Source organism: Clarias gariepinus, chromosome 14, assembly GCF_024256425.1.
Source record: "Clarias gariepinus isolate MV-2021 ecotype Netherlands chromosome 14, CGAR_prim_01v2, whole genome shotgun sequence".
NCBI classification, from domain to species: domain Eukaryota; kingdom Metazoa; phylum Chordata; class Actinopteri; order Siluriformes; family Clariidae; genus Clarias; species Clarias gariepinus.
Window position 1 is genome coordinate 3,122,112 of NC_071113.1, and position 55,389 is coordinate 3,177,500.

Genomic DNA, 55,389 nt, shown 5'->3' on the forward strand with positions numbered 1-55,389 from the left:
TGCCCCAACAATATTTCAAGAATATTAGACTTGAAATGATTCACCAACGTGTTGAATGAGAATGGTCTCGACTGAAACAATTCAATGAATTAAACACTGATCTTCTGAGGTTGACGGAAATGATTCGCAGAACAAAAACCTAACCCCAATCTCGACTAAAAGGATCCAGTGAATCAAACAACGACCCACTGAAACAAAGGAGCGACTCCTGTCACAATATCTGAAACAATTTAATGAGTCAAATAATGATCTGCTGAATAAGAGCGGAATGAATCTCAGTCTGGACCAAAAGAATCCAGTGAGTCAAAAAAAAAACAAAGTATGAATATGTTTTGCTTCCATTTTTCAACTCACCTTCGTAACATGTTTATTATTAAATAAAACCTCTCAAATGTCTAAAAACATGTCTTAAACAGAATATACAGACAATAAACTGGTAGCTTTATTTTTTAATAACCTGCACTTAACTTTTTTTTTTTTTTAAACAATGAACAAACCAAAACATACCATAAACTATTTTATACCAAACTTATTTCTATTTAAGCATGAATTAACGGTAAAATAAAAGACCAATCGCAAGAAATTATTGTACAAGTACAAACAAAGAAATAAAGTAACAGAATTAATTAACAGGAAAAATTTTTGTTAATTATTGCCTCTGCATACAAATAGAGTTATCAACGCCATTTCCATCACAAAAGCAAACACTTATTTCAAAAACGTGCAGGAAGGAGAAAAAAAAAAAAAGACAAAACTATTCTGATTTCGCCAATAACGTTTCCACCATCTTGGGCAAAAAACAATCAAGAAAGTGATAGAAGTCCTGAAAATGTCCCGCGGGATCACTGGTGGCTTTAAACTTGAGCACAGCCTTGGTGCAATCATCACTGCCAGCGACCACGGCGTCCATGCTAAACTTCAGCTCCTCTTTGGGGTCCGGGTCGTTCTCTATGATGTACTGCGTCACCCTGCTCTCGATGCTGCTGCAGCCCCCTTCAGGCTTGGAGGTCTCGTCACTTGTTTTGAGTAAGATCCTGCGGATCTTACGGCGACCGGCCCACACCAGGTGTCTCTGAGTCCAGATCCAATGAGACGCCTCTGGACGATCTGCCGAACCTTCCAGTTTCATCCTCTTCCCCTGGGGTGAGGAGGAACTGCAGGATGGCCCTTCCTCTACAGACAGGGGTCTCTTTATCCCAGAAGGACCTGCAAGCTGATCACTGGAACTGTCAAGACTCTCATTGTTGTTGTTCACTTCCTCCTCTCTGGCTTGATCTTGAAGGATCTCGACCTGGTCTGAAGGTGTACACTTAAGGATCTCTTTAAATACCACCTCTAAGGCGGAGCAAACCTTCTTAAACCAAAGGACTCGGAACGTCTCTCCTGCTGAACTTAGCTCTGCACGGAAAGAATCTGTCAAAGTGTCTGCCCTGAACGCGATGCTGATCTCTGGTACTTTTCCTGCACTGTCCTGACCCTCGAGAAGAGGTGCGAAAAGCTTTGCTATCCCCCAGGACTTCCCCTTGGACGACTTGCGCTGGTACCTCGAACTTCGGCAATACTTTTCAGCTTCGCACAATTCCCTGCGAAGATTCCTGTGTGTTCGCTCAGTGAGGTTGCCGGCGACGTTATGGTTGAGTTCAAACGGGTCCAGGATGTTTACAGGTCCCAGTTTAGGGCGTATTGTTTTCTGTCTGGTGGCGTCTGAGCTCTCTGCAGCATCAGGCATCTCTTCTTCTCTGCTCAGAAAATCTGTGATGGGAAGAACACGCCCCGCTCTCAGAGATATCACCGATCCAGGAAAATCTAACGTGGAGTAGTAGGTAAAGAATCCGAAAAGTAAAGTACCTGATGGGGAGAATGGCGAAACGAGACAATTAGAAACTGTGAAAGAACCAGATCATTAAAGATCAGCTTTATACTCGATTAGAAGTGTGTATGGGACTGTTTCTTGACTGATTACTGTCAAAGGAATTCTGACCAATCCCACACACTTCCCAATTTTTATCTTAAGCCAATCCCACCATTTTAACATGCCAACCCATTTCCCCAAAAAATTATTCCATCTAATTAATCCCATCCACTTCACAAAGGGTTTGATTAATCCCGCCCACTCCCATGGAGGCATAAAGAACCCTGATAGCTTGTATCGGTTTCCTGATCATTTTTAGCAAATTAAGTTCACAAATTGGTTGTATGCACCAAAAACCCCAACCACACTGAAGAATTTACCAAAATTATATGAATTAGCACGTTTTGTGTCTCATAAGCTTGCTTGCCCCGTAACTGCTTAATTTTTAAAAAGCACACTGATGGAAGTAAATTTCAATTGTCAACATGTACTGCAAATTTTAATGAATACTTACACAGATCGTCTGTGTTTTTACTAGGAGGCACTCTGAACGGCTGACTCGGGAAGGTACAGTCCCACCCGTCAATGACGCACTGTTCCTCCTCACCTACAGAAAAAAAAAAAATAAATTTTTGATCAATATTTTGTTTTTTCTGCAGTATTTCTTCAACCCTATTTTTGGCACGTTCAGCTGGAAGAAGACCACAGGGCAGTCCACGGACTAGATGGAGAGATTATATTTCCACACTGGCCTGGGAACGCCTCGGGATTCCCCAGTCAGAGTTAGCTGAAGTGGCTGGGGAAAGGGAAGTTTGGGGTTCCCTGCTGGAACTCCTACTCCCGCGACCCGACTTTGGATAAGCGGTTGAAGATGGATGGATGGAGGTTTAATATGGTGGCGATTGTATAAATCCCCTAGAAGGAGTATATTAAAATACACAAGAGTGCAAACAACCCAAAATAACTGACTTCCTGTTGAGCAGAGCCCAGGACATGCAACATGAACGTTCAGCTCAAATAAGCTCTAAATGTGTACACCAGTTTGCATGCATACATGCAAGTGTGTAAGAGTTATGCAGCAAAATCTCACCAACCTGATGGCAGATTCCAACCTGTCTGCTAATTTTCATGAGTTTTTGAGCAAGTTAAGCCCCCCAAAAAGCCCTTGGATTATCTTCCAACCTTTTAAACTAACAATATACCCGATTGGTGTAAAAGTGTTTTTACATTTGACCAGTTGACTTTAATAATTTTGTTTATCAACAGTTCACATAACCATCATGAATGTTGTCTACAATTACGTACTCACTTATTCTCTGTACAGGGTTGTGGGAGGCCTGTAGCCAATACCAGATTACTCACGCACGAGGTGGGGGTACACGCGGGGCAATCAATTTTAAAGCACACAAGAGCGCACACTACAAGCAATCTGGAAGCACCCCTCAGCCTAATCCACATGCCTTTGGAGTGTGGGAGTAAACTTAAGCAAACCTGAGGAAACCCACCAAGCAAGAGGGGAGTGGGGCCAATCAAACCCTTGACCTTGGAGGCAAGTGGCCACAGTGTTAGTCTACATTCAGGCAAATGTAAATTTGTCTAGAAGTAAAGAAGAAGAAGATAAAAAAATCACAGTATACCAAGAAATACTAAATAAGCGCAAATTACTCGCTGAACCAATCAATAACCAATCAATAAGGACTAGACTGACTGTGGCTTAATGGTCATGACCTTCCAGCACGTGTGGGAACTGTGTGGTCTTAAGGCTCTCCACAGTACTGAAACAGCTCTGTTAAGGTCTTAAATGACATTTACTGTATTACTGATTCTGTAATTCTACTGATGCTTGATTTACAAGCTGCACTTGATACAGTGGACCACAATAGCCTTCTGTAACACTTAGAACACTGGGTGGGGAATTAGGGGGAAAGACTGCTCTAGACTGGTTTAGGTCATTTTCTGTCACCCTTACAAATTTTGAGTCTTTATCAGCTTCTCTGACGTATGGGGTCCCACAGGGTTCTATCCTTGCGGCCCTTCTTTTCTCATTGTATCTGTCACACTCCAGTGACACTGCTTTTTTTTGAGCTCTGCTAGACTGACCAATTTTTCAACTTTTTCGTCCCCTTACGAAGAGTGAACATATAACAGATAAGTATTTTATACTATCTTATAATATATTCACTCGAAACGCGTGTTATATCGTTAAGTTTTAATTGTTTTCCAGCACACCGCTTTTAACCGGCATTAGCATCGCTAGCCAGTTAGCCTGGCTATCACAAGTTTGTTTACACTCTTTCACACCGGTTATCTCTGTTTCTATACACCATGTCGGTTGTGTCTCTGCCTCTGTGTGCAGGTGAGGATACATTGGAGCTGCACTCTGTGGACTTGGAGCTGGAGGCCGTGGAAAAGCTGATCCGCGATCTACAGGTGAAGCTGGCCCGGCTACAGCAGCGGAAAGCCACGCTGGCATCGTCGCGGACCGACACTCACCTGTCCCAGGTAAATTCTCAGCGTGAGAATTCTCCTACAACCCCTACCCCGCATGTTTCTCTGCCCAGGTCCAGCGCACTGAGGACGCAGCCCAGCCAGGTTTCCTTCACCCCGGCGCCGGGATACCACAGCAGCGGAAGACGCGCGCCAAGCCCCGGGCGAGGACCTCACCTCCTCCGCCACCACCTGTCTTTAAGATCTTGACCTGAAACCGCTCCGCTCCTCTCCGTGAGACGGCACACGACGCGGTGATCATCGAAGACTCCATCGTCCGGCACGTGCGTGCTACCAAGGCTAAAGGTAAGGCGTACACACGCTGTTTACCTGGTGCACGTGTTCTTGATGTTGCTGCACAGGTGCCTGCAGTCCTGAGGAAGAACATTCAAGCTGTGGTTCTTCATGCTGGCACAAATGACACCAGGCTGAGGCAGACGGAGATCCTAAAGAATGACTTCAGGAGCCTGGTCGAGAAGGTCCGCAGCACATCACCCACGACAAAGATCGTCCTATCTGGACCACTTCCGACATTTCAGCGAGGAATCGAGAGGTTCAGTAGATTATTTGCCTTTAATGAATGGTTACAATCTTGGTGTCAACAACAGAAATTACCCTTTGTTGATAACTGGAATGTTTACTGGGAGCGTCCTAGGCTCTACCACACTGATGGCCTGCACCCTAGCAGAGCTGGAGCAGCGGTCCTCTCTGACAACATCTCCAGGACACTACGAACCATCTGACTGGCGGCAAGTCATACCTTAGATTCTTAAGATATTAGCCACAATACAACTCACCATACTAATAGACGCACACACATAACTTGTCCTATAAAAACTGTGTCTGTTCCCCGAATAGTGAGAAAAAAGAATAAATTCATTAAATCCAGCCAAAACAATCTGGTAACCATTAAACCAGAAAAAGGCCAAATAAGTAATCGAAATCTACCTCTAAAGTTTGGATTTCTCAACATTAGATCCCTTGCGCCTAAAGCACTTATTGTTAATGAAATTATATCAGATTATTGCCTTGATGCACTCTGCCTCACCGAAAGCTGGCTTAAACCAAATGAATATATTGGTCTGAATGAGTCTACTCCGTCAGGATATTTTTATAAGCATGAGCCCAGTCTAACTGGTCGTGGTGGTGGTGTCGCCACTATCTACAATGATGTATTTACTCTTACTCAGAAAATTAGGCCCAGGTTTAACTCATTTGAAGTGCTTATCATTAATGTTGCACTTAATGAAAGTTTTTTTTTTTTTTTTTTACAATGGCCACCGTGTACAGACCCCCAGGGCCATATGTCGATTTTCTTAAAGAATTTGGACATCTGCTATGAGACCTATTGCTTAACTCTGATAAAGTGTTGATAGTATGAGACTTTAACATTTATGTAGATGATGCTAACGACACTTTAGCCCTCGCATTTATGGACTTACTAAATTTCTTTGGGGTTAAACAAAATATAAATGGATCAACTCACCGCTGTAATCATACGCTAGATTTAATTATATCCCATGGTATAGATGTCTCTAATATAGAGATTTTACCTCAAAGTGATGATATCACAGATCATCACCTCCTGATATATACTTTACCCGTAGAACAGATTAGCTGTATCTCCCCACGTTATCGATTTGTTAGAAATATGAATCCGACTACTAAAGACAGATTCACGAGTAATCTGCCGGATCTGTCCCAATTTCTTATTAGACACCTAAATGCAGATGATCTAGATGAAGTGACTAGCAGCATGGGCCCTATTTTTACCAGTACATTAGACACTGTTGCTCCCATCAGATTAAAAAAAAGTCAGAGATAAAACACTTGCTTCTTGGTACAATAGTCATACCGCACCCTAAAGAGAGCAACCCGTAACCTCAAGCGAAAATGGGGAAAAACTAAATTAGAAGTTTTTCGAATTGCGTTTAAAGACAGTATGTGCAGCTATAGACAGGCTCTAAAAACTACTAGGACCGAGCATCTTAGCCAACTGATAGCAAGAAACCAAAACAATCCCAAGTTCTTATTTAGTACAGTGGCTCGCCTAACAAAACCTGTCAAAAACGCCAAAAAGCATCCCGAGGCATCTGGAGATTGTGCCAGCTTTATTAGACAAAGGCCAGCCCTGCAAGGATCCTGAGGCATCCAGAGAAGGACCAGCTCCAGCTGGATTCTGCCTTCTTATGGTTGGAGCTACACATCCTGCTCCTGTGCTCCTAGTGACCCAGACCCCATCTGCCCTCTGCACCTACTGACTCATCCCTTTGCTAAACTGGACTTCAATGTTAATTTAAAGAATTTCTGTTATATTGTACTTTCAGCTGCATAACACACATGGTATTATATCATCTCTATCTGTTATTACCCAAATGAGGATAGGTTCCCTGTTGAGTCTGGTTCCTCTCAAGGTTTCTTCCTATTGTCATCTCAGGGAGTTTTTCCTTGCCACTGTCGCCGTCACCCTTGGCTTGCTCATCAGAGAAATTTCATTCATTCATCTCATTATTATCTAGACACATTTTTCTCACACATACACAAATTATTATTATATTATTATTATTATTATTATTATTATTATTTTACTATTATATATATTTTTTTTTATTAATTATTATTTTTAATGAATTTCTTTGATTTTTGTGAAGCTGCTTTGAGACAATGACCATTGTTAAAAGCGCTATATAAATAAAATTGAATTGAATTGTTGCTGCTTGGCTATACACTGAGAAAACATGGCATCTCCATTTACTGCTACGCAGATGATAGTCAGATTTTTGTCCTGTTAACAGAAGGCAGGTTACTCGGGGCTTTATCATTTTAATGATAAAAAGACTGAGGTTTTGATGTTTCGTCCTGGTGCCAACGGTGGAGTTCCACATCTGGATGTGGGAGCCTTGAAGCAGTATGTTAAACCAACAGCGTCAAATTTAGGTGTTATAATTGACCATGGTCTTAAATGTGATAAACTGATCAGTGCTGTGGTTCCAATCACGGCTATATAATCTTTATTGTAATGCTTTGTATTTTGGGGTTTTTTTAGGCAGCATCACGTTAACTACAGCCGGTCCAAAATTCTGCTCGGCTTCTAACTCCTATGTAAAAGAGAGCATCTCTCTCCAGTCCTGGCTTCCCTCCATTGGCTTCCAATACAGTAAGGAATTGACAAAATTATTATGTTTAAATGGCCTTGTCCCGCCCTTCCTCTCAGACATGCTTCAGCCATATGCCCCAAGCCGGTCTCTCAGATCATCAGAAAAATCACTCCTGACTGTACCCAAGACCAAATGCCAGTTCAGGGGTGATTGGGCTTTCTCTGTGGCTGCACCCAAATCATGGAATGTCCCACCTGTGACCATTCATAGCACCACATCAGGGTTCAAATCCCATCTGAAAACTCAGGTTTTCTTTGGCATTCAGACCAACATGTTAAGATGTTAATTTTTTTTTTAGAGAAGTGTGTGATATTATTTTACTATATTATATATGTAAAGCACTTTGGGGCATTTGTTGTTGTTAAAACGCTATACAAATAAAGTTGCAGTCGACGATGTACTATACACGCACATGCCATTTCCTTGAGCTGCTCCACAGAAGGCAGGACAGGTGGACTGAGGGACTGCAGGTAGAATAAGACCAGCAGCGTCAGTGCGTAGTTGTTCAACAGCGGCCCGCCTCCAGACAGATTCCCTGCATGAAAAAAAGGGTAAAGAGTGCACATCAACGATATGATGTCGGAAAATGGTGATATACTGCATCAACAAAATCCCATGAAGTGTTTTACATCCACCTTCGTCAATTAAACACGCAGATTTAAAACTTTGTTTATTTATCGTTCACTTTATATAACATAGCATCGATATGAATTAAAGCTGGCATGAATAAATGGTTACTTTAAAGGTAAAGAAATTTGTCTTTAAACACCCCGTTCTGTTGTGTATGTAAATAAGATACTGCTGAGCAAACTGGAGTAAAATTAGGAGGGGAACCTAATTAGCTTGTTTACACTTTTACCAATACATTTTTTTCTCTTTAAGCTTTTGTTTGTATACACACACACACTGCAGACCAGCTCGAAAGTCTTTAAAAAATAATAATAATATTATTATAATAATAAATTAATTAATTTACAATAAATTTGTATAATATAATTAATAATAATAATAAATTTGTATAATATGTGCCCTTCAAATATGTTGTAAATTAATTTAACGAGGTCCTAAGACAAAGCACACACTTAATACTCAATCTTGAAGAATAAAAGAAGTGTCTCTTATGATTATAGGAAATGTCCTCACCTCCACCATATAAAGCTCAGCTCTCACGATTTTATATACACACATTTTAATTTTTAATTTTTTTAGTTGTAGCACGAATCAGAGAATCAACACTGAAGCTCTGCTGTCATCTCCTGGTCACACCAGGAAAAAATAAATGCATCCGAGTAGAGAAAACAAACTGGTGTGCAGGATACACACAGACGAATGTGTGAAGTGTAAATTCTGCAGTAAACAGTGAGACAGTGGAGGTGGAGGAACCACGGCCTGAGGTTTAACATGATTAAAGCTGTAGAGCAGGCATCAAGGTGAAAGAAAGTGTGTGTTTGTGTGTGTGTGTGTGTGCGCATCTTTATCTAGTACCTGCGATTTGTTTCTGCTTGGCCCAGAATCGTACAGAGTAAACCAGAGGACGGACTCTGGAGTCAAGGCCCGAGCACAGCTGCAGGAAACGCGTGTTTCTGACCGCCAACCTGCCGTCAGCAAACACACATAAACTTCTCCTCTTTATCCACCTGTACTGTGTATATGAGTATTATTATTATTACTGCTGGACCTGTTGTTGATGGTAATGTCCCCCTGCAGATTGAGCTGACGATGGCTGAACTTGACCACCGGGAGGCGCGCACTGTTCACCGCATGGACCTTAAACACTCCGGGTGTACACTTCCTCAGAATAGTCGCCACCAGCTCCAGCAGCTCGTCCTGGGAGGCCGTGGTCAGGTCGATGTCGGACAGGATGGAGTCCTCCGAACGGCCGCCCTCCGACTGGGTGTCGCCCCCCTGCTGGGCGGCAAGGAGAAAACATGGGCCGGTTATTTCAAAGAGGTAAAAGTATTAAAGTGTTTTTCCCTGGCATTTACACACCAATTTATGTAATATGTAAAAAAAAAAAAAAATGAAGTAGATTTTAAATGACTGGAATTGGAATAAAAGCTGTCCAACACATTATTAAAATGTGACACGGACCTGCTCACACTTCCGGTTGTGGTTCTGGAACGCTTTGGTGTTCTCTAGGTCCAAGACGAGATCCAGGTCACACGAATGGACACCGAACGTGTTCACAGACGAGCCGAAGGGGACGATCTGACAATCTGGATTAAACATAGATAAAAAAAATATATATATAAAAATAAAATATGTTTTTAAATGTGTTTGTGTTTAAATAAATTCTTTGCCCAAGTAACCCTTTTATTAATTTTTTTTCAGTCATGTTTGTATAGTTGGTTTGCCTACTTTGTGCTGAAATAAAGGATAGGTCACTCTGTACTAAACAATCCTGAGCTCTATCTGAAATGTGATATTGAGGGAAAAATCTAATAAATTAAATTGTGTTAACGCTCATATATTCATATTTGTTGTTTGTTGTATGTATTAGACCACTTTTGTGCAGCAGGTATTGCCGACCCGCCCCACTTGTTGCCACCGCAGGTATTTTTCAGAATTTTCGGGATTCTGACCTGGAAGGAACTCGATAAAGACCTCTTGCAGGACGTCGAGGAGGAGCTGCCTGGCTTTACTTTCGTTCTCGTTCAACTGGAAGATCTCCACCATCTTCTGCATCTGCTCATTTACCTGAGAGGGAGAACATCTGATTAGATGTGTGTGTGAGTGAGTAAGCAAGTGATGGAGAAAGACAGGAAGCACTTACAGAAGATGCGAGACACAGATTGAAGCTGAGTTTCTCCAGGCTGATGTGAGGTTTGGTCTGGTTCTGCCTCTCCTTGCTGGCCAACTTGAAGTTCTTCCTCTCTCTGGGTTTCACACGGAGCTTCAGTCCATTCAGACAATGCTGCAGCTGCGCCAACGTCGCCTTGGTGCCTGCAGTCTCCGCAAACTCCACTAAGGCATACAGACCCTGTGCGCGCAAACACACACACCATTAACGATTTTATAACCTTCAGCTGTTCCATAAGGAGAATGTTCTCTCATTCTCACACACACCCGCTCCTTGTCCATGATGACCTCGGCCACGGGTCCAAACTGCTGGAAATATTCCTCCAGCGCGCCGGCAGATGTGTCGGGCTGAAAGCCGCTGACGTAGACGGTGCTCTCCTGCTGCGCCTCCCTCTTCGCTCGCAGCCGACACAAGTGCTGATGTTTCTTCCCCTTTAGGTGGGCGTCCAAACTCGGCTCTGAACAACATTCACAAGGAAAAATCAGTCAGTAGACAGACAGGCAGAAAGACAGACAGTGGACAGAGAGAGAGAGAAACAGGTTAGTTAGATTGACATGCAGACAGACATGTTAGTCAGTCAGACAGAAGGAAATAAAACACAGGTGAGACAGACAGGTATGTTAGACATACACAGTTATTAGAGAGAGGGGCAGACAGGTTAGACAGACAGCCCTGTTAGATAGGCATGACAGAAAGACAGACATTTTAGACAGGAAGTTAGACAGACAGATTAGACAACCAGGCAGACAGGTTAAACAGAGACATGTTAGACAGAGAGACAGGTTAAACAGACAGCACTGTTAGATGGGCATGACAGACAAGCAAACATGCTAGACAGAAAGACAGACAGGCAGGTTAGACAGACAGAGACAGACAGGCAGGTTAGACAGACAGAGACAGACAGGCAGGTTAGACAGACAGAGACAGACAGGCAGGTTAGACAGACAGAGACAGACAGGCAGGTTAAACAGACAGGTTAAACAGACAGGTTAAACAGACAGGTTAAACAGACAGGTTAAACAGACAGGTTAAACAGACAGAGACAGACAGGTTAAACAGACAGAGACAGACAGGTTAAACAGACAGGTTAAACAAACAGGCAGGCAGGTTAAACAGACAGAGACAGACAGGTTAAACAGACAGGTTAAACAAACAGGCAGGCAGGTTAAACAGACAGAGACAGACAGGCAGGTTAAACAGGCAGGTTAAACAGACAGGTTAAACAGACAGGTTAAACAGACAGGTTAAACAGACAGGTTAAACAGACAGGTTAAACAGACAGGTTAAACAGACAGCACTGTTAGATGGGCATGACAGACAAGCAAACATGCTAGACAGAAAGACAGACAGGCAGGTTAGACAGACAGAGACAGACAGGCAGGTTAGACAGACAGAGACAGACAGGCAGGTTAGACAGACAGAGACAGACAGACAGAGACAGACAGGCAGGTTAAACAGACAGGTTAAACAGACAGGTTAAACAGACAGGTTAAACAGACAGGTTAAACAGACAGGTTAAACAGACAGAGACAGACAGGTTAAACAGACAGAGACAGACAGGTTAAACAGACAGAGACAGACAGGTTAAACAGACAGGTTAAACAAACAGGCAGGCAGGTTAAACAGACAGAGACAGACAGGTTAAACAGACAGGTTAAACAAACAGGCAGGCAGGTTAAACAGACAGAGACAGACAGGCAGGTTAAACAGACAGGTTAAACAGACAGGTTAAACAGACAGGTTAAACAGACAGGTTAAACAGACAGGTTAAACAGACAGGTTAAACAGACAGGTTAAACAGACAGAGACAGACAGGTTAAACAGACAGGTTAAACAAACAGAGACAGACAGGTTAAACAGACAGGTTAAACAAACAGAGACAGACAGGTTAAACAGACAGGTTAAACAAACAGAGGCAGGCAGGTTAAACAGACAGACAGACAGGCAGGCAGGTTAAACAGACAGACAGGTTAAACAGACAGACAGGTTAAACAGACAGACAGGTTAAACAGACAGAGACAGACAGACATGCTAAACAGACAGAGACAGACAGACAGACAGACAGACAGGTTAAACAGACAGACAGACAGACAGACAGGCAGAGACAGACAGACATGCTAGCCAGACAGACAGGCAGAGACAGACAGACATGCTAGCCAGACAGACAGGCAGAGACAGACAGACATGCTAGCCAGACAGACAGGCAGAGACAGACAGACATGCTAGCCAGACAGACAGGCAGAGACAGACAGACATGCTAGCCAGACAGACAGGCAGAGACAGACAGACAGGCAGAGACAGACAGACAGGCAGAGACAGACAGACAGGCAGAGACAGACAGACATGCTAGCCAGACAGACAGGCAGAGACAGACAGACATGCTAGCCAGACAGACATGCTAGCCAGACAGACAGGCAGAGACAGACAGACATGCTAGCCAGACAGACAGGTTAAACAGGCAGAGACAGACAGACAGGTTAAACAGGCAGAGACAGACAGACATGCTAGCCAGACAGACAGGTTAAACAGGCAAAGACAGACAGACAGGTTAAACAGACAGAGACAGACAGACAGGTTAAACAGGCAGAGACAGACAGACATGCTAGCCAGACAGACAGGTTAAACAGGCAGAGACAGACAGACAGACAGGTTAAACAGACAGAGACAGACAGACAGACAGGTTAAACAGACAGAGACAGACAGGTTAAACAGACAGGTTAGACAGACAGGTTAAACAGACAGGTTAAACAGACAGAGACAGACAGGTTAAACAGACAGAGACAGACAGGTTAAACAGACAGAGACAGACAGGTTAAACAGACAGAGACAGACAGGTTAAACAGACAGAGACAGACAGGTTAAACAGACAGAGACAGACAGACAGACAGGTTAAACAGACAGAGACAGACAGACAGACAGGTTAAACAGACAGAGACAGACAGACAGGTTAAACAGAGACAGACAGACAGGTTAAACAGAGACAGACAGACAGGTTAAACAGAGACAGACAGACAGACAGACAGACAGGTTAAACACGCAGAAAAGACAACCAAGCAGACATGTTAGACAGACAGACAGAGACAGGTGTCTGAGGCAGTTCAGTTCCCCACAGCTACAAAAATATTAAACTAATAAAGACCAAACGCTCGCTACTCACGAAACTTACACACACACACACACACACTGGAATTAACAGATTCACTCCAAAAGAAACTTTTCAACTTAACAAAATAATAAACCAGTTTAAATAAGAAACCTAACTTTACTGTATATCTGTCCTCAGTTTATAATACTTTATCTGAACACTAACATGACTATACCGTGTGTGTGCGCGCGCGGTGTTAGCACTCATGCTAGCTGCAGCCATGTCTGTCTCCAACGTGCTGGAGACGTTTCCTAAACATTAGCAGATGAAGCTAACGCGGTTATCGCTAGTTTAGGCGCTTAAGCGCTACCGAATGACCTGACGAGCTCTTTAGAGCAGGAAACACATACCGTTCGGGGTTTTAACATCGCAGAGTTTACAGAGGAATCCTTTGGGGACTTTCTGGATGTCGGGGCCGAACTCCATCGCGTTTAGCCGAAAGACTAAACTCAAATCTCCCTCCAACTCGGTGCAATTCCTTCTCCACACGGCGCTTCTTCTTCGGCTTATAGATTAGCGGTTGCCTTTATGGAGCTTTACTGCCACCAACAGGACTGGAGTGAAAAACTTGATACCTTTAAATTAAATTTAACTAAATGGGAAAAACTTTGGTCTGGTGGCGTTTAACAACCCAAAAAAATACAACAGATCACGAGTTACTTTCTGATCTAGAATGATAACTATTAGATATTAATTTTATCAGACGATCTTGAGGAAAAATGAACACCAGCTCTTACAAATCTTTTTTTTTTTTTTTTTTTTAACAGAAATGTAAATGTGTGTGTAAAAATGACAAACACTTGGGTTTTTTTTTTTTTCAAACCCCAGTTTATTATCAGTATTTTTTTTGTTCCCAAGCTACAAAAACACCATTTAAAATATGCAGCTTAATAAAAGCATAAGATGGACACGAGTACATAAAAGCAAACCACCTGTCCTCTCCTCAAAAGGAAGAAGAGGTAATAAGAGACAGAGGGCTTTGTGGAACCACAAAGGTGAGGAACAGGTGGAATGGAAGCCATCCTCTTAAAACATACACCCAAAATTTTGATTCCTTTCGAACTTAAAAAAAAAAAAAAAAAAAATCTGAAACACTGAAATGATTTGTAAAAACAATTAAGATCTTTTTAAAACAATAAAAAAAAATAGTTGAACTGGTAACGAGAAAAAAATATAATTTGGTACAAAAGTCACAATAATTAAGTGGTCTCGATAGCCCATCCCCACCCACCCCCCCTCCCCTCCCCACCCTGACACATTATCGCAGATTATTTACATCAGCTCAAGATCAGTGCTTTATTTCCTTCTTGTCCGTCTCACAGGTGCTGAAGGAATGTCCATCTCGGCTTTCTTCTGGCCTCTGGTTCCTCTGCGAGCGGTTACCTCTGCAAGACAGACAACGGAAAAAAGATCAACAAGGTGAACCACCAAACTAATGAATGACGCTTTAAACTGAGTGAAGAAATCTTACCGGAAACAGGCTTCTCAATCTGAGCGGGAACATCTTCCTCGATTGTTTTTCTCCGTCCTCTTACAGGTTTTTCATCCTTTTTAGGAGGTTCCTCCACCGCTTCCACCACAGAGATGTCCTGTGCCTTTGCTCCCATCTTCCTCCCTCTGCCTGGTGTGGCTGCACCCCCTTGAGCTTCTGTGCCAGCTCCTTTGCCCCTTTTCCTCTTTGGGAGAGACTCTGTACCTGATGTTTCCTCAGCTTCAATCTCCATCTCCTTCCTTTTCTGCCCCCGTTTTTGGGAGGTGACTACTTCATGTTGGGGAACGACTGAAGCGCCTGTTCTTCCTCGCCTGGATGACTGAATGTTTTCTTCAGGGGCTGGCGTTTCCTTTTCTGGTTCTTCTGTTTTTTTTGCCCCTCTCCCTTTGCGCCCTTTTACTAACGGATGTTCCGACCGCTTGGTCTCTACATCTGAGGGATCGTTATTTTTAGCTGCTTGTTTCTCTTCTTTCTTGTTGGACAGCTCTTCCTCTGCTACTTCAGTGATTGTGTCCTTGAATGAGACCTTGGCTTTCTTAGCAATCCTCCCTCTTCCTCTCTTAGCTACTACTTCGCTGCTAACAACCACCCTGTCAGAGTCTTCCTGCACAAGTGGTGCTTCTTCCACTGTAGATCCCTGTACTTTTGTTTTGGTACAAGGCTCTTCAACTGGTTCCACCACTGCTGTGGCATCTTCCGAGACTCCCACTTGCTCCAATTTGACCACAGCTTTTCTACCACGGGTGGGCTTGACAACTGGTGGAGGAATTTCAACAGTAGCTCCACGACGCCCTCTTTTAACTGGAGGCTCTAGGTCATCCTTGACCACAGCTATATGCTTTCCTCTGGCTGATCTGGCTGCATGAGCTTCTGAATGCTGAATGGTTTCTGACTCAATACTGGTTTTATCTTCGACCTGAACTTTGGGCTGTTTTGTTCTCCCAACTCCTCTGACGGTTTTCACCACTGGTTCTTCAGCTGGCTCCTCGGCCACGGTAGATGTTGCCACGGTTTCTGTAGCAGGACCATCAGCAACATCTTTTACCTGTAGCTGCATCTGCTTGTTCCTTGCACCTCGGTTAGACCTGACTGGTGGAGCTTCTGGTTTAGGCTGAGGTTCAACACAAGCCTCGGCGCTGGATTCATCAGCTACCGCTTGGTTGTTCAAATCCACTGGATTGATCCTTCTTCCTCGTCTCGACTTCACAACAGGGACCTGAAGGTGCTCTTCAGGCAGCACCTTAGAATTTGAAGCAGATTTGGACATTTCCTCAACTTGTGCCGTTACAGCTGTTTCCTTCTTTGTTGCCCTGCCCCTCCGTGGTTTCGAGTTAGCTCTAACTAGATCTTCAGTTGCTGAGTGAACTTCAGCATTCTCTGGTAATCTGGGCTCTGCTAGAGCAACAGCAAGCTCCACCACAGCATCAGACCTCTTAACTTCAGACTCCACAGCAGTCAAGGTGGGTTTGGAAGATTCCTTCTTTGTTGGTCTGCCTCTCCTGGTTTTTCTCAGAGAATCGTCATTTTCTGCTTTAGCACTCTCCAACGCAGCACCTTCCATCTCCACTACAACATCTGGAGATTCATCAACTTCTGAAGATTGTGTGGGTTCTTTCCTGGTTGTTCTGCCTCTCCTTGCTCTGGCATTGGACTTAACAGAAACCACCTCAGACTCTGCTGAAGGCTGAAGTTCAGCTTTCCCTGAAGCCGCTCCAGCCTCCTCACTTGAAACTTCAGGTAAAGCTTCTGGCTCTTGTGGAGTTTCTGATTCAGGTTTTTCTTTCTTTCCTCTCTTAGCTCTAGCAGGAGCTGGTGACTTCAAGATTTCCATCCCTACAAAAGCCTTCAAGTCAATAACAGGACCTACCTGCATGACTTCAACCTCTTGTTCGGCTTTCCTTCCTCTCCTTGGTTTCAGTACCACCTGCTTATCCTCTGCAGCTGTCTGCAGAGCCTCCACTAGCTCCTTTGTAATTTTTCCTCTGGTAGATTTTCTAGCAGGACTTTGAATGGAAACATCTTGGATTAGCTCAACAGCTGACTTGCCCCTCCTTCCTCGTACAGAAGGAGCAGACTTTGCAGACTCCGCACTAGTTTCGTCTTCGGTTCCTGCAGACAGAGAATCTGAATCCACCTTATGTTGGTTTTTCAGAGATTTCTGTGCTGTTCGAACACCACATTGGGACTTTTTAGACGGTGATGTCGTTTTTTGCTTATGCTTAGGAGAAGCTACAGATATAATGGCCTCTACAGTAGCACTGTTATTTTTAAGAGATGCTTCCTGGAGCTCTGGACAAGCAGTTACTGCTTCTTCTGTCTCAATCTGTAGACCAACAGCTTTTGCATTTGTCATGTCCTCAACTGGCCAGATGTTCTCCTTCTCTTCAGATTCCTCTCTGGCACCTAAAAAAAATGAACAGACTTTAAGCGGAAAACTTAATTCCACATAAACATTTAAAACGAGAGCTACAATTTCTACGCTAAGACGTCCGAGCAAGAACTCACCTTTCACAGGCAGAACTTCAGAACTTACAGAACCTAGCTCTGCAACAATGGTTGTAGCCAACACCGCTTCATCTCTTTTTTGCCTGGGTGTCTTCATCAAACTATCAATTCCAAAGTTATCTTCAACTAGCTGGTTCTTCTGCCTGGGAGTCTTCATCAGGTGTTGTACACCAGTCAGGTCTTCCTCAACTGGTTGCTTCTTCTGCTTAGGAGTTTTCATCAGCTGTTTCACTCCTGTCAGATCTTCAACTGGCTGGGTTCTCTGCTTGGGAGTCTTCATCAGATGTCTTACCCCACTTAGGTCTTCCTCAACTGGTTGCTTTTTCTGCTTGGGAGTCTTCATCAGATGTCTTACCCCACTTAGGTCTTCCTCAACTGGCTGCTTTTTCTGCTTGGGAGTCTTCATCAGATGTCTTACCCCACTTAGGTCTTCCTCAACTGGTTGCTTTTTCTGCTTGGGAGTCTTCATCAGATGTCTTACCCCACTTAGGTCTTCCTCAACTGGGTGGTTCCTCAGCTTGGGAGTTTTCATCATCTGTTTCACTCCTGTCAGGTTCTCCTCAACCGGCTGCTTCTTCTGCCTAGAAGTTTTCATCATCTGTTTTACTTTAGGCAGATCTTCTACTGGCTGGTCCTTCAGCATAGGAGTCTTCATCATCTGTTTTAGTCCAGTCAGATCTTCTTCAACTGGCTGTTTCTTCTGCCTGGGAGTTTTCATCATCTGCTTTACTCCTGTCAGATCTTCCTCAACTGGCTGGTTCTTTAGCTTGGGAGTCTTCATCAATTGCTTTACTCCAGTAAGGTCCTCCTCTTGCTCAGCCATATCGTTGGGGATCTCGTCAAGTCTCTTCAAACTTACAGAGCACACTACAGGACTGTTTGTAACTTCCGGACTTGTAATCGATCTCTTTATTCCAGCCCTGCTTTTTTCTAAGGGGGATTCTTTTTGTTTAGGGGTACTAAGAAGTTCTTTAACACCTTCTAAACTCTCTTCCTGGGATAATTTTGGCGCTTTGGGTGTTTTGAGTAACTTGCCCCGAAGGTCTTCTACAGGCTCGGCTTTCTGCTTAGGTGTTCTCAACAGTCTTTTAACTCCTGTAAGGCCCTCTGGCGGGGTCGGTCTGTGCTGGAAGGTTTGGACTGGTCCAGAGTTCTTGTTCCTCAGAGTTTGATCTTCGCTGGGCATATCTAATACCATGAATACTTCAGACTGAGAAAAAGCAGCAGAGGTGTCCATTGCTTCATTTAAACCTCCATCCTGGTTATCCTGGAGGAGTCTGGTTACAGCTTCGCTGTTGTAGCGCCCGAGTCTGGCAGTGGACACAACGCTTATGGGAGACACGACCATTTCACCTGTACGTGATTATATGTGAGGAGTTTATTCTTGTTCAAAATCAGTACTAAACTTGTTACAAAGATTTAAAAAAAAGTAAATAAATCAAGAGTCTGTTGCTTACCAGATTCCTCAGGAGTATTCATTACAGACATTTCATTAACACCATGTGGGGTCACTGGACACTCGGTAGCCTTTGTATAAGCACTCTTGCGTCTGTTAGCTGGAGTTTTAAAAATATCCGATACACCTGCAAACAAGCCTAAGTTTTAGAGATCTTGTAAAATATATATTATTTAATATAAATAAAAATTTAAAACCAAAAATCACCACACCTGTAAGATCTTCATCCATTTTCATATCCTTTTTAAACAAGGCGACGTTGCATACGACTTTAGGAGCAGCGCCTACAAGCTGAGTGGATCTTAGGTAGGCTTTGCCTACGACTATGCTGGCTGGAGAATCTGCATGTCCAGTGCTCGTACTTTCTTTCAGCCTGTGTGCAGGCGTCTGCAAAGAAAGTACATATATCCTCAAACAACTACTGACAAAGAAAAATCTAAAAAAATAAAAAATAAAAAATAAAAAAAATCAGATAAAAGCAGCAACATTACCTTAGGTTTGGTCACTTTACTTAGCTTGACTGCTGCTGCTTTTTTGGTAATCGCTTTCTTAGTGCCACCTTCTGTTTGAGGTTTAATCTGTCCAAACTTCACGATGTCAGCCCAAGAACTGACAACTGAAAACAAGAAAAAATAAGAAAAAAAATCCTGTATAACAAGACAAACAGTTCCTGAGATCCTACACCCCAGACACCAGTGTTACCTTTTAAATTAGCACGTGACGCTCCACTGCGTCGCGATCGCACAACGTCCAGCGCACTCTTTAGCACACTCTTTGGTGTCTTCCGAGCCGACGCCTTCATGCTCTTCCTTCTCGGCGTGGCCCTCGGGGTTACGTGTTCCTGAGACTGTTTCACTCCATGCATGGATTCTTCCTTCGTTTCTTTTTCCTGGTCTGGGACAGGTGACGGGGTGCTGATTCGGGAAACTGAGAAGCGACCGTGCGTAGTAGGCGTCTTAAGAAGGGACTCTTGGCTTGGGGACAACGATTTTGCTGAAGCATTCGAGCGCATCCTGGAGGATTTGGGGGTTGATGGGTTTAAAGAAGGTGAAGGGGTCTTAGGATTTTTAGGAGATAGGGTTTTAGCCTTCGGACTTAGAGATGCCTTGGCGGGCGACGGGGTCTTGAGCGCCTTGGCGGGCGACGGGGTCTTGAGCGCCTTGGCGGGCGACGGGGTCTTGAGCGCCTTGGCGGGCGACGGGGTCTTGAGCGCCTTGGCGGGCGACGGGGTCTTGAGCGCCTTGGCGGGCGACGGGGTCTTGAGCGCCTTGGCGGGCGACGGGGTCTTGAGCGCCTTGGCGGGCGACGGGGTCTTGAGCGCCTTGGCGGGCGAGCCAGCACGTTTAGGTGAAGCGTTTTTAGCAGGGCTCTCTGCAATCTTCTCTTTAAGCTTGTAACCCTACAGATGAAAAAAAATACTCACACTTTAGAAACCTAAATAAGAAAATTTAAACAAACACCACAAGTGCCTTTGTCACAACTTACCATCAGCCCAATGGTGGAGGCTCGCCTGAGCAGAGAGTGAGATTTCTGAGAGAACCCCAAGCTGCGTCTCCCAGGCGTTGCCCCTCGGCGAAGGGGGGAATTAGGTGGTAGGCGTTTGTCGAACAGTTCAGGGCTCAGCTGTCCACCGAAAGATACACGTTTTCTCTTGGGGGCAGGAAGGGGCAAGTCGTCACATTTGTGCTTCTTAGTGGAGGCCTGGTCATTATCTGCTGAACACCAAGACGATTTAGAATCAGGGTTTAAGGCTAAAAATAGCTAATCGACTAATATAATATATAGTACACATTTTCTGTGTGAAAATCTTTAGTATTTTTTCTTAGTTAGTTAGTTAGTTAGTTGTAACTTCCTCAACTTTCAAGTAATTGGTAGCTTTGACAGTTAATTGTGTGCAATAAATATACCTTAACTCTTTTCTAATTTCACTTGACCTTTACATGGAAATTGTTCATGAAAAAAGGCTTGTGTTGTCATTACACACATTTACACCAGTCTCACAACACCAGCACTAATTAGTCACTAATCTTGTGCATTAGAAGCCATACACTTCTTAAGTGAGAAAAGTTACAAGAAACGAGCTACATGTAAGTAATTATTGAGCTATTTTTAAGATTTTAACAAAATCAGTAATATTGAATTTAAATATTTAGAATAACATAAAACCGCAACCTTAATCGAAATGGCACATGGGTATCATGATAATATTGTATCGGTAGGTGACTGGTAATTCCCATCTCTACTTGGAGATTTAATATCTACTACTGTACTCTAATATTTTTTAGGAAAAATATTTAAAAACTATGGGCTTTTATTTATTTTAAAGAAAAAAAAAGCACCACTCAGTAATCTTGTGCTTTACATTCATCCCAATAACTGAAATTATTCAACTATTATAATCGTTAGTTGCAGCCCTACACTAGGGTCATAAATTCTGACAACCTGATTCACAAATAAATGAATAAACATTGATATGGAAATTAATTTAATAACATTTAGAAACCAGTAAATGGAAATATTGCTTTTATATAAAGCAATTTCCCTCTGGGATTAATAAAGTTCTTTAAATCTTGAATATAAACTGTGGTTCTCACCTTCATCGACACACATGGGCGTGACTGAAACCTCCTGCAGCACGTCCTGAACCTGTAACCGTTTTCCCGCGCTTGCTCTCGGCGACGTCCTGGTGGCCTGTTTGGCTCCAGCTGCATTATCCTCCTCGTACCCTTCCGGCTCTGAGGGATTCTGGGAAGGGTCTCGACTCTCCGGGGCTTGACGAGCGCTGCCACTGCTGCTCCTCCTCCTGCCTTTCGGAGACTTTGCACTCGGACTATCAAAGGCGATTTGCTGGGCCACTTGGTCAGCAGTGAATTTCTGTGGCATCGTCTGCTGAGTTTTCTTCTGAGACCCGGGTGTCCCGGTGCCCTCCGAGTGCCTCTTCTGTTCCCCCCGGACCACAGGCGTGGCTGTTCTCACCTGAGCGGAAACGCTTTCCGTTTGATCGCCCTCTACATGCTTGGCAGTCGAGGATCTTCTCTTCTTCTGGGATGATTTTGGAGTTACTGGCTTCTCGTTCTCGCTGGAAACCTTCCCGAGGTCCTGCATGGACGTTGGAGGTCTTGAGAGAGGTGTGTTGGAGAGGCTAGAAGATTTCCACACGGGTTTGGTGGCCAGATCGCGCTTGACCATGTTGTACAGATCAGAGAAAGGTGACAAGGTGCCATCCGTCGATTTGTTCTGCTCATCTCTGACACTCTGGTCCAGACAGAAGGGCAGGTTGGAGCCATCTTTTAAATAGGTTTCTGAGGGGCAAAAGAAAGGGATTAAAACTGAAACCAAACGACAAGCCATGAGTGATAGAAAGTCTTCTCATGAAGATCATGAGAGCTCACCTGGGATGTGCTCAGATGACGACTTCTCTGTGGTTCCAGGTGTGCTCTTTACCTGCTGGTCTTGCAAGACCTGGGAACCCAACAAGAGAGGTTAAAGGTCATATCAGGAGGCATTACAGCACATCCTATCCTTCTGAAAATACACCTGCATGTACAAGAAAGGTTCCTTGAGAAAGCCCTTACCTTGACGGTTTCTTTACCTGGCGTCGATAAACGCTTCTTCTTCGGAGTCGGCGCAGGCGGGTACTCGAACCTGCACGTCACAAGGTCAACTCAACACAAAAAGCTAAAGTTAAGAAAACATTGCCATTCTGACACAAAGAGAGCGGTGACGTACCTGAAAGAACGATCAATAATTGTGATTAGATCTCCATGCTTCAGACGCTCCGACTGCTGCAGGATCTCGCCATTGATGCGGGTCGGATTCACCGAGCTCAGGTTGGTCAAAATGAGCTTACAAAAAAACAGGAGAAAGATGCACATTTATTACAGTTCATAGTTGCGTGCTCATCACATGGTTTAAGTTCTTCGTTAGTCCCTTTAATCTGACACAGAACTCTTTGTTACCTCTTTGTTTTCGTTCACCTCAATCCTGCAATGTTCTTTCGACACTTGTGGCAGCTGGATCCGGATATCACAGTCGAGCTTCCTTTAAAATAATGATAATAAAAAAATAATAACTCAAATTGGTTTGCACAAGTGTTTACACCAGAAACGTGTAGATTCGCTCATATGTACCTTAAATTCCACAAATAAAATTAAATCATTCATCTGGACCAGGGTTACCGAATTAATTTAAGAAATTTTGAGATGAGAGTTTTCAGTAACTACGTGTATATTTCCTTTGCATGGAATTGAACAATCTTTAGCTCACCTCAAAAAAGGAGAAAAAGGGAAAAAGTGCTTGATTACTAGTATATTAATTATTTTTGTTTATCAGAAAATTGTCAGGGTCTGGATAAAACTGTCACTAAATCCGCCATTTAGTGATGCCCGAACTAGGAGATGGGGCATATAAAGGAGGCAGAGGTTGTAGGTATCTGAGTGGCGTTATTTAAATGTTGAGCGCAGACTGTGATCATTCCTCAGTTGCCATTCGGTTCTTCTCAGCACTTTGCCATTTATGGATTTTAATAGGCGTGGCTAAATATAACCCAGCTGTGTTAGTTTTACAGTAAATAAGCACATGCGCAAGACTTCAAAGTAAATCAGGGAAACTTTCACAAACCTTGAAAAAAAATTTTATTATAAATTTTGTAAAGCTTAAATTCTACTTCAAGATTGCTTAACAAGTGCCTAGTATATGATCAAATTATTCAAATTAAAACACTTACTTCTTCGCACAAATTATATTTTGGACTGTATTTTGGAACATTCTGAGAGGAAAGACCAGTAATAACCTCCAAAAACACTCAAAACAGTAACTTAAATTAATTAATGTCTTCACTGTACATCTTCAGCACATAAACCTTGCCTGGAGCGCGTGGTGTCCGTGCGCACGCTGATTGGCTAAGAGCATCGTCTGACGTCAGCGAGTGAAAGAAAAACGCGCCTGAGTTTAAAACGAGGTGATGAGAAGCCCGGCTTTTTTCAGAGTGTCGCAATGAGTCGACTCCCAAGCGAATCAGCGTTTTAAACCAACACAAGACAAGTTGTTTGACATTTTTTGTGTCTTAAAGAAATAAATAGTTTTAATATAAATAATTTGTCACTTTGTCAGGAAGCTATGCACAATCGCACTAAAGTGTGTAATTAATAAAACGTGCGAGCGGATCATCTCAAATAAAAAAAATAATTAAAAAAACATTTTAAAATCAAAACGATTCAACAAGTTTCGTCATGAAAATGTTAAGCTTCATTTACACAAAAATCATTACGGCACAATAGATAAAACACTTCAGCTGTTGCACCGCTCAAAGGAATCGAGTCAGTGAGTCGACTCGCTAGTAAACGACATATGGCTATAAAACAGCCAGTGTCGTCGTAAAAAAAAACATTTTATAGTTGTATACAAGAAACAGACACTGCACGTTAATAAATAAATACATTATTTACTGACCTCCCGAACAGACAGGACGCTGTGAGCGGAAAATCTGTTCCATCCGTACCGTTTCTTTTTATCACCACGATCTTACCAAGCAAAGGCATCTTCGTAACATCAGCTTTACTTACCTGATGAAGAGAATTGGAAAGAAAAAGAAAAACACTTTAGTGCACAAAATAAAGCATTAGTTGGTCCAAAATATCTGATTAAAACCCCGTAGCTCGAGGCAGCAGCCCGCTAACATGTGCTGTTTCAAATTCATCATCACTGTTCCGAGGCTCATAAAGCAATACCGCAATAAAACATACCTTTATTAAGCTTTAAACATTTATAAAGTAAGATTTTAGAGCATTAAACACACACTCCGCGTTTAAGCACTAGTTTAACCACTAAATCCCGCCTTCTCGCGCTGGATTGGCTAGCACTTCAGACTGACATGGCAGTTGGCCAACGCGCGGAAGCTCGCCAAGCTAAGCAGCCAATCAAAGAGCAAATGGAAACTGTAAACCCCGAAACATGAATATCGTACGTTTTGTGCACTAACAAAAAACCGTACAAATATATTTTTTAAAGGATTAAACATATACTTATACGTTACCCGAGTTAAAACAGATCATCAAGATGAAATATATTCCATGAATAATTAAAAACCCAAACAGACGCTAAGGAGACATTAGCTCCCTCTACATCAGACTACCCGCTCTACACTGACTAGTGCACGCGGCGGGCCAGGGCTCAGCGCGCGCCACACGTATTCCTCCGCCAAAGAGCGAACAGATTAGCGACACCTTTTTATTTTAATCACATTTATATCGCATCATACATACATATGATGCAATAATGTACACATCCAAAACAAATGTTTCGAACCATAGCAGGGATGTTCGGGTGTCTGAGGAACTATTTTGTTTCTTAGAGCGAGGCGGAGGAACACTATTCAAACCCAGAGGTGGAGCTCCGCCTCTGGGTTTGAATAGGGTTCGAAATTCCGCGCGAAGCTCTCTGATTGGTCGATGTCCTGAGAGATAGAAAAGGCTGCAGCCAATAGAAGGAGCATTGGGGATTCACACGTCTTACTGTTTATAAGTGGACTTTAATTGAATACATTATATATTGAATACATTAATTAGAATATCACTGAAAAGTCGCTTTATTTCAGTAATTAAATTTAAAAGATAAAACTCGTATATTATATAAATTCATGACACACCAACTGATATATGTCAAGTGTTTATTTCTTTTAGTTTTAATGATTGAAAAAAACAAAAATTTTGCATCTCAGAAAATTTGAATATTACTTAAGGCAAAATTTTATTATTTAGCGACATTTTATTATTTTATATAATTTAGTGCCAAGTCCTGCTGGAAAAGGAGGTCAGAATCCCCATAATGCTTGTAGAAGCTTGAAGTGCTCCAAAATCTGGTAGACGGCTGCGTTGACCCTGGACTTAATGAAGTATAGTGGACCAACACCAGCAGATTACATGGCTTCCCAAATCAACACAGACTGTGGAAACTTCACACTGAACTTTAAGCATCTTGCAGTGTGTGCCCCTCCATTCTCCCTCCAGACTCTGGGTCCTTTGTTTTTAAATGAGCTGCAAAAGTTGCTTTTAATCAGAAAAGAGGACTTTGGACCACTGAGCAACAAAGCAGTTCTTTTTTTTTTTTTTTTTTTTTATAGCCCAGGTAAAACGCTTATTTGTTGTTCAGGAGTGGCTTGACAAGAGGAATACGACATTTGAAGCCCATTTCCAGGATCCGTCTGCGTGTGGTGGCTCTTGATGCACTGACTCCAGCCTCAGGCCACTCCTTGTGAAAGTCCCCTACACTTTTAAATGACCTTTTCCTGAGTAGTCTTTCCCATGATTGTGCTTTCTACTGAACCAGACTGGGAGACCATTTAAAGGCTCAGGAACCCCCTTGCAGGTGTTATGTCTTAATAAGCTGATTAAAGTGGGACACTTTGAGCCTAGAATATTGAACCTTTTCACAATATTCTAATTTTCTGAGATTGTGGATTTGGGGTTTTCATGAGCTGTAAGCCATAATCATCTCAACTATGACAAATCACGGCTTGAACTATCTTGCTTTGCATGTAATGAGTCTATCTCATATATAAGTTTCACATTTTAAGTTGCATTACTGAAATAAATAAACGTTTGCATGATATTATAATTTTTCGAGTTTCACCTGTACATTCACCTTATACATTATACACAGTTACATACTTATGTAACAAGACAGTTACATACTTATGTAACTGTGACCATTCCTAACTATTATCTCTCCTTCTCTTCTGCTCTCTCTTCTCTTTCTCCCTGTCTCTCTCTCTCTGTCAAACTACACGTGTCGCTCCTGAGCCAGTGATCCAGACCCCCTCTGTCCTCTGGACTTGTCTGACTTGTCCTGGTGTCTCAGTTCTGGTCGGAGATCTGGAGGCACCGTTTTGTCTGCTTGGCCTCGGCTGATGCAGACAGCTGTTCAGTATAGAAGTTCAGTATAAGAGGAGATTGTAAGATTAAAGTCCAGTTTGTTCCTGGAGGCTCAGGTAGACTGTAAAAAATTCCAGTCCTGAACTATTGAGCGACTGAAGTCACAGGTCCTCAGAGAACAGCTGTCTGCATCAGTCAAGGACAGGACCACCTTCATGGAAAAGTGGAACCAACCCCAGTCACCACACGCATTCCAGGCAGACCACACTGGGGCATCCATGTGATGAGATCTCCAACCAGAAGTAGGACTCCAGGATGAGTTAGAGAAGTCCAGCGGGCAGAGGGGGTCTGGATCACTGGCAATACACTGGTAATACTCTACGTCCATGAGTCCCCCAGATCTGCTCCTTTACCTAAGGCTAATCTATTTATAAAAATGCTTGGCTAAATAAATAGGTTTTTAGCCTGGACTTAAACACTGAGACTGTGTCTGAGTCCCGAACACTATTTGAAAGACTATTCCATAACTTTGGGGCTTTGAAAGAAAAAGCTCTGCCCCCTGCTGTAGTTTTAATAATACGCGGTACTGACAAGCAGCCTGCATCCTTTGATCGAAGTAGGCGTGGCGGATTGTAAGACACTAGCAGTTCACTCAGATACTGCGGTGCAAGACCATTTAATGCTTTATACGTCAAGAGTAGTATTTTAAAATCGATGCGAAATTTCACAGGAAGCCAATGCAATGTGGATATGATAGGGGTGATGTGCTCATATCTTCTGGTTCAAGTGAGGACTCTTGCTGCTGCATTCTGGACTAATTAAAGCTTGTTTAAGCACCTCGTTGAACAACCAGACAGTAAGGCGTTACAATAATCCAACCTAGATGTGATAAAAGCATGAACTAGTTTTTCTGCATCGTTTAGTGACAATATATTTCTTATCTTGGCAATATTTCTGAGGTGAAAGAATGCTATCCTGGTAATATTATCTACATGTGCTTCAAATGAAAGGCTTGAATCTATAATCACACCGAGGTCTTTTACTGTTGCACTTGATGGAACAGAAAGGCCATTTAAAATCACAGTGTGATCAGAAAGCTTACTTCTAGCTGCTTGTGGTCCTATGACTAGAACTTCTGTCTTATCAGGATTAAGCAGAAGGAAATTAATTAACATCCAATCTCTTATGTCCTGCACACATTGCTCAACTTTAGTAAGCTGGTTTTTCTCATCTGATTTTGCTGAAACGTATTCTTGTGTGTCATCAGCATAACAATGAAAACTAATACCATGTTTATGAATTATGTTGCCTAGAGGAAGCATGTAGAGGGAAAAAAAGCAGTGGGCCTAAAACAGAACCCTGTGGAACTAAGGAAATAAGGATGGGTTCCCTGTTGATTTTGGTCCCTCTCAGGGATTCTTCCATTTAATTGTATAAAGCTGCTTTGCAACAATGACGATTGTTAAATTTGTTAAATACAAATAAAATTGGAATTAAATGAATGAAACTACTTACCCATTTGCAGGCAACACAGCGCCTCATGTGGTGAATTTATTTAGAATTGTACCGGCGTCTGCAAAAATGTATATTGCAGGATATTTATAAAATTGTGATAGTTCTGGAATCGCAATACAATACAAATTGAACAGATTGAGTATCGTAATTATCGTATTGTACGGTCTCTGGGGATTCCCATCCCTGATACATAGTGATCCATTTTCATGCATTAGCCTTTCTCTCTTTGGTTTTTCTCTTTCCTTGGCCAGGCAACTCGAAAAGGTTGGCATGGAGCAATGACCTGACCCCAAGCCACTACCTAACGACAACAGGACCATGCCATTCTTCACATCAACTACCACACAGAGTTTTATCAGTAATCTCCCAGAGTTACCAACTTTAATTAGATCACCGTCTGACCCCACAGAACTCGATCAGGCGACTGAATATTTAGAATGGACATTTCGTTATACCTTAGATAATGTAGCTCTAGTTAAAAGAAAAATTATTAGAGATAAGAAATTGCTCCTTGGTATAACGATCATACACGCTCTTTAAAACAAACCGCTCGGAAATTAGAACGTAAATGGCATCAAACTAAATGATTAGTATTTCAAATAGCATTAAAGGAGAGCATCCTGAACTATAAAAAAACTCTTAGTTTTTCTCCACTCCATCTCTCCACTCTTATAGAAAATAACAAAAATAAACCCAGATTTTTACTTAATACCGTAGCCAAATTAACCAGAAATAAGATAAATAAAACTGTAAATCTTAGGCATAAAATTGAGGCTTTGAAACAATGTAAGTTATGCAGATGTTAAACCAGCCATGTCAGATCGGAACCTAGAATACTTTACTCCCCTTGAAGAGAATGAACTAATTTCACTCATCTCTTCAGAAAATTTATCAACATGTATATTAGATCCTGTACCGACACATTTTCTTAAACAGATAGTACCAGCAATAACAGAACCCCAGTTAAGAATAATTAATTCTTCACTCAGCATTGGGTATGTTCCAAAAAAAAAAGTTTTCACTGTTATGCTGACGACACACAGCTATATTTCTCAGCAAAACCTGATGAGAAAAACAGCTTACTAAAGTTGAGCAATGTGTGCAGGACATAAGAAATTGGATGCTAATTAACTTCCTTCTGCTTAATCCAGATAAGACAGAAGTTCTAGTCATAGGATCGCATACAGCTAGAAGTAAGATTCTAGATCACTCTGTAACTTTAGATGGCCTTTCTGTTCCATCCAGTGCAACAGTAAAAGACCTCGGTATGATTATAGATTCCAGCCTTTCATTTGAAGCTCAGGTAGATAATATTACCAGGATAGCATTCCTTCACCTCAGAAATATTGCCAAGAAAAGAAATATATTGTCGCTAAATGATGCAGAAAAACTAGTTTTTCTAAAAACATGCTTTTATCACCTCTAGGTTGGACTATTGTAATGCCCTACTGTCTGATTGTTCAACTAGGTGCATAAACAAGCTTCAGCTAGTCCAGAATGCAGCAGCGAGAGTCCTCACTAGAACCAGAAGATACAAGCACATCACACCTATCTTATCTTCACTTCATTGGCTCCTCGGGAAATTTCACATTGATTTTAAAATACTACTTTTGACATATAAAGCATGAAATGGTCTGGCAGGGCCGCAGGATCTGAGTGAACTGCTAGTGTCTTCTGATCCGCCACGCCTACTTCGATAAAAGGATGCAGGCTGCTTATCAGTTCCGCGTATTATGAAAACCACAGCTGGGGGCAGAGCTTTTTCTTACAAAGCCCCAAAATGATGGAATAGTCTTATAAATAGTGTTCGGGACTCAGACACAATCTCAGTGTTTAAGTCCAGGCTAAAAACCTATTTATTTAATCAAGCATTTTTATAAATAGATTTGCCTTAGGTAAAGGAGCAGATGCGTCTCGTGTTTGTGATGGTTCTCTCTACCTAGAAGACGGTTCTGGCCTCGACTGGTGTTGGCAGCTGTTTCTCTGAGGACTTGACCGTTCGATAGTTTAGGACTGGAACTTCATACAAGTCTACCTGAGTTTTCAATACCTAACTGGACTCCATATTAACATCAATTAAAATTAACTGTTATGCTGAACTGCCTGCCAACTAACACACTGTATAAATGCAGATCATTTACTACTCTCTGTTTCACCCAGATGAGGATGGGTTCCCTGTTGAGTCTGGTTCCTCTCAAGGTTTCTTCCTATTACCATCTCAGGGAGTTTTGCCTTGCCACTGTTGACCTCGGCTTGCTCACTAGGGACAATCTGGCAATTTTGATTCATACACATTCAAATTCCATACAATCTTAAATAATTATTTTGATAGTGTAAAGCTGCTTTAGGTGAATGCCAATTGTTAAAAGCGCTAACCGAGAGTAAACCGAGTACTGTACCTTTGTTACTGTACTTAATTGCATATTCTGTGTATTTGTACTTTATGTTAGTAGTTTTAAAAAACTCGTCTTAGTTGTGTTTGACTAATAGCACTTAGTTATTAACCTAGTTAACCCAGTGTAAGTATGTATCCAATGATGTAAACTTTAAAGCACTTTTTGTAAGTCGCTCTGGATAAGAGCGTCTGCCAAATGTCCAAATTCAAATTCAAATTTTATTTGTCACATACACAAACATACACAGTACGAAATGCATTATACGACTGCCATTGACCCTAAAAGATAATTAAATTTTACAAATAAGAAATAAATATGAATAAAAGAAATACGATAGAAATTAAATTAAAAAATTAAATTAAACTAGGAAAAATAGAACTAAAAATAAAAATAGAAATGTGCTAGGAAAAAATAGAACTAAAAATAAAAATAGAACTATGATGTACAAAATAGAAATATACTGTGCAAATTGAAATATACTGTACGGTGTGTGCAAATATGCATAGAACAAAGTGTCTTAGTGCAGAGGTTATTAAAGTGTCTTTGTGCACTGGTCTAGGATGTAAACGTAAAACTGTAAAATGTAGTGTAGTTGTGAAGGTAGGTGTGCAAAGTTATTAAAGTGTCTTTGTGCAATGGTCCAGGATGTAACGTACGACATGTAGTGTATATATGAAGGAAGGTGAGCGTGTAATTGTCCATAGTGTTCATGGATGTAAGAAGATTGATGGATTTGATCAATTATGAAAAAGATGAAAAGATTGTTAGTTCTGCATAGTGGTGTGGTTGTGGTTGAGAGACCTTATCGCCTGCGGGAAGAAGCTCCTCCTCAGTCTCTCTGTGTTGGCCTTCAAGGAGCGGAATCGCTTCCCAGACCGCAACAGAGTAAACAGTCCGTTATTGGGGTGGCTGAGGTCCTTCACGATCTTCCTGGCCTTGGTCAAGCAGCGCTTGCTGTAAATCGATTGCAGGTCAGGAAGCTCGATGCGGATGATGCGCTCAGCTGATCGCACCACCCTCTGTAGATATCGTCTGTCCTGCATGGTGCTGTTCCCGAACCAGGTCGTGATATTTCCCGTCAGGATGCTCTCTATGGTGCAGGAGTAGAAATCCCTGAGCACCTTGGAGGGCAGTCTAAAGTCTCTCAAGCGTCTGAGGTGGTAGAGACGCTGCCGGGCCTTTTTTACCACGGTGTTGATGTGACAGGACCATGCCAGGTCCTGCGTGATGTGAACACCGAGGTATCTGAAGCTGTCCACTCTCTCCACTGGGCTCCTGTTGATGACGGGGGTCTGGTAGTTCCTCACCTGCTTTGTACTAAAGTCCACTATCAGCTCCTTTGTCTTACTGACGTTCAGGAGGAGATTGTTTCTCTGACACCAGTTCTCCAGATTTCCAACCTCCTCCAGGTAGGCCGTCTCATCGCTGTTCGTGATCAGGCCCACCACAACAGTGTCGTCAGCAAACTTGATGATGGTGGTGGAGCTGGTAGTGGCCACGCAGTCGTGGGTGTACAGAGAGTACAGCAGGGGGCTCAGAACACAACCCTGGGGGGCTCCAGTGCTGAGAGTGAGGGAGGCTGAGACATGTCTGCCCATCCTTACTGCCTGTGGTCTGCCAGTTAGGAAGTTGGAGATCCACTGACACATAGATGAGCTGAGTCCCAGGTGCTCCAGCTTGGTGGTAAGTGTGGAGGGAATTATGGTATTAAATGCAGAACTGTAGTCGATGAAGAGCATTTTCACATAATTCCCCCTCCGAGTGTCCAGGTGAGTGAGAGATGTATGGAGGAGATGAGAGATTGCATCGTCCGTGGAACGGTTTGGACGATGAGCAAACTGTAGTGGGTCGAGTGTGTCTGGTAGTGAAGAGATGATGAAGTCTCTGACCAGGCGTTCAAAGCACTTCATCACTACTGAAGTGAGGGCTACAGGGCGATAATCATTGAGGGAAGCAGGATGAGGTTTCTTTGGGACAGGAACAATAATGGACTCTTTGAAGCATGTGGGGATCACCGACTGAGATAAAGAGATGTTGAATATCTCTGTGAACACAGGTGCTAGCTGGTCTGCGCAGGCTCTGAGAATACGGCCTGAGATGCCGTCTGGTCCTGCTGCTTTCCTGGTGTTCACTCTCTTGAAGGCCAAATGTAAATGTAAATTTCTATGTTGTTATGATTTTGGTTTCTCTTTTGGTTCTCTTTCCTGTTGTAGGTTTTCTGATTTGGGGTGTGACTTGAGTGCTCTGCAGTTTGCCAGAGCTGGCTTCAAATTGTGATATTATGTTTTGTTTCGCATTCATTCATTAGCGCTGACCACACTTCATTATGCATTCATTCACTTGCATTTCACCCTGATCGAACTTACTGATACTGATGTCCTGATTATGTTATTTTGGTTAATTTTGTTGTAATAAATATTATGTTTTAAGTTATTCCGCCGTGCCGTCTCCCTTAATGTTACATCCTTGAGCCAGGTGTAACATATGTGGGCTTGTCTAATTTAGATTGATTTGATTTCGTTGATGTGGAACTTTTTTTTTTTTTATGATATTGTAAAATCTGCTGTATTAAAAGCATTTGAACTGGTTCCAGAAGCTTACCGGTAACGTTTTTGTACTTGGGGGAAGTAAATAAATTTTTTTTGTAAGGATTAGGTGGGGATGTGGAAAATGTGCACAAATGAACTGTAAGAATTGCCTGAGCTGAATTGTGAGTTGATAGATACGTAGGCTGAATATTTGTATTAATTTGTGTAAGGTTGTTTTCGTATTGTGGTATTATGACATCAATTGAGAAATTTTGTAAAGCTCCTTCAGACGAGCTATTAAATCAGTGTTCGAAAAAACAGCTGTGGGAAATTGTAGAACGATATGAATTAAGTGGTGTTGATAGGAGATTGAGAAAAGACTAGGCTAGAGAAATAATAAGAAATAAATTGAGCGATCTTCAGATTTTACCAATTACGTATAAACAAGTAACAGCTGGGGTTAATCCTGTAGCTCAAGAGTCGATTTTATTTGTTGGGTTGTCATGTGAGTAGCAGAATGAGCTTATCGAAATGCAGCAATTACATGAAAAGGAAATGTGTGATCGTAAAATAGAAATAGAAAAACGTAAGTTAGATCTGATGAAACAGCATGAGATGGAGTTTGAAAAAATAAAACATGAGCAAAGATTAGCTGTAGCAGACAAAATCAAGAGTTTCAGCTAAAGTTTGAGAGTTTTAAACTTCAAGGTGACAGCAGATTATCTATTGATCGAGCAGATTGTTCCTTTGATATAATTAATAATTTAAAGTTATTGCCTGTGTTTAACGAGAGAGATCCAGATGTTTTTTTCTCATTATTTGAGAGCATAGCCGACGAACGGGATGGCCCGAAACCGATTGTACAGTTATGCTTCAATCTGTATTAGTGGGGAAAGCTCAGAAAGCGTATACTGCTCTTTCAGTGGGAAAAAAAAGCAGTATACGCTTCCTGAGCTTTCCCCACTAATACGGCAACGTTTTCGTACTTGGAGAAAAAGTGAGAGACAAACGCATGAAGAGAGTTAAGTAATTATTTTGATCGTTGGTGTGCAACATTAAATGTACAATCATTTAGTGAGTTACGTGAAATGATGATTATTAAAAAATATAGTTTATGATCAAATTGCAGTATATATTAATGAGAATAAACCTTGCACTGCATTGAAGCGGCATCGTTAGCGGAAGATTTTGTGCTGACATACAAAAACCGACTTAGTTATGGGAATTGGGGTAATGAAAGTTTTTACCCTAAACAGTCCCTGCACAATAATCGTGGTTCTCAGAGGGTGATAACAGATTCTGTGTTGTTATTGTCTGGAAGTCGGGCACTGGAAGAATCCGGTAAGGATCCTGAAAGATACTGAGTCCTTTATTTTGGATTCTATACTTCCATTTTCGCCCAGTTTATATACCCGTACGAATTTTTTAATTCGAGGACTTGCACTTCAAACACTGTCTGTTCCTTTGCACAAGTTTGTTTTACAGTCTCAGTTGGTCACTGGGGAAGTGCTATGGGAGTGCGTCCTTCTTTGCCGGTGGAGGGAGTGGACCTCATTTTAGGCAACAATTTGGCTGGTGAGTGTGTGTGGCCCCTTCACCGATTGTCACTCCGTCTCCTCCGTTTGTTCAGGTTTGTTGTGAGTTGCCTGAGGATGCATCTTGTGTGGTGACTGGGTCTAAGACCAAAATGATGAATGATGAGAATGTTAACTTGTGTGAGTCAGGCATACCGGTAAAATCAGTCGTTCCTGGGTTGTCTCTTTTGCCTAAAATTTCTCGTGCAGAACCCGTTGCAGCCCAGAGGGATGATCCTGGGTTCAAAAGTTTGTTTACTGCTGTTCTTCTACCGGAAGATGTTGAGAGTGCTGCGACTGGATATTTCATAGATGATGCTTGCTCAAAAAGAAGATTACGGTGGTGAGTGATTTGTTCAAGTTGTTGTACCTGAGAAATTCAGAGATGTGGTACTTCGATTGACTCATGGTGATAGAGTTGGTCATTTGGGTGTTAAAAAGTTGGCAAAGTTTTGCAGTATTTTTATTGGCCACTGTTGAAAACAGATATCTCTTGGTTTATTAAAACGTGTCATACGTGCCAAGTGACTGGAAAACCTAATCAGCCATTGAAACAGGCTCCATTGTGCCCAGTTCCTCCAGTGGAGCAGCCTTTTGAACATTTGCTAGTAGACTGTGTGGGTCCTCCCTCTAAGTTGGGAAATAAATTTCTTTTGACCATAATGTGTCAAAGTACTGGCTATCCAGCGGCTTATGCGTTCTGTAATATCACTACTCGTTCTGTAGTAAAAGCCATGTCTCAGTTCATTTAAATTTTAGGTATCCCTAAGGTCATTCAGAGTGACCAGAGAACGAATTTTACGTCTAAAATGTCCGCAGAGATTTTGAAGGAGTTGGGAGTTCAACATCACCGTTCCAGCTCGTACCATCCGCAGAGCCAGGGGGCGCTGGAACGATTTCACCAAACACTTAAGTCATATTGTGTTGAATTAAATTGAGATTGGGAGGAAGGACTTCCGTGGCTTTTGTTAGCCGCGAGAGTCACGCAGTCTAGTTTGGGTTTTGTTCCCAACGAATTAGTTTTTGGGCACAATGTGCGTGGTCCGCTTGCAGTTGTGGCTGATTAGTTAAAGGGTAAACAGCCACCAAAAAGTCTGCTTGAATATGTAAAAGGTTTTAAAAGACGTTTGTTTTCAGTTGGTCAGGAAGCACGGAAAAACTTGGAAAAGGCGCAGATTAAGATGAAGAAACTTTTTGATCGCCATACTGAACAGCGCATATTTAATGGTGGGGATCAGGTTTTGGCATTACTGCCTTTAGTGAGTTCTCCGTTCTGCGCGAAATTTGTGGGACCATATACTGTTGGCCGTGCATTATGTGATCTTAATTATGAAATCGTAACTCCAGACAGAAAGAAAGCAACCCAAGTCTGTCATGTAAATTTACTGAAACCTTTTTTCTCCCGTGGTTGTAAATTAACTGAGGTTAAATCATCCACTGTAGTCAGCCCTGTGGTTGATGGGCTGGGGCAGCCTTCATTTGACGAAAGGGAAAGGGTTAAGATGTTGGACGATGCTGTAATACAGACTCGTTAAAAAAATCCAGAGACTCTAAATGATTTGGAAGATTTGTTGTCTCATTTGTCTGTTTTACAGAGAGCTGAATTATTACAGTTGATATGCGAGTTTTCGTCACTGTATGGGGATGTTCCATCACAAACTCATTTAATAGAGCACGACGTGAATGTGGATGATGCTTCACCTATACGCCAGCGCTTTTATCGTGTCCCCTTTGAAAAAGGTTTAAAGTTGGAGTCTAAGATTCAGTATATGCTGAGGAATATCATCGCAAAATCGTCTTGTTCGAGTTGGGCCTCGCCGTGTTTATTGGTTAAAAAATCAGATTGAATGTACAGGTTTTGTACGGACTATCGAAAAATTTACAAAATCACCAAACCTGATGCTTTTCCCCTCCTGAGAATGGAGAATTGCGTTGATCAGGTAGGCTCGGCAAGGTATGTCAGTAAATTTTACTTACTTAAAGGATACTGGCAGGTGCCTTTGACACCTCGGGCACAGGAAATCACTGCTTTCTTAACTTCTTCGGGGTTATACTTTTATTCCGTTACAAGCTTTGGTTTACGCAATGCTCCAGCTACGTTTCAGAGATTAATAAATCATGTAGTTTCTGGTTTAGAAGGCTGTGCGGTTTATTTAGACGATGTTATAATTTACAGCAATAGCTGGGATCAACACGTGACACGGGTATGGGATTCATTTAGCCGTCGAGTGGAGGCGAATTTGACTGTTACAGTAACTTGCCGAAATGTGACTTTGCACGGGCGACAGTTTCTTACTTGGGAAAAGAAGTAGGTCAGGGTAGGGTGCGCCCTTTGAGCGCCAAAGTGAGCACGATAGAGGATTTCCCTACTCCTTGTACTAAAAAAGAGCTCATGAGGTTTATTGGGATGGCTAGTTATTATCGTAGTTTTTGTCCCAATTTTTCATTGGTCATTTATCCATTGACTTAACTTTTAATGGACTCCGCTAAGTTTGAGTGGACTCCACATTGTCAAAAGGCATTTGAGAATGTGAAGTTGCTATTGACTGCTGCTCCTGTATTAGCGGCGCCCCAAAGTGGTCTTATGTTTGAGATTTAAGTTGATGCAAGTCAAGTAGGAGCGGGAGCAGTTTTGCTCCAGACTGGTTCTGGTGGTGTTAGTCACCCAATTAGTTATTTCTCGCGCAAGTTTAATTCCTATCAGTTGCATTATTCTGTAATCGCAAAGGAAACACTGGCACTTATTTGGGCATTTCAACACTTTGATGTGTATGGAGCGAGGGTCCCCAGTTGTCATCTATCCCGATCACAATCCTTTAACATTTCTTCACTCATTACAGAGTCAGAGTCAACGGTTAATGCGATGGATACTTTTCTTGCAGCCTTACAACTTGATGATTAAAAACATTAAATTCAAATTGTATTTGTCACATACACAGTCATACACAATACGATATGCAATGAAATGCTTAGACAACTGCTTGTGACCTAAGAATAAAAGAATAGGAATAGGACATAAATATGAAAATTAAAATAAAGGGTAAGTTTAACTAGGGAAAAATAAAATAAAAATATACAAATAAAAGTTAAAAATAAAATAACTGTACACAAAAATACACAATATAGAAAATATATGGAGAATATATAAAAATTTTTTAAAACAATAAGAGCAGCCGAATAAATGGTAATAAAAGAATGGTAATGTTCATGGTTGTGCAATCCACATATTAAAAGTGACTTATGCAGTGCAAATATGCTTAAAGTGATTTATTTAAAGTGACTTGTGATGGAGTGATTTGATGACCACGAAGTGTAGTTGTGCAGTGGCCACTAGTGTAAACAAATGTCCAGAATGTCCAGTGTGTGTGTAAAAACCATATGTGTGGGTCAGTACTGTGTGGTGGTGTGATTGTGATTGAGAGACCGTATTGCCTGCGGGAAGAAGCTCCTCCTTAGTCTCTCTGTGTTGGCCTTCAGGGAGCGGAATCGCTTTTCTGACCTCAACAGAGAGAACAGTCTATTGTTGGGATGACTGAGGTCCTTCATGATCTTCCTGGCCTTGGTCCAGCACCGCCTGCTGTAGATTGAGTGCAGGTCAGGGAGCTCTGTGAGGATGGTGCGCTCAGCTGATCGCACAACCCTCTGTAGTGCTCGTCTGTCCTGCACGGTGCTGTTCCCGAACCAGGTTGAGATGTTTCCCGTCAGGATGCTCTCTATGGTGCAGAAGTAAAAGTTCCTGAGAACCTTGGACGGCAGTCAGAAGTCTCTCAGGCATCTAAGGTGGTAGAGACGCTGTCTGGCCTTTTTCACCACGGTGTTGATGTGACAGGTGTCCCGGTGTTGTGATTGGTGCTGTGTGAGTGCCTCATGCAGCTCGTATAAGGCACTGTCCGTGTCCGCTTGTGGTGGAATATAAACGGCACTGATTGATGTAAACTTCCGAGGTAGATAAAAGGGACGACACATGATGGACAGTAGTTTCAGGTTTGGTGTGCAGGAGCGTGTGAGAGAAACAACGCTCGCGTTGTTGCACCAGCTGCTGTTCACCGTTAAACACACGCCGCCTTCCCTTGACTTCCCCGAGTCCCGCGTCCTGTCCATGCGGTGAACCGAGAAGAACTCGGCCGGCTGGATGGCGTGGTCCGGCACCGCTGGGTTCAGCCATGTCTCGGTGAAGCAGAGGAGATTGCAGTCCCGAATGTCTCTCTGGAACTTTACCCTGGCCCTGAGGTCATCGAGCTTGTTCTCCAGTGATTGGACGTTGGCGAGCAGGATGCTAGGCAGAGGTGTGCGGTGTGCACGGGCTCTCAGCCTGTTCCTGACGCCGGCTCGTTTCCCTCTGGGCCGCCGCTTCGCGTCGCGTCCTTTGTTCTCCCTCAGGATCTCACTCGGTCAGCTCGGATCCGGAGTTAAAAACGTCGAATTGTAAGTACATTGTACACCAATAGAAACAAGAGTGTCTCTATCATAACTAATGTACTCCATGGTGGTAATTTTGCCGGTTTTAAAACGTTGTAAACTAACTTAAAAAAAAAAACAAAGAAAAGTTGGTCGGAGCAGTCGTGACAGCAGCCGACCTCACCGGCACCATCTTGGAAAATCAATTTTCAACTTAGAGAAGTTGAAAATGTTTTAACTTTGTCACGTGCCCCTGTGGTGGAGTAACTGGATGTATTCTCCAAATTGATGTGGTTTGCGCAGGCTCTGAGAATACGACCTGAAATGCCGTCTGGTCCTGCTGCTTTCCTGGTCTTCACGCTCTCATAGGCTCTCCTCACATCATGCTCGGTGATGATGAACGCTTTTTCGGTGCTGGCAGTGTCTTCCTGTCTGGAGCCGTTACGCCAGCTAGCATTATGTTTTGTTTCGCATTCATTCATTAACGCTGACCACACTTCATTATGCATCCATTCACTTGCATTTCACCCTGATCCAACTTACTAATACTGATGTCCTGATTATGTTATTTTGGTTAATTTTGTTGTAATAAATATTATGTTTTAAGTTATTCCGCCGTGCCGTCTCCCTTAATGTTACATCCTTGAGCCAGGTGTAACAGTGTTCTATTGCAAATAAAATATTTAAAAGTCTTATTGTTTTCATTTTATTCGAATTTAAAAAACATTCCAACTTTTCAGGAATTCGAGTTTTACTCCATGCTGATTAAACTTGCAGACAGTTCTGATATAAAACATAAATATAGATATAGATCTATATCTTAATTATCTTTATCTATCTATCTATATCTATACAGATCTATATCTTAGATTTGAATAAACTCTACAAGTAATTTAAGTGTCCAATAGTGATTTCTTCTTTTTTTTTGCATTTGAGCATTGTGAAAGTGATTATGAAGTGACAGAAAACTGTCCCATTAAACGAGCCCGATTTTAGCAGGATAAACAATATCACCACGAAAAAAGAAGTTTAAAATTGACTATTTTGCGAAAGGGCACTTTTTTGCAGCATAATGTGTTAAAAAGTTGGCAAAGTACCTACAAGCGACTTGTCAATTCTTTTATTTTTGCAGTGATGGTGGCTTTGTTAACTCTAGGTTTGATGAACAAATCAGAAGAAAATAAAAAGAGGAAAAGTATGGTGAAAAAACAGAGAAGAGGAGATCATTATAATGCAGCTAAGAATAAAGCACATGGAATTAAACCAGTTACTTGGTAAAATAAGCAAACACCCAATTGAAGAATGTGAATTTTGTGGACAAACCAAGATTTCAGAGAAACCACGAAAGCAACTGGCCAAAAAATGACAACTAAGGAAAATATATAATCACCTGATTAAGGTTCTAAACAACACTGCCTTAGCCGATAGAAACCAATATAGTTTTTTGTTTCGGTCCAGCAGATGGCGGTAATGTACCTACAGTATAAGCTGGCTTCATCTTCATCCATCTAGAAACCTCTGTAGTCCAACTAGGGGCCTTGGAGGCCGGTGGTAACCACATTTTTTTTTACAACCTTCGGTCAACATTCAACGTGCATTTACACATTATGGGCAATTTAGGAACGCCTAATCTGCATGTCTATGGAAGGACTATGGGAGGAAACCGGAGTACCTGGAGGAAACCCAGCAAGCACAGGAAGAACATGCAAACTCCATGCACACAGACCCCGAAGCTGGAATTGAACTCAGTTCTTGGAGGTGTCAGCCATCAAATAAACTCAAAAAAGAAGAAGCAGTCCTTCTTCTTATTATTATTACTACTATTATTTCAAGTTTATTGGTTGGCAAAGCTGCATTACCGCCTAGACTGGACTGGAGTGTAGAGCAGAGGGTTGTCAAGAAAGTTAAAAAAGCAACAACAATTTTTTCAATTAAAGTTATTTCTTGAGAAAAAAATGCATTCTCACTGTGATGTTTCTCCAAGGTGATGATCTTTTAACTTCTTTTATTGGCTCACATTCCACTCTAGCGCCACTAGTGGAAGTCATGCTGAACTACATCCAACATGGCTGTTGATTCATTTCACTAAAACTAGTTCTAGCATCACTAAACTAATACTGTATCTAACCCTGGTCTTCCTCCCATGACTTTAGGATTCATTTAAATGTTTAACCTGTGCAACTAAGTGAAAGTATAGACATGTTAAAGTCTTACATAATTAAAAGTGTAAAATTAAAAAATATGTAACTCAAGTATTAAAAAAATGAAAAATTGTAATTGCTAAAATTGTCACTTTTAGATTTAAAAATAAGCTTTTGTTATTCTAAATCGACCCAATATTTCACTCGATTCCTGTTTGCTGCTCATGTGAACAACTAACGCTACAGGGTTTGCTAACAAATGAAACAGAAGTTATATATCCCATAAATAACCGATATTCACCATTAGCTAGTATTTGACGTGTTGACTTGGACGTTTAAGTTAGCTTTCGCAAAGGATGCTAGTCAGACCTGGGATGGGCATAAATAGCCAGTTAACATTAGCAAAATTAGCTACATTTACCTCAGAAAAAAAATTACAGAGAGTTTAGACTTGCATAATTTCATGTGAGTCATCGTTTGCTCCAGCATGCTGAAACATTTTACTGAGGTAAAGCGAGAGGTGCTTATTCTCAACAAAGTGTTCAACAACACTTTCACCTTCTTACCGATAGCTATAGGGCTAATTAAATTGCATAGCATCACAGCAGATTCATAATCATTATTTATTTTTTTTACAAATCAATTTAACACTAACACTCAAGTAAATTATAAATATGACACATTCATACTTATTTTAAGTACAGTAACTCGTGTTGTGATTTCCCACACATGCTGATATGTACTGAGTTCTTCGGCAGTCTGGCTTAGAGCAGTAATTCAAAAATTTTGTCCACCCTATATTTTTAAAATTTCACATCTACAAAAAAAAAATAATAATAATAAAAAAAAAGTCACCATTTCAAAAGGGTCAATGTATTGGGCTGCATCAAGCAAAGAGAACAACTGAGGAAATTATTGCAAATGACTGGACCTGGGTTAAGAAACCTTCAACACATTATTAAAATTTCTAGGGATACTGCTGAACCATCAACTTTGTGGAAGAAATGTGGGTAGAAAAAAAAAAAACTTGAATGGAGATCCCTTAAACATTTGGTGAAGTTGCATGGTTAGTTATGTTTAACCGTGAAAGTAAGAACATTTCAATTAAGACTAAACAGATGAGATCCCAAAAGAAAAGCACTTGTTAGTGAGACTCATGAGAAAAAAGCCTTCAATTTTTTAGGGAGCATAAAGTTTATACTTTGGAGTGATGGAAAAAGGTCATGTGACCTGATGAGTCCAGATTGAGCCTATACCAGAGTGATGGGCGTGTCAGTGTAAGAAGGGAAGCGCATGGAGCGATGCTCCCATCATGCATAGTGTCTGCTTTACAAGCCTCTGGAGACAGTGTTATGATCTGGGGTTGATCTAGACTCAGTAACGTTATATGGCAATAAACTGAAGTCAGCTGACCACCTGAATGTACGGAATGGCCAGGTCTATGGACTTTTTCTTCCCTGATGGCACGTCTCTATTCCAGGACTCACTAAAAGGTGAAAGGAGTACTGAGAGCATGAGGATTCATTATCACAAATGAACTGGACACTGGACACACTTAGTTTATATTTAAATTAACACTTACAAATTTTGTGGCAGTGGTGCAATAACAGACCATTGTAGTGGAAAATGTAAAAAAAATAAAATAAATCATTCACTCCAGGGATGCGAAACATCCCAATGTAAAACAGAGGGGTCTGGTTTATACCGTTATTTTGAGTGTTTGAGTGATTTTATGTTCAAGTGTCAAATGTAAAACACTCTGACGTGCTCTGGGTCTCTCACAAATGTATCTCGCTGTCATCATGGTGGTCGTCATGATCAGTGTCTTAAATCCTAAACTATAACCATACATTATAAGTGTTAACAAAAATACAAACCACTGACACCTAAAAAAAAAATCCTTTCAGCTTTTCAGTAAGTTTGAAAAGGCTTTCTAAAATGTATAATTTGTAAAATAACCAAATGACATAAAAAGCTCGCAGATTATGAGATTCTCCAGCTACTGTACATATTATGAGGTCACTAGTGCACTAAACTGCTCCAGCAGGGGGCGCTGAAAAGTCATGTATGTTCTCCAAGCAGACTCATTTTAAAGGGGCGTGTCCAACCATTCAGAGCAACCTCTGACTCGATGCGGAAATTAGACACAAGTGTTGTGAGAAACAAATTAAACAGAGGCAGATCTTTTTTTTTTCAACCACAGTTTTATCTCATTCCATCTGTGCACAATTTATGCAAGTGTAATTTTTTTCAACATTTTCATGAAAAACTGCATCATCATCATCAGTCCGAAATAAAGCAACAATTCTCTCACTCTCTGAATTTTTTCTCTATTTTCTCTAATGTCCATACAAAGAGAGAAAAAAAAAAATCAGTGAAGAAATACAGCTACACTCCAAGTCTGGTTTATTTTTGTCCTTTCACAATCATACCCGGGTTTTTCTCCCTTCTCTATATATATATTTAATATATATATAACATTTTTTGTAAAAAAAAAAAAAAAAAATGAAAAAGCCTCTCGGAAGCTAGGCCAAGTCCATCGTTCATATGTGGTGGCCGAGTCCAGGCCTGAGATGTTGGAGGAAGAAAACGAAGGAGAAACAAACAAAAAAAATAAAAAGGTCCACACTCCAAGTACTGAGTTCCTCTCTCTCGTTCGCTTTTTTCAGTGTCTGTAAAACTTTCTCTCGTCCGTCTGTCTGATGAGTCATTACAGCAGCGAAGAGAGAGAGAGAGGCAACGGGAGGCGGTGGACCACCGAGACCCTGCAGCAGTGAGTGGGCGGAGCTAAGACGAGGAAGAAATGGTGTGTGTCTCTGTGTGTGTGCGCGTGTCAGGGGGACTGCGTGGATGGGCTGCTGTGGGTGGAACAGGACGAGGGCGAGGGACTGCAGCTGCCTGAGGGGGCGGGGTTTGATCGTGAGCTGGCTCCACCCCCTGAGCTCTCCAACCCTTCCGAGTTCTCCAGCATCTCCTGGATGAGAGGAGGCATCGAGCCAGGGATCTCCATCTTTAGTGTAATCACTCGCTCCGCCCCTGAGAGAGAGAGAGAGAGAGAGAGAGAGAGAGAGAAATGAGACGTTTAATAACCTTTAATGACTTTTTTTGTAATCTAAAACGTCACTAGTTGCCAATCAAACTGTGTGTGTTTGTGTGTGTGAGCAAAAAACAAACAAACAAACAAAAAAAAGACATATTACATCTCCATGCACATTTACAGTAAGTAGAGGTATGATTTCAGTCGGGATGAAACGATTACATTTATTTGGAAAGTCAGATCTTAGTCAGATAAATCTATTGAGTGAGACAGAGAGAGAGCGACGGGGAGACTCACCCTTGGCGCTGATGCTCCGCAGGTCTGTGATCTTCATCAGCATCTTGGGGAACATGTGGGGTTTGTGTGGCCTCCTCTTCCTCACGTAGAGCTTTAGCGCCTCCAACAGCGGCTCCTGCAGCACGTCCACCTTTTCGGCCTCCTCCAAGTCCTGACGATCTGCTCACACACAAAAACACACCATAAACCACGGGAAATATTGACGAATACACGACGTAGCAACAGTCTCTTTAATTGTCTTTTAATATTAAGAGTAAAATTTAAGATGGAAAGAATAAGAAAGGAAGACCAGATGTGCTAAATGTTCTTAACCATCTCACAATCTGCTCTAACCCGGAGGATCTAAATGATAATAATAATGTAACGTAAAAGATAAATGATAAAGTAATTAGCATAGACGAAGTGAGAGAAGAGGATGCAGAGGATAGGGTTAGATGGAAGCAGATGATTCGCTGTGGCGACCCCTGAAAGGGAAAGCCGAAAGACAAGGAAGAAGAAGAATTAGCATATGCCAAGACGCTGAACGTCTATAAGGTGCAAATTATTGAGAAATGCCTACAACAAGAACTACAGCTGCAACGTGATCAACCTCAAGTAAAGATGTGATCGTCAGAAGTGTGAGCCCTGGGGTTACGGTGCAACTTGTGTCAGTCGTGGGACACACGGTTTGATGTCACATAACCTCCTTTAGCTGTGTTAGAACCTTATGAGGTTGTGTGTTATTTTTTTTATTTTTATTTTTTAATGCCAGTTGTACAGAATAGTGGATTTCAAATTCGTTTCAGAGTGCTCGTGGAAATCTGAGACGGTTTATCAAATCTGTGCGATCTCTGAAAGCACTGTGCTCTCTGCGTAAGCTCTGGACTGCCAAAGTGTCTAACAACAAGACCTTCAGAAGCAGAACTCCAAGGGATTTTATAGTCTTAATTGGGATCAATTGCCCAATTGTCAATTGTATTTCTCCAGGCCACGAATAAAATGGTGCCATCATTATAATTTCTCTTAAATTATATACTTTTGTAAACAATGGATCATAAGATCAGATTATGTTTCTCAATTTTAAAACAGTTTCTGTGCCCCCCCTCATTTGCTAAGAGTGCTTTCGACCACTAGTAAAGTTCTCTCTTACTTTAGAGATATGCAAAAGTAAAAGAAACAACCAGGAATGAATGTACAGGAAAAAAAAATTGTTGACGTGATCAATAAGATGGGAAATCTGTTTGTATATCGCCTTTTGTACAGTATGAAACCCAATGCATTTTTGAAGCAGCAGTTCCTTGTGCTGCCACTAGGTGGTGTTAGGAGTCCATAAATTGTTTATACTGTGTACAATTATGGCAAAATAAAAAAATTAATATTAAGCAATAATGTTCAATTAATACAAACGTGGTAAAATGTTTAATAATTAGGTATAAATACTGTTAGATGAATTAATAACATTGTTATAATGCTATTAAAATAAAAAGATAAATATTATGAAATAAGTATTAAAAAAAAGTATAAAACTAGAAAGTAAAGCTAAAGTAGCTACGATAATGTAGAAAAGAATGTGTGTGTGTGTGTGTGTGTGTGTGCGTGCGTGTGTGGGTCTCACCACCACACAGCAGGCAGATGGCGCTGAGCAGGCCCGTCTCTGCGTCGTCCATCTCGAGCGGCAACAGCTGGTTAGCGAAGGCGAACACCAGGTCCGTGAGCGGGCCGAAGCCGGCGTTGTGCATCTGCGTGCGGTTTAGCGTCAAACCGTCTGAAAACGTCATGGTGTCCTGCTCAGGTGTGTAACGTGTGCAGATGCGCAGGATCTACCAAAAGAGAAGCGGCTTTAACACAAAAATCCAGACTGACTCCGCTAATCGTACGTTATGCTAACAAGAAAAACATCCCTTTCTTACCAGGATGTCGAGGCAGGCGGCTTTAAGCAGCGTGATCTGATCAGCGATGGACAGCGTGGTGAAACCGGGAAGCTGCTTGGCGAACTCCACCGTCTTGATGATGCACTTGGTGGAGAGCTCGCTGAATTTATCCCACAGATCCACGTCAAGCGAGACTCGGTGCTCTGCACTATTACTCTGCACGCGCACACACACACACAGAGACACCTCAGCACAACAGTGTTCGAAACTCAAGTAACATCTCGTCTCTAACAACTGACACTGGAGTCTAATTTAAAAAATATTTCCAATAAGACCTTTTAACACTCACCGTGGTGTATTTCCCGAGCTGACAGAGCGATGGGAACGTGTCCTGGTGTGCTTTCCTCACACGCTCGATCATCATCTCTGTGTCTGCAGTCAATACTCCGCTCTCCACACACTCCACCTTCTTCTCTTCCTTTTTCTTTTTGTTCCTGTCGTTCCGCACCGCTAAAGACCGAGAAACAGGACATTAGCCTTCATTCATTCCTCTCACAATTCCTTTAGCTTATGTTAACTAGCTAACAATGAATAATTCTGAACCTGTCAGAAAATTCTCTCTCTCAAAAAAAGAAGCAATGCTAACTATCTAGCTGTTTAGCACCGAACTTACATGGTCGCATAAGTTTATGTCAGCTAGCTAGATTCTCTTGAAAATCCTTTAAAGAAATCCTGTAACTTCAGCTTACTTTAGCTACGCCAGCACTAAACAATTACGTTAGCTTCCTAACTGGCTACCATCAAATTACTATAAAACCTTTTAGTTATGAGGTACAAATATTCCCAAATACCATGCTACTTTTGCTCAGACTAGCTAACTGCTTAGCACAAAATGATAATGAAACTAAATAAATAGGTAAAAATCCTCTGAGGTATTCTGTCACTTTAGCTCACGTCCATAGGCTAGCACAAATGTTTTTTCTTCTTTTAAACATGCACCAAAAATCCTATCAATTACCCTGTCACTTTACCTCACCACTGCTAGATATTATAAAATAACTTATAAATAAAATAAAAAAACTGAGGTAAAAATCCTCACAAATGTCACAGTTTTTTTCACATTAGCATGCTAACTGTCCATCACTGAAAAATTATAACCCTTTTGTCTCTGATAATGAGGTAAAAATCCTTTAAGAAATCCAAATCCCTTCAGGTCATGTTTGCTAAATGTTTAGCACCAAACGATTATAAACAAAACCACTTTCAGAAATACGGTCACAAGGAATTATATCATGTTAAATGAACAATTATGATTTATAATTTTTGAACACTTCACTTTTAGTACAAATTCTCTCAGAAATGTCATTTTAGCTCACATTCGCTAGCCATTAAAGAATTATGAACCTTTCTTTTTTTTTTAATGGGCTGAAATCCTCTCAGAAATCCCGTCAGCTTGTGCGCGTGTAAACGGCGTTAGCGGCTAGACATTAGTCATATGTTAGTCGATACTCTGATTTATCACTGTTGTGTGAGAGCATTATTGGACACACACACACACACACACACACACACACACACAAATCTGGAACTGCCATCATGCTCATTCCATTATTCTTTTTCCAATCTCTCTGAACATTAATGCTTTCTCTCTCTCTCGCTCTCTCTCTTTCCCTCTCCATCCTTGTGCCCCTGGAGAGGTGAAATTAATTCCTAAATAAAAGTGGGCCGTGCTTAACGGTGCCATGTTAGCCGCACTGACAGATCGGCGCGCTGCACACACACGGTTTAATGAAGCCATTAAAGAACTATTAGCGTGCCCGCTTCATCAGTCACACACAAGATCCTGCAGGGGAAATGTGTGTGTGTGTGTCTGTGTGTTCTCATCTTGGCATTCAGCAGGTAAAACAACACTCAAGGAATGAGGAAGAGGATATCTTAGTTTCTAGCTGGAGACATAAACTGATGAAAGGGACTAAAATTTAGGTCCCCAGTAAACGCAATGTTACAGAGAAGACCCAAACTGTACACAAAAATACAAACATTCTTCTTCCTGTAAGGGCGATTGTGCTGAAAAATATTAAAGATTCAGACACTTTACACAGTTGTCCGTGTTTATGTGAGTACATTTGATCACTCCAGAATTGGGACAGGTTAAACACCTGCATTCAAAGGACTTGAGATGTTATGGAAGTGAAAAATTCCCCCTAGCACTTAAACAAGGAATATGATGTGATGTATGTGTGTGTGTGTGTGTGTGCGTGCGCGCGCGTGGGATCCAGGTCCCAGTGTGTTTGATGCATGTTTGATGTGTGTTTCAGTGTGCGGGTTCAGGTTAGTTCTTTGTGGTTTGTGAGGACCAAATTGGAATCCATGACAATTTTGCAGATATGAGGCTGCTTTATATTTTATTTATCTATTTATTAATTTCTTTTAAATAAGAATGTTAAAAAAAGAAAAAAAAAGAAATTTGTCTTTCGCAAATGTGAAGACCGAATCCTGGTTGGAATACAATATTTACATCTTGTGCTACAAATTCATAACAGCAGTTCCCTACAGCAGTAGGTCTTATAGATCATCTTATAGATGTATGCGTGTGTGTGTGTGTGTGTGTGTGTGTGTGTGTGTGTGTGTGTGTGTGTGTGTGTGTGTGTGTGTGTGTGTCTCAGTCTGTCTCTGGCGGCTGTAATTCGAGGGGAGAAAATTAAAGCGTTGGCAGCTCGTCTGTCACACGCACGGAATTCAACGGAAAGATAAAAATGTCAATGTTCCTCTCCTCCTCCTCCTTTCAGCATCCCTCCATCATCCCACCCGGAGATGAGCTCCAGCTATAATGGGACTGAGGGAGTGTGTGAGAGGAACTGGTAACTGATGTGTCTGTGAAGCACGTAAAACTGGAGTGTGTGCACACGCGTGTGTGTGTGTGTGTGTGAGATCAACTGTCTCTATGATGTAGTGATGCTTCAAATTCCAGCTTCCTACTTAGCATATCAATCTTTTGCGTTTTAATCATGACTGGACACCAAAACGCATCTGTTTTATTGGTTGCGAAAGCACAAATCAGTGTCTATATTTTAAAATAAAATCTTAAAAATTTGTGTCACAGACATTCTGTGGTTTAACATTGCAAGTTAAATTTCATAACTTCCACAGAACGTAGGACGTCACACTTTGAAACTGCGCTAAATTCTTCTGATCAAGAATTTATGACTTGGTTGCTATGGAAACGCCCAGAAAAAGGAGAAGAACCACCTTCAGGCTCCTAGCTAAACTGCAGTACATCTTGTTACGTCTGCGAAACTAGGAAATGACAAGTAAAGTTTTAAATATCTTGGTAAATATTTCAGGTTGCGTTTGTTTAAAATGTGATTTTACACACTAGGGAGGCGGAGCTTTCTGGAAAAAATAGGCATCATGACTTAACTATGGTTTGGATACGACAGAGAGGCAAATTCAAAACTCAGGCTTTTTTTACACTATCATAGAAACACATATAGACTCAGACAGACATATACACTCAGTGTCCACTAGGAGGCAGATGAGTGCAGCTTCATCTCACGACCGTAGATTCCATAATCTGGCAATGATGGATCACCCTATTCAGTCCTAAAGAGTGCTGGACACACACACACACACACGTGAGCATATAATAGAGGAAAATAGGATAAACTGCTGTGAGGCTCCATCTGGTGTGTGTGTGTGTGTGTGTGTATGTATATATATATATATATATATATATATATATATATATATATATATATATATGTGTGTGTGTGTGCGCGCATGTCCTCAGTTTTCTCTCCCAATTAACTTCTCAAGTCTGACACTAGAAGACAGAATTGAAGGAATGTGTGATTACACAGCCAAAGGGAAAACCCTTGTGTGTGTGTGTGTGTGTGTGTGTGTGTATCTGTCTGTCTGTCTCAGTCTTAGCGTGTGCCACCACTGAAACACATCCTAACAAAAAAAGGATGTGGTATACAGTAATCATGGCCACAAACACACATATTACAATCATAACAGGGATTCCTGAACTAAGTGTGTGTGTGTGTGTGTGTGTGTGTGTGTGTGTGTTTGTGAGCGCACCGTGATGCATCTATAATACAATGACTGCGAGGAATTCCCCAGTTTAGTTGTGGTTGCGATAATGAAGCTCTAGGAGAAAACTATTATGTGTTCTGTAAAACGTTATCTTCATATTGATCGACCAGAACATCTTTCGCAGCTAACAGAAGACGAGAGATCACAATCGTACAAGTGAGAATTTAGCGGTTTAGTGGTTAGCTAACAATTATACATATTTTTTATACCAATTTTAAATCATTATAACACATTTAGCTAGCAAAATCAGCTAACCAATTTATATTTTTATATTTACGCATTTGGCAGACGCTCTTATCCAGAGCGACGTACATTTTTTTTTTTTCATTTAAGGGGTAAGGGGCCTTGCTCAAGGGCCAAACAGTGGCAACTGTGGGGTTTGAACCTGGGATCTTCTGAACTGTAGTCCAATGCCATGATACTAACAATAACATACGTCTGAATATTGCATGATCAGCATAATGACGCCTAGCCTTGAGGATCTACGAGAGTGGCGCTAATTTCTGTTTTTAGCTTAGCAGAACAGCATAACATGAGAAGAACATTTTAGCTAAAGTCAATCTTATTTCTAAACAAAGTTCTTAACAGATTATTCGGTCAGATTATAACCATGAAACGTTTACAAAAACTAAAGGGTTTATGCAAGTTCAAGAGCAATGGTGATTACGGTCGAGGGCGGGGCCAGACAGTGTAACGCTTGTGAACCAACATTAACCTTGATTAAAGATGATTGTTAGCGTTAGTTATATACTGCAAATATTTTGATACAAGAGGTCTTTTTGTTGTACATGTAAGCTCAACATGTATATGGAGAAGACACAGATAACTAGAGATCTAATTTGTGCCTTCACACTAGGCACAATTGATTTTGTAGGAAGTCGCATTAATATTAATGATATTTCAGAAAAAAAATCGTGAAATGGTTGTTTTGTTCAGAGGCTGAGATTCGATGAGTTACAGAGATTTCAGAGAAGACCGATTGCTAATGTGAAAACGCCCTCAATGATTTATCGTTATTTCTCAGGATGCAAGACAATGTGGAAATAAATTGTTTGATAGTCAGCCACAGAATCCTCCATCCTTAACACCTCAGCATATCTCGGTTCCCTCTGCGTTTAGGCTGCGCCTGTTGTACTTTTGCATTTGACAAGGTTTCACTTCAGCACATGTCATGACACTTGAAAATAGTTTCTCACGCGGATGTCTGTAGTAAAGCATTCACGCGTCTAATCCTGGATAACACGCCAGACGGCTAAACCCGAACGCAGGACAATAGGCCACGCCAACAACAGACAGACTGTGGGCGACATCAAAGAGGCGACATCAAAGTGTTAGAGTGAAGTCAGGGTAATGTAGCGCAACACAACATGCTACAGCTAATGAAGACAAAGGAGGGAAAAACAAGCAAAGGTTGAACTGCGTTATGACATCAGTGAGCGACCGAGTGCTGAATGAACACGAGCCATGACGAGTCTCGGACATGATGACAACTCAGCTGTCTAGTCAGACAGGTACTGGATCATGCATCAAATAAAACACAATAGCTGTAATAGTTTCTGAGGGTGGAGTCTGTAATAAACTGTTTGCATCCAGACGCAGAGGGAGTTTCGAGCAGGGCTCGTCTCCAAAATTTGTTATTTTAATCTGCATATAATCTGAGTTGGCACCGTGCAATCTAGCTTCAAATATTACCTGATTGTTTTTAATGTTTTTTTTGGTAAATGTACCGTATCTTATGAAATTTATCGCTTGTCGGAAAAGTTATGCATCAATTATTTAAACTGCAATATCTGACTATTAATTAAACCATTAAACCTATTTTGATAAGTTTTTTTTTTCTTCTCTCAACGTTTCTTTGTCACGTCATCTCCGGGTTTTTCTCTCGACACCATCACCTCCGGCTTTTCTTATTAGGAACAAACTGATAGATTTTCAAACTTTTCAATTTAGATTTAGATTTTTTATATATCTGTTGTAAAGTTGTGGCACAAAAACCAGCCCTTATCAAAAGCACTACACAAATAAAAGTTTTAATATTTAAAAGCGCGTCATCAAAACATGGTTTACTAACAAAACATGAACAATACATGTTGTGGCATCATAGTCCTGGTGTGATCAGAGTCACTGATCCTTTTCATGGAAACATCTAAAATGTAAAAGGGTTTTTTTTTTTTTTTTACACAATTTACACAAAGATTTTTACTTTCATATCCGAAATCAGGATACGAAGCTGGTGGAACTAAGAAGGACTACGTTCGTTACCGCTAAGCTCTGCGCTCACGTCTTCATCCTTAGTGACCGCATGGTCAGAGCTGTGGTGGTCGTCCAAATATCATGTGCACAGAAGACATTGGCAAACCAGAAATCTCCAGTGGGGACAAAAAATATAGGCCACCCCCACTCCATACAAACCCAAAACTCGACAAACATAGTCTCAACTCTGAATTTGTACTCTTTGTAAACTTTGAACAGCCTCCTCAATCTAAAATAAAATGGCTGCCCATAGTAGCTACATCAAACAAGTAGCAGCTTTAGATTAAATCAACAAACAGCTTGCAAAACTTCACTTATCATCATCATCACTATTGGCTAACATGTAGGCGTCCCTGGTTGACTTCAGCTACTGTGTAGTTCTGAACGAATCGAAACGTTAGCGAAACACGTGATGGAGATATATTGCGTGAAGAACACTGCCAATGACGATGAAGATTTTGGAGCAGGTACTCACATTCCTTGGACATGCCCACTTCTAGACACTTCTGCAGGCGGCAGTACTGGCAGCGGTTCCGCGTCACCTTATTGATGATGCAGCTCTTTTCCCGGTGGCACGTGTACACCATGTTCTTCTGGATGCTCCTGCGGAAAAACCCCTGCGGAGAAATACGGAATGTGCGATGATGAGCGCCTGGGATTTTTTTAACGACAACATGCTGATCAATTATGTCATTTACGCTTTAGAAGTAGCTCAAAGTGAGCCATTATAAAAACGAGTTAACAATTTAATACTTTAGAGAGACTGAAAACAAACTAAAAGGTCTTATTAAAATGACAGTGTAATGAAAAGATCATTATAGGTAATGACGATGATTATATTAATTATTAACCGATTGCTCCGGCATAATTAGTGTTTCTTTGTGCGAGTGCTAAATTTAAAACATGATCAGACTGAATTTAAAACAAAGACAGATACAGAAAGAAAGTGTGTGTGTGTGTGTGTGTGTGTGTGTGTGTGTGTGTGTGTGTGTGTGTGTGTGTTTTACAAGATCAGTGTCAGACAGCTATTGGCAGACAAGCTGAAGGATGAATCACGTTTGGATGCTCTATTCTCTCTTCATCACTTACACACACACACACACACACACACACCATCCTTGCTTGGCTACAGTAACAGACGGCTTAAGAATCAGAAATGGAACAAATCTCTTGGCATGCACAGTGCATAGCACACAAACACACACATTCTGAGTGTGTACAACAGACACTGTTGTATTTTGTGTGTGACCTACAAATGCAAAAACACCAGGCGCAATTCCAGAGCTGCCATATTTCCTCAAACAAACTTCTCTCTCACACACACACACACACACACACAATTAAGCCCGTATAAATCACACTAAATCAGTCAAGTCCTCATCATTTTCACTGGCCTGGATTTCTCTCTGTATTTTCTGATCATTTTTTTTACCAAGATTAGAATGTTTTTTTTTTTCTTGCACACAGCTATAAAGCTAATTAAAATAAAAATAAAGTAATAAAACGAACCGTTCTAGTGTTTCAATTTTATAATGCTTTCTACACAGTTTTCACTGGACTCTACCACCGTTTCAGCTATAAATCTATATTTGTATATTAAAAAAACGTTGCAAATTTTCATTTCCCCTTTGGTTTTTATCGTCGTCTTCATTAGAAGGGTTTCGTCTTTGCATGTTTTTTTTTCTTTCTTCAAAACTACAAATTAACACGTTATATTCGTTAATAAATAATTTATCAATAATAATTCCCCACGGTTTACAGTTTAAACAGTTCTAGAACTAATCTCCCAAAAATGATTTATGTGGGACAAATTTCTTAAAAAACACATGAAAAAAAAACCTCCCAAAAAACTGTTCCCTCTTGTGTTGTAAAAGGTAATAGACGTGTGGGCTAAGGAGAAACATGACGCAAAACAAAAAGATCCTGATACTAAACTCTTGGGAACCTCAGGTGACCTCACACAGCCCTAACAGGAGAAATCAGAAAAGAGAGAACCTCATCTCGCTTACAGAGAGCGATACTGCAGCAGGGGGCAGAGCAGCCATGATGCAGAACAGAAAACACAGATTTACATAAAAAGAAGGAACTGAAGTCCCCGCACGTGCGTCTATATGCTTTACCTTGCAGCCCTCACAAGCACTGACGCCATAGTGGTAGCCGGAGGATTTGTCCTGACAGACGAAGCAGGGCTTGTAGACCCTCGGGGGCGGAGGAGGAGACGGAGGACTGGGGACGATTTCCTCCGAACTCGTGCTCTGCGTCTCCACGGCTGAACAGGGACACAAAATAAATCAAGTATTAATCAATCAATCAGTCAATCAATAACCACCCCCTTGCTCTACCTCTTCCCACCTTAATCATCTATTTATTTTATGAATTATGCTTTTTTTTTTTTTTTAATCTGTTTACAGTTGAATTTGATGTTGTGAAACATTCGGCGCCCTCTCGTCACCGAAGTGCTGAAACTGGAGACTCCTTTCACGACGCCCTATAACGTGCAGTGCGCGGCGACAGGAAGCGACGTAGTTTAATGGAC

The 55,389-nt window shown here is 41.5% G+C and overlaps 3 protein-coding genes across 7 annotated transcripts in view; all 3 read right to left on the bottom strand.

Moving 5' to 3' along the window:
* Nucleotides 1-211: 211 nt before the first annotated feature.
* On the bottom strand, nt 212-13,929 carry tut1 (terminal uridylyl transferase 1, U6 snRNA-specific). 2 transcript variants are annotated; one of them, XM_053510745.1, is made up of 10 exons: nt 13,793-13,929; nt 10,564-10,754; nt 10,271-10,477; nt 10,080-10,194; nt 9,589-9,713; nt 9,176-9,402; nt 8,983-9,092; nt 7,910-8,032; nt 2,367-2,459; nt 212-1,848 (listed from the first exon to the last, which is right to left on the bottom strand). In XM_053510745.1, the coding sequence occupies exons 1-10, from the start codon at nt 13,866-13,868 to the stop codon at nt 755-757; spliced, it is 2,361 nt and encodes a 786-aa protein (XP_053366720.1). In that variant the 5' UTR covers nt 13,869-13,929; the 3' UTR covers nt 212-754. The 2 variants fall into 2 exon arrangements, with proteins under 2 accessions (XP_053366720.1, XP_053366719.1); XM_053510744.1 differs by having other exon boundaries at nt 9,176-9,405.
* Nucleotides 13,930-14,679: 750 nt separating this feature from the next.
* Nucleotides 14,680-24,648, bottom strand: mki67 (marker of proliferation Ki-67). Its single transcript, XM_053511930.1, has 15 exons — nt 24,640-24,648; nt 24,347-24,459; nt 22,855-22,936; nt 22,625-22,740; nt 22,471-22,540; nt 22,288-22,357; nt 21,490-22,197; nt 20,381-20,610; nt 19,598-20,294; nt 19,387-19,511; nt 19,108-19,282; nt 18,897-19,022; nt 17,440-18,792; nt 14,914-17,337; nt 14,680-14,827 (listed from the first exon to the last, which is right to left on the bottom strand). The coding sequence occupies exons 2-15, from the start codon at nt 24,433-24,435 to the stop codon at nt 14,739-14,741; spliced, it is 6,354 nt and encodes a 2,117-aa protein (XP_053367905.1). The 5' UTR covers nt 24,436-24,459; nt 24,640-24,648; the 3' UTR covers nt 14,680-14,738.
* A 19,088-nt stretch (nt 24,649-43,736) lies between these two features.
* raraa (retinoic acid receptor, alpha a) overlaps nt 43,737-55,389 on the bottom strand; it is an 81,127-nt gene continuing 69,474 nt past the window's right edge. For all 4 annotated transcript variants that reach the window (XM_053511209.1, XM_053511208.1, XM_053511210.1 and 1 more), the window contains 7 exons: nt 54,974-55,122; nt 53,329-53,470; nt 46,852-47,012; nt 46,542-46,718; nt 46,247-46,451; nt 44,653-44,811; nt 43,737-44,354 (listed from right to left, as the gene is read on the bottom strand). In XM_053511209.1, coding sequence (XP_053367184.1) covers nt 44,152-44,354; nt 44,653-44,811; nt 46,247-46,451; nt 46,542-46,718; nt 46,852-47,012; nt 53,329-53,470; nt 54,974-55,122 — 1,196 coding nt within the window. In that variant the 3' untranslated portion in view covers nt 43,737-44,151. The remainder of the gene's footprint in view (nt 44,355-44,652; nt 44,812-46,246; nt 46,452-46,541; nt 46,719-46,851; nt 47,013-53,328; nt 53,471-54,973; nt 55,123-55,389) is intronic.

Bases quoted from the DNA above. Each gene is read 5' to 3' on its own strand.
- tut1 (XM_053510744.1), bottom strand. From the start codon at position 13,868: ATGGAGTTCGGCCCCGACATCCAGAAAGTCCCCAAAGGATTCCTCTGT. The intron at 10,478-10,563 runs GTGTGTGTGAGA...TTGCGCGCACAG, and splicing joins TCATCATGGACAAGGAGCGG to GGTCTGTATGCCTTAGTGGA. The intron at 9,714-10,079 runs GTCAGAATCCCG...TGTTTAATCCAG, and splicing joins CTTTATCGAGTTCCTTCCAG to ATTGTCAGATCGTCCCCTTC.
- mki67 (XM_053511930.1), bottom strand. From the start codon at position 24,435: ATGCCTTTGCTTGGTAAGATCGTGGTGATAAAAAGAAACGGTACGGAT. The intron at 19,283-19,386 runs GTAATGTTGCTG...CTTTCTTTGCAG, and splicing joins GTAAAGTGACCAAACCTAAG to ACGCCTGCACACAGGCTGAA. The intron at 17,338-17,439 runs GTGAGTTCTTGC...CATTTTTTTTAG, and splicing joins TGAAGTTCTGCCTGTGAAAG to GTGCCAGAGAGGAATCTGAA.